The 72,089-nt window shown below is 35.9% G+C and overlaps 2 protein-coding genes across 3 annotated transcripts; both read right to left on the bottom strand.

Annotated features, from left to right (window-relative positions):
• Positions 1–3,161: 3,161 nt before the first annotated feature.
• Positions 3,162–11,120, bottom strand: LOC108992532 (GDSL esterase/lipase At3g26430-like). Its single transcript, XM_018967131.2, has 5 exons — positions 10,790–11,120; positions 5,003–5,212; positions 4,752–4,921; positions 4,185–4,455; positions 3,162–3,592 (listed from the first exon to the last, which is right to left on the bottom strand). Exons 1-5 carry the CDS (start codon positions 11,118–11,120, stop codon positions 3,330–3,332), a joined length of 1,245 nt encoding a protein of 414 aa, XP_018822676.1. The 3' UTR covers positions 3,162–3,329.
• A 34,600-nt stretch (positions 11,121–45,720) lies between these two features.
• On the bottom strand, positions 45,721–63,322 carry LOC108992582 (probable ADP-ribosylation factor GTPase-activating protein AGD14). 2 transcript variants are annotated; one of them, XM_018967174.2, is made up of 14 exons: positions 63,135–63,283; positions 62,915–63,044; positions 62,704–62,765; positions 54,958–55,045; positions 54,819–54,880; positions 54,636–54,732; positions 53,713–54,159; positions 48,133–48,828; positions 47,780–47,911; positions 47,595–47,708; positions 47,422–47,508; positions 46,727–46,856; positions 46,195–46,240; positions 45,721–46,074 (listed from the first exon to the last, which is right to left on the bottom strand). In XM_018967174.2, exons 2-14 carry the CDS (start codon positions 63,008–63,010, stop codon positions 46,020–46,022), a joined length of 2,112 nt encoding a protein of 703 aa, XP_018822719.2. In that variant the 5' UTR covers positions 63,011–63,044; positions 63,135–63,283; the 3' UTR covers positions 45,721–46,019. The 2 variants fall into 2 exon arrangements, with proteins under 2 accessions (XP_018822719.2, XP_018822718.2); XM_018967173.2 differs by having other exon boundaries at positions 62,915–63,322.
• Positions 63,323–72,089: the final 8,767 nt, after the last annotated feature.

The following is a 72,089-nucleotide window of genomic DNA, read 5'->3' as shown; positions in this document are numbered from 1 at the left end:
CAACATTTTCTCCAACTTTTGGCTTCCAACCTCCAATCCAAGAGTCATTCAACCACCCCATGTCAGCCACCTATCATGCATATCAAGCCCCTTGCACTCCACACTTCACATTTTGCATTTCCATTCCATTTTCTAGAGAGAACCCGAGAGAGAGCTTCAAGCATATTTCTGGCTACTCATGCTCTAGTTTTTCCAGCCCTATTTAAGTCAAATCTCATGACATATCATTCGTTTATTTTTTTTTTATCTTTGAGTCTAGTTTGCTTTAGTATATTTTGAGTAATTTTTCATAGAGTCTTGATTGGTGACAATTTGGTTTGAGCATGCAAAAGTCATATTGGGCGATAGTCTGGATGTTTATGTGAAACTTTGTTATTTTGATAAAATTTTTGATGAAATATTGCCTAGATATTGCAATGGTGAAGTTTTAACATGTTAATATGAAACTTAGGTTTGGATTTATTGCATGCTATTTTATTTTTTATTTTTTTGAAATAGTTTTGAATGATTTTGGAAAGTTAGAAGCTGGAAGGGTCAAAATAGTTTTTGTTTCAGTGAAGTTGAAATGTTTGGTTGTGGAAACTTGATCTAATGGTTATGATTTTCACATATTTTGGAGAATATTTGTTTTGATCTTGAAGGAATAATTTTTATACATAAAAATGTTTGTTTATGACCCAATCTAGAGGCTTTCAGGTATGTGTTTATGTGTTATTGAAACGTTTCCATGTGAATTTAGATTTAATGCTTAGATCAAGTTTAAAACTTGAATATGAGGTATATCATATTATTTCTTGAATTTATTTCTTGAAAATCAAGGATCTAGTATTTTTATTCTAATCCAAAAGAATATGGTACACAGTTTTGAAGTTAGTGTGCAAGCCAATTGTTTGGTGAGGATTTTGTGATTTTGGTTGTTTGTTCAAGCATGTTATCACTTAGATTTAATTTATAAACATGTTAAGAGTGTGTTTATGGACTTTTAGAGTCCTTGTAGTTGATTAGAAAAGCATTAGACCAAGAACATCAAGAGTTGGTCCTTTTAGATCTAAAACTTGGTGTTTTGACACTTTTATTGCTATGATGAGATTATGATTTTCTATGAAATGTGTTTATTGGTGTCTTAGCATGATTTGGGAACCTAAGATATGATTTTTAAATGTTGCAAAAGTTTGTTTAAGCATGAAAGTTCGAAGTTTGGATGAATTGCAACAAAAATCAAGTTTTTGCCTATGTATATGAATCGGCCAAGTTGTAAGTTCATGTAATTGTGATGCGTTTTAAATTTTCTTGATTAGATAATTGGATTTAAAACAAAATTTACATGAGGAATATAAATTTTGGTAAAATTTGGGATAAATTGGTAATTCAGCCATAAGTCAGTAACTTTTCATATTTTATAAGTATTTAGTGGGAGTTTCTAACATTTAGAAATATCTCGTTTTAGTTCACGCTACTTCACACTACAATTACATTACGCTCATTCACTGTAAGTTAGCCTCTAACTTACTCTCAGTGTATTTATAGATGTACGGTAGTAAGCTAATTATTGTCATATTCGTGTCACTTATGATTGTTATAAATGTTCTAATATTCCATACCATGGCAATTATTCTGTTACATGCCATGTTGTGTCATGTCATCTGTCACACATTCATTGTTAAATCACATGCCGTGTCTCATGTGCAGAGTATGTCACAAAAATTTTTTCAAGTAAGTGGAGTCTTTATTTATATCATGACCCCAAGTGCGGGGTGTTATCCTAATAGAATTCCATTGTCCACACTAGAGTGTTTAAAATGGTGTGGAATTTCCTAAATTGATAAAGTACTGTCAATAGGTTTCGAATGAAACCTAAGTAAGTAGTTACCAGAGCGAAGTCAAGCACCTAATGTCGGTGGTGCCAGCCTCATGTTTATTAGTTTTTAAACAATTCAATTATTATGACGTACTCATAGCTGGAACAGATGCTTATACTGTGACGTGGTACCAACAAGATCACACGACTCAAGGGGATCTATGTAGCATCCACATGTTCATGTTTAATCAACCATGTATATGTTAAACAAGATTTCAAGTTCATGTCAAGTTCAATTCATATCAAGTCTCAGTTCATTTCAGTTTCAGTTCATGTCAAGTTTCAGCTCATGTCAAGTCATGTCATGCTATTTGCCAAGTCATGTCATGCATATTCATATTCATGTCACAATGCATTCATGTCATTTTATTGACATGCATGCATCTTTATACTGTTGGCAACTTGGTAGTTTACTTGCTGAGATTTTGTAAACAAATCTTACTTGGTAGTCTCAACTACCATTCCTCTCAAAATGGTAGACGATGTGTCACGATATAGAGAACTCGCACCAGAGGACTAGACAAGATTGACTAGTCCACAATGAGACGACAAATAACTAATAACTACGATTTTCCAGTTTCTGGATGCGATTTTTGAGATTATAGCAAAGTTGTGATGAGCAGCACAACACTTTAGTATAGTAGTTCTATTTTCAGACTATATTTAAGGAGTGTTGTCTCCAGTACTTATGTAGTTACAAACCTTTTAGATAAGTACTATAACTTTTGGATATATGTTATTATGTGAAGTTATGAAATATGTTCATATTTTGTTGGATATATTACATCTAGTACATAATATTGCTCAATTTTTAACTGATGTGTATGGTGTGCTCTAAACACTGACTTGATAATAGAATAATTCTTTTTTTTTTTTTTTTTTTTTTTGCCATGCAAATATTAATTCAATCAACTTTAATAGAACCCGTGCTCTAATCTTATATTGTTTTAAAATGCTAGAATCTAATGACCTTATGGGGCTTCACTTTAAAATCTACTTGCATGCAAATCCAATACAAGGGAACTTGTGGTGGTGTCAGGTGTGTATACTATTCAAAGTTGAACAACCATTGGCTGGCTTATTTATTGACATTCAAGACAGGCTTTTAGTTTTTTTTTCTTTCCGTTCCAATAAGATATTAAAAAAAAAAATCTGTTTAAATTTTAAAATAATTGAACATGGGGAATCAAACACGTGTCTTGCACGTGGCCTCCTAAGTTCCTAACTAGTTCTTATTATAAGACTTAATTCAATAGAGTTGTAAATATGTTAGGTAAAGTTTAGATTGAACTTAGAATAAAAATTGTAAAAATGGCAAGTTTGCTGGACTTCATGAGATCCACCTTATTGAAAGTAAAACAGTCATGCATTCATAGAAAAATAATTACGTACGTTGTAAATGGTGAAAATCCAAAAGGAAATAAGCCGGTTCCAATGGAAACGAGGAAGAATAGGCACATAATATAAATCATCATGAATACCTATGGCATGCCTGTTTTAAAGGAATTGGGGGATCAGAGAAAGAACCACCGACTATTTGATCAAAAACCCATTTGTTAGCAGCCTGAGTGTAGTGGACGCCATCCCAGTTTATCCAAGCTGCTGGATCTTTGCAGGGCTTCCCCACCAAAACCTCTTTTCCATGCACCTTTATCTTTCCCCCACATCCCAAATGCATGTTGTAGTTATACTTCCCACCATGGCCACAACATGCTCTCAATGACTCCTCAAACCCTGCAAATGCACGTCATCTTTATATATGCTGCTATAAACAGAGAAATTTATAGGAATACTAAAAGCATTTACTTAAGTTTGACGTGATTGCCAGTTGAAGTGGTGTCATATTTGAATTCTCATGCTGTGACTAACACAAGAGTTCCATTCATTTTACTTCAAACGATATTACCGGGTGCAAAGCCTAAGGGACCAGATAAGAGGTAGCACCCTTACCAATTGGGACACTGATTCCGGCAGTCTAGAAAAGCTGGACCATAATTTATTTAAATTTAAAAAATTAGCAGAAATGTATTTTTGCAGTTTGCATCTCAAACTATCAGCAGTTTTGCACTTTACATCAAAGTATCAAACCGATGCATTACAGTCACATGCTCCTAAAAACTGACAAATAATACCATCGTCTAATTTTGACACATAAGAGGAATGAAAAATGGGTATCACGACATAGTCAAGACAGTTTTTGCAATTTACCGTGTTAAGGAGAATACTTTTAATAGTTTGAGATTTGCAAAGTATAGTTACCAATCATCAGCACGATGGCCAAAGAACTCAAGAGTGCTGATAAATGATGGATGGAGGTCTTACGTACCATGTTTCTTTGCTTGACTAATGAGAGAGTACTTCACTGAGTAAACATCGACATAGGTGATCGCAGCCAGAGGAAGATCCTTCCGAAGTTGGACCACAACCTGTTTTAACTTCCGATTAAAATATTGAGCCACATCGTTGAATGGAGTGGCACATCCAGCCTTGTCCACTTGTGCAGCTGTGATCTTGAGACGATCCAAGATATAAGGCAAACAACCAACGGGACCAGTATTATGTATCCAAAACGACCTGCCTCCTTGACCATAAATATCCTGGAAATGCAAGCACTCAACAGTTTTTTACTTAGAATGGAGAACTAACATAAATATGAGCAAAATTTTGTTTACTTAGTTTCTTAAATTACATGGTTTCAATATTAGAACATGGTGTTTTTGTTAAGTACTGGACTTCCCTCATTTTTATCTCATCACGTTGATATGGTGCTCCATAATCCTTGGATCAACTCTTTTTTTATTCAAGAAAAAATTAATTGGTTAATAGGCAATGCTACGTCAACATAGTGGAATATGAACACAACATGTAGCATAACTTATTCTAACATATGCACCTTAACAATGTCTGTGAACTGAGCCAAGACATCAGGAACATATGCTCTAACTTGATCGGTTGACATATTGAGGAAGTAACCTGCCGTCAAGTCATTCTGACCAATATCGAATGTGTATAAAGCACGAGAAAAATGTTCCTGCTTGGGCAATAGTTCCTGGAAAACCCATTCTACAAAAAGCACGAAAATACACTTTAAAAAAGCAATTTAGTACAAAAATGGAAAGTCAATGTGGTAAAGGAAAATGTTACCTCTACTGCGAAAGACTTGTGTTCTACGATGGAAGTCGTTGAATTGATACCACTGAACATTCAAAGAGAAAGGACTAAAACCACTTTGATGAAGGGTTGTGTTTTGGGGCCTAACGGTGGAGCCAGCAGTGGCAAAGTTGGCCCCATGCGTGAAGTTCGATCCCACAGCATCAAGGTAAGCATTCAAATATGGCAATCCCAAGCTCTCAGCTGCGAATACCAAACTTCTTATCAGCCTTAATTTTTTAGATAAATAATGATTTCACATGTTATCAAAGCAGAGGTGCTAAATTCGAATCATGATTCTACATTTCACCAATTTCACTTGTTAAACCCACTTATTAAGAGGAACTCTGACTCACACGTGAGGAAAAATGTTAAGACAAATATAAATAATTATATCTACCTTTCTATCAGTTTAAATTTTTAGAATAAATAGTAATTTCACATTAATCAACTCTCACGCGGGACATTGTTTATCCCTTTTTCCGACCCAATTTAAACAAAGCTCAAATGAAAATATGTAAATTTCTTTTTTTTTTTTTCAAATTAAAAAAAAAAAAACTGAGTTTTTCTTCTTAAAATAGACCGAAGCTTCAATATCTTTACCAAATAGTTCCAACTAATGTACAAACAAACTGTTTTCGTTTTCACGTAGCTTTGGTTGGAGCTATACTCATGCTCTGTTTTATCCGTGAGAGCCCTCTAACACAACTAAAAGACAAACTATAATAATACAAAAATACTGTATTTCCACTAACTACCCTCAAATGGACCAAAAAGAATGGCACGTGATTTTATACCAATATTTTGAATACCGTACCGGACGTCGTACCAGTCAAGGCATTGGAACGAAATATTTCGATAACGGTACCGTGTCGGGATAGCGTTTCGGGATAACGTTTAGAGATAGTCGATATATAAATAAATTATATATATAAATATATATAAAAATTATATTTCAAAATAATAGTCTATATATAAATAAATTATATATAAATACATATATATATAAATTATAAATAGTCTAGTCTAAATTAGGGGTTAAAAAATAAGTTTGTAGTTTGAAAAAACGATAAAAAAAAAAAAACATACAGGCCGAAATATCGGCCAGTACCGGCCGGTATCGGTCGAAATATAGGCCGGTACAGGCCGAAATTTAGTCCGAAATGGCCGGTACTAGCCGGTACGGCCGGTATTTTAACCAGTACGAAACAGATATAATACCTGTACCGGCCAGACGGCCGAAACGAAAAATTTCAACCTTACCGGCCAGTACGATACGAAATTTAAAACACTGTTTTATACCCGTGGAAAAACCCTCTCTTAACAAAAAAAGCAATGCTACACAATCCCAACCTCTGCACACCATTTTTTTTTCAATTTTAATATTTTTAAATTTTTTTTATTTTTATTTTTTTTTAAGTTTATTCTTTTTAACAAAAGATGGCACGTGATAGACGCATCTTTCAAAAAAAAAGACAAGAAATAAGTACGTGGAAATAAATGCTCAAAGTAATTGCATGATTTAATCGTAGCTTTTTTATTTTCTTATGTTGCCTAATCGTGAGTTCACTGTAATACCCCGTATTTTAATGTATTTTTTAATTGAAAGATTATTTTTTATTAATTTAAAAATTGATTCTCTTGTTTTAATTTTTTAGATTTTAGTGGATTTATTTTTATGATTTTTATTAATTTGTGAAAATTAAATTTGACATGTTTCCTTAATATTAATAATTGTTATGCATTTAAATTTCTCTTAATTTAAATTAGTTTGTGGGTTTTAAAATTATTGTATTGTTGGATTTAATTATTTTATTTTACTTAGTCACTGTGTTTAAATTTATTTTATTTAAAACTGTTGTGTTGAAATAATTTTTTCGTTGGAATTTTGTGACTCAAGTTGTGAGTTTTAGACCTCATTTATTTCCCTTCATTTTTCTTTTCCACTTTCTTTTTCTCTTTTCACTTTTTCTTCTTTCTTTTTTTTTTCTTTCCCTTTTCCGGAACTACTCCCTCCCGTGCGCGACTTCTCTTCCTCTCTCCCCGTGCATTGTGTCTCCTCCCCAGCCCGCTGCCATGCGCCTTCGTCCGGCGACACCGCCCAGCCCACGACCTTCCCCACCCTCCGGCGACCACCTCCCTTCAATCTCAACCCCTCTAGCGTCGCCGTCTGCCCCTACGCGCAACGCTATGTCGCGGCGTTCCTTGTGCTCGCGCGCCGCCGTCGCGCCACCTCCGGCCACCATCTTCTCACCACATCATCATCGACCTTCTAGCAACCTAATGCACCCATCCTTGGCTCCGATCTGTCACTGGTGAAGCCCCATCTATCTTCATCTCCGATTTGAGCATTTTGGCCTTAAACTGCCGCCCACGCCGCCATCCACGGCCAACCACCACAACCACTAACTTCACCGACATCTCTAAGCCCTACCCTATCAATCTCGAGTCTTCATTTACACCCGTTCAAAAGTGGGTTTTTGAGACCCACGGCCATAGTGCATTTCGCACTGTTTTGTTGCTGCTTGCCGCTTCTAGCACCTTCGTGATCTTTCAAAAATTATATTATAACATTGTAAGTATTTTTTCCAAAGAACTTTTGAGATTTAAATATATTTTTGTGCTAATTCCTTTTTACTGTGAATTTGTTGGCTGTGCCGGACTGAGTCCGAGGTGTAAGGGGGTCGGTTGGATTGGATGATGGAATTGTTTGTGTGAGATTGGTTTATGCTTTGAAATTTGTTGGCTGTTTCCGGTTTAAATATTGGTGTTTTGAGTTTGATGTGGGTCATGGTGGATATTGGTGATTTTTAAGAAGTGATGATATATTTTGGGATTATGAGGGTTTTAAGTTTTGAGATATTAAAATATATTATTTTAGAAGTTTAGGCTTAAATATCGAAATCCGGGATTGATTGAAAACTTACGAAAATTGTGTGATTATTTTTATAGGTGACGATTTATAATCAACTCGACTTTTTGAAGAAAATTCTGAAAAGCTAAGTTGTCCAGGTAAGCGGGATTCATATACTAGTTTTGCATAAAACAAATAAAATGAGGTTGACTTTGAGAATAAATGTGTTTATTTTTTTTTGAAAAGAGATGATCTGAAAACAACCTCAGATGTTTATTCTGCATATGCATAAATTCTATATAAGAGAAAGTGTTTTTCTGTCATGACTGGTGTAGTAGACATGAGCTAGTTTCGTGCACTTTATTTCTGAACTATGTAAAAGAGCGAATATGAAAATCTAGAAGTTTTGTTATGAACAAATGAGAATATTTTGTTTATGTTTATCTCAAACATGTGAAATGATCTGAAACTTTTCCGTATTTTGTTTTGAAATGATGTGTCATCTGAAAATCTTGGCATGAAATTCTGATTCTGTATATGATTGTAATCGGATTTTCGATGAAATCTGTTCTGTTTCTGTTAAGGCCTAGCCACGAGTATAATGGTGGTTTATAACCCTACCAAGGGGGTGAAACATGGAATATGGCCCAGCTACGGGTATAATGGTGGTTTATAACCCTACCACGGGGGTTAAACATGGTATTGTCCAAATGTGATATTAAACGATGATATGATTATAATGTTTCAGTTTAGAAATGCCAACAGATTCTCTTTTTGGAATAAGTTTATTTTTCTGGAAATTTCGCTCTAATGTTTTTGTACAAAGTTTTGGTTCTACATTCTGAAAGTAAATATTTTGTTCGGCTTATCAAATGTTATAAATGCTCATCATGTTTACATGCTAGTATATGCTCTCTGCTTACTAAGTTGTTGATAACTCACCCCCTTATCTCCACAATATTTTTCAGATATTATGATGGTTCAGCTGAGGATCAAGATTATGAGGCATTGGGTGAGATGTTTTAAGTGTGGTGGTTCAAGCATAGGAAGTTTTTTTATGAGTATTGTCGATTTTATTAAGAAGTTTTATTGTGTTATAATGATTTGGTATTTTGGAAAATTGATTATATTGAGGAAATTAGATTTAATCGAATTTTCTATATGATATTGAGAATTTGGAGTATATTTTTATATTGTTGAAATGTGAGTTTAAGTGTTAGAAAGTAACTCTCCGACCCGTGCGGGACCGGGGCGTTACATTCACTCTCGTGCCTAAACAAACCTTTTTGCTTTCATTTCCTATGGTTGGAACTTGGAGCTGTTATTTTTCATTACCTATCCAAGTTTCTCTGAACACTATCTATTTCAAATTGTTTTTTTTTTTTTTTCCACCAAAGTTTACAGTTCTTACGCACATTCGTCGGCTTCTTCGGCTTATATGTTTGCCTGTTTTTAAATGGTGATCAGTCTCTGCCCCAAGAGAAACCTCAATAAGCAAAACTAAGGTGATGTTTGAACGTTAAACGTTGAGAAGGTTTTTTATGAATAATGAAGAAATGTAGTAGTTGAAAGTTTTATAGGTTTTCATTAAAGTGTGGGTCTTATATTAAAATAATGCATTTTAATAATATTTGTAAAAGTGTGAGTCTAAGTTCCGTTTGGAAGTTAAATTCAGTTAAAATCAATTCAGTTCAATTTAATTTTAAATTAAGTCTAACATCTAAATACTCAACTTTTAAATTACTAAACTCATCCCAACTCAAAATCTCTTTACACGACTTTTTTCAACTTAATACATATTTACACATGGGACCTAATTTTCTATAAATATATTTAAACTCATTTTAACATTCAAACACATCTAAACTCATATTAGGTAACTCTTACAAAACACACTCCACTATCTGAACTTACTATATTTATAAAGAATTTAATTCATCTCAACTCAGCTAAACATCAGACTTAAATTTAAATTGATGTGTTTTATATTAAAATAATATATTTTAATAAAAAAAGTAAAAAAGTTTTAAATGATCAGGGAAGAAGTTGAAAAGAAGTTTAGACCGTAGATGAAAAACTATTCTCGTGTAGGAATATTATTAATCCTATCCACAAGACCACAACCATTCACTTGGACTTGGAGGATAGGTCTAGAAAATATTGATTCTTCTTTTTCATAGGATAATATTGAGCTATATATATAATATAAAAATATTATAAATATAATAAAAGATCATAATATTTATCAATTTAGAACATACGATGCACTTTTATAAAAACAAAAGATAGAAAATTACAGATGATGGCTTCACTCTTCCTTGTACGTTCCGCTTTAATATTTAATATTTTATATTTTATATTTTTAAGGGACGAATGAGGACGTTTGAAAAAGACATTGGCAATGCAGTCGCCCCACCCTTTCCCCTTAATCTGCCACTAAATGCTAAAGTCACACGTGGGCTCCGATGGCTCCCGAGGGTTTTATTTATTTATTTATTTAGTAATTAAAAAAATATTTTTTTAATAAAATTGTGAATTTTTATTTTTTAAAAAAATATATTTAAAAATTAAAAAAAATTAAAAAACAAAATGCACTATCGTCGGATCCCATGTGTGGCTGTAGATCCACTCTTTCTCTATTTCCAACTTTTTGAGAAATGTAAATGTAAAGCTAGAGAACAGAACGACAAATAATTCGGATTGAACATCGTATTCCAAAAGATTCTAAGAGGAACCACAATATAACTCTCCAATATTAGTAGCTGCAATATTAAGAAAGTGCATATAAAAGGCATTTTTTCTTTTTTTTTAATAATTTTTTTTTTTTTTCAGTTTTAGCAGGAAATATGGAAATGGTAGTTAAGGGAAAAGGATCGCATTGGACAATTTAAAAGAGCAAGTGAGAAAAGCAAAATGGAGTAATTTACCTATGAAATCAATGACCAGACGGCCATCACAATACCGTCCGGCTGGGCCATGGAAGTAGGACTCTCCATGTGGGGCAGCAGCTTGCCCAAATGCTGCCGACAAACCTCCGGTGTCCGAATTCGAGTCTCCGAAGTTGAAGATGGCTGGAAAATCACAGTGAGTTGAAGAAAGAACTGGCTTTCCAAGCGATGTCAGTGAGAGTGCAAGGCTAAAAATGACAAGCCAATGGGGTTCCATTTCTGTCGGTGAGAGAGAGAGATGAAAGTAAAGATAAGGATGGCTGTAGCTCTCTATGCCAGAGATAAGAGGGAAGAATGGGACAAAGAGCATGGAGACCTTCTGAGAAGTATTTTCAGAATACTTTATTATTGTTAATTATTTTTTTATTATTTTTTATATATTTTTTATTATTATCTAATATTATTTAATATTTTATCATTATCTTTTTATTATTTTTTTATTACTATTTAAAAAATATCTAAAAATACATCATTATCTACACGCAATTTAAGACAAAGATACATGAATGAGTATCCACTCTTTTCTCTCTGAAAAGAGGTGGAGTAGTGAGTTTTCGTGAGTGGAATGTGAGAGGCGGTTATAACGATAGGAAAGGAATTTGGAGGTGGTCCCAGCAGTGCGAGGTGGGTTGCTCTGGCTGTTAACAGCCGCTAAGTGTCAAAGGAGGTCGCAAACTACGACAGAAAGAGTGAAAAAAAAAACCAGGTGACACCATTTCTGGGGGAACTCTAGTGCCTGTTACAGAGGAATGGAAGATTTGGAAGAAAAATGGAATGAGTTGAGACTACTTGATGAGGAAAGAAATGAGATCAACATTGATGATGATGATGTACCAGAGGAGCTGAGAAAGAAGGAACAGAGGTCCCTAATGGCAAAACTCTATTCGGCAAGGCTGATCAACAAGGAAATGCTGGAAACCACATTAGGCAAAATCTGGAGAATCAGTAAAGAGGCTGTGTTTACTGAGGTAAGTCCAAATGTTTTCGCTATTGCGTTTGATAATATTACTGACAAACAAAGAGTATGGTCCAGAAGACCATGGTTGTTTAACAACCAGATGCTGGTCTTAAAAGAGTTTGAAGGGAACACTCCACTCAAACAAATTGAGTTTCACTCAGAGAGCTTTTGGGTGAGATTTCACAACTTACCACTATCATGCATGACAGAGAGGAGAGGAAAGCAAATAGGGGACACGGTGGGAAGGGTGGAGAAGGTAGATGTGCAGGAAGATGGCAGTGGATGGGGGAAGTTTCTGAGAGTTCAAATCCACATGGATATAACTCAGCCCTTGGCAAGAGGAAGAACACTCACAGTTAAGGGAAACAATGTCTAGGTTCCCTTTAGCTATGAGAAGATGCCAAGAATATGCTTCTCATGTGGATGCATATACCATGACACTTCTGGATGCAAAGGGGAGGGGAACTCGAGAGAAGGAAACCAGTATGGCCAATGGATGAGGGCAGCACAATCTCAAAAAAACGGGCTGCTTAACAATAGTTATAGGAGTAATGAAGAAGGAAGTAGATGGAGAAATGAAAAAGAAAACTTAACTCAAGACGGAGTAAAAGGGAGGGAAACAGTAGAAGAGGGCAGGAGGGAAAGGGAAAGTACTGAGGAAGAGTCAAGAGAGAGTGAAAAGAGCCTGGAGAGTGAAAATGGGGTAAGTAAAAAATCAAAGGAGGGAGGGGTGTTAGTGGGAGACAGATTCTTAGAGGCAGGATAGATCAAACAAGTTGAACTCATTGATAAGGGAGACAAAAACTTGCAGGAAGTTGAAGTGCAATTCGAGTCCATGGTGGGGGAGGAAAACCATGAGAAAGAAGTAGAGGAAGAAAGCATCCTGGTGGTAAACAAGGAGGTAGATAAGAGGAGGGTCTGGAAAAGGAGGGCTCGAGATAAACACAAACCAGAAGGGGCAGATTCAACAAAGACAACACAAAAGAAAAGGGCTGGAGCTATGGTGGAGGGCATGGGTGGTACCAAGTTATGCAAGAGAAGGAAAGGGTATGAGGTGGTTGATAAACCTACTGAAGTGGTGGAGGCTGTGATGCAGCCCCGCCAATCATCATGAAACTCTTGAGTTGGAACTGCCGAGGGTTGGGGAACTCTCGGACAGTTCAAGATCTCTGCTCTATGGCAGAGAAGTCAAAACCCAACATAGTTTTCATCATGGAAACTAAGCTCAATAATAAGAAATGTGATAGAATAAGGAGAAGACTTAGGTGTGATGGATGTTTCGGAGTGGAGGCAGTTGGTAAAGGGGAGGTTTGGCTCTGTTGTGGAATGATGAAGTACAATTGGAAATTGTAAACTATTCTCAAAGGCATATCAATGCATGGATAGGAGGGAAAAAGGAACCTCAATGGTTGTTAACCTGTTTCTATAGCCCACCTGAAACTGTTAAGAGGAAAGAGGCATGGAGTTTGCTTAAATCCATGAAACCCAGTGGCAATGAAGGCTGGTGCATAGTAGGGGACTTCAACGAGATTATAACTAATGATGAGAAGTGGGGAGGAAAAGCTAGACCTGAAAACCAAATGGAAATGTTTAGAGAATTAATGAGAGATGGAAACCTATTTGATTTGGGATGGAGGGGTGACAAGTACACTTGGAGCAACTCCCATACAGATGCAACATTTACTAAAGAAAGGCTTGATAGAGCCGTGGCGAACCCTCAATGGATGAACTTTTATTCTGATACATGGGTGGAAGTGTTAGTGGCTAGAACTTCTGATCATAAGCCACTACTAGTCCATATTAATGTGTAGAATCCTTCAACAAGGATGCAGGACAGGCAAAGGAAAAAGGGTTTCAAATATGAGGCTTGTTGGGCCTTAGATGAGGAATGTGAAGTGATATTAAAAGAGGCCTGGACAGGTTCCTCAAAGGTTACTGGGTTACTGAATAATAGCAGGAAAGCTCTTTTGAGGTGGAATAAAAACAGAAACCAAAGGCAAGGGCAGGAAGTAGAGGAAAAAACCAAGATCTTACAGAATTTACAAGCTATGGAAAATGGGAGTAATGTGGAGGAAATCAGAAAAGTCACTAAAGAGTTGCACCTAGCACTAGAGATAGAGGATCTTTGGTGGAAGCAACGTGCAAAGAGGAACTGGTATAAGCATAGAGATAGAAATACTAAGTATTTCCATGCTTGTGCCAAGGAGAGAAGGAAAAGGAATTTTATTAATGAAGTGGAAGATGAAAACAACAGGAATTTTATTGGTTTTCAGAAAGTGGAAGAAACCTTTAGAAGGTTTTTTGGCAATTTGTTTCAAACCACTAACCCAAGCCAGGAAGAGATTGATAAATGTCTGGTGGGAATGAGTGAGAAGGTGACTATTGAAATGAATGAAAGGTTGTCAAGAAGATTCACATCAGTAGAAGTGGAGGAAGCTGTGAAACAAATGGCCCCGTTAAAAGCCCCTGGCCCAAATGGTTTTGGACCATGTTTCTACCAAAACCATTGGGGTGTTGTTTCTGAGGAAGTGTGTAGAGCTGCACTTGATATACTGAATGGTAACCCTATTGATCCTTGCCTCAATTTTACCTATTTAGCATTGATCCCTAAAACTGTGAAACCCAAAAAAGTTACTGAATACAGACCTATAAGTCTGTGTAATGTAATGTATAAAATAGTCTCAAAAGCCATCTCCAACAGATTCAAACTTGTTTTATCTGAGGTTATTTCCCCCTCACAAAGTGCTTTCCTGCCTGGTAGACTTATTAATGATAATGTCTTGGTAGCATACGAGTTATTGCATTCCATGAAGAGTAGAAAGAAAGGTAAAGTAGGAAGTATGGCCATGAAGCTAGATATGTCTAAGGCATTTGATCGTGTGGAGTGGGATTTTTTGGAGGCTGTTTTGACTAAACTTGGTTTCTATAAACTGTGGACAGATTTGGTGATGAAATGTGTTAAATCTGTTTCATACTGAGTTTTGATCAATGTGGTACCAGGCCATAAATTTCTGCCATCGAGAGGCTTGAGACAAGGTGACCCTTTGTCACCTTATTTATTCATTGTCTGTGCTGAGGGACTGAGCAGTTTGCTTGATCATTATGAGAAGAGTAAGCTCATAAGAGGGGTACAAGTGGCTGGAGGAGGAACTAGCATCAATCATCTGTTGTTTGCAGATGACTGTATCTTATTTGGAAGAGCTAATATTGGAGAATGGAGGAAAATCCAAGAAATTCTACTGGTTTATGAAAAGGCCTCTGGACAGTTCCTTAATAGATGAAAAACTTATGTTTTTTTCAGAACTAATACTCAGTTGACAGATAAGCAAGCTATCAAGCAAGCTGGAAATTCCTTTGTATGTGGCACTTATGAAAAATATCTTGGACTTCCTGCTATGGTAGGGAGATCAAAGTTCAACACTTTTAGAACCTTAAAGGAGAAGATATGGCAGAAAGTCTCTAGCTGGAAAAACACATTCTTATCTCAAGCTGGGAAAGAAGTACTTATTAAATCTGTTCTACAGTCTATCCCAACTTTCACCATGGGGGTTTTTAAAATCCCAATTAAATTGTGCAAGGAAATCAACACTATGCTCTCAAAGTTCTGGTAGGAAAATCAACAAGAGGGGAGAGGAATGGTTTGGAGGAAATGGGAAAACATGAGTATACAGAAAGGTAGAGGGGGAATGGGATTTCGGGACCTAGAGAGCTTTAATGCTGCACTCCTTGCCAAACAAGGATGGAGGATACCCAAATATCCATTATCCTTGGCAGTAGTGTTACTCAAAGAAAAGTACTTCAGATATGGGAATTTTATGGAGGCTAAACTGGGTGCACAACCTTCTCTGGTATAGAGGAGCATATGGTCTGCAAGAGACCTCTTGAGAGAAGGACTTAGGTGGAAAGTAGGAGATGGGAAGGAGATTAATGTATGGGCCTCTAAATGGCTGCCTAGACCCACTTCTTTTGTTGTACAGTCCCCAGTATCTCTACTGCTGAAGGATGCCAAAGTTGAAGAATTGATTGACAGCCAGAAGGGAGAGTGGAATGAATCATTAATAAGAACCATATTCTCGGAGGAAGAAGCTGAAAAGATTCTTTGTATGCCTTTGAGCAGAGGTAGAGCAAAGGACAAGATACTTTGGGGGCTAGCCAAGAAAGGTCTCTTCACAGTAAGAAGTGCATATTTCTTGCACTTGGAATTAAAAGAAAGAAGCAAAGGAGAGAGTTCATCAGAGAAGAAAGAATGTGACATATGAAAGAACATTTGGGACCTTGAGGTACCAGGTGTGACAAAACTTTTCTTATGGAAAGCTGCAAACAATCTGTTGCCAACAAAAGCAAACCTGTACAAAAGAAAAATAACAATTGACAAGAGATGCCCTATGTGTAATGCAGAAGAAGAGACTCTTATACATGTTCTATGGGGATGTAATAGCCCGTTAGAAATTCATTGGTGGAATTTCTATTAACTTCAGGAATCTCGTAAAAACTCCACAAGTTTTTACGAATCGACCAATCGCATAGGTTTTAGTCTGTCAACATAGTTAGTGTTATCACTCACTATGATACTAGAAATATGAGTTTTATTTATTTGAGGTGGTTAGAAGTGTCAAAATGCATTATGGTATATACCATTAGACTCAGTGGATTATTTAGGATTTTATGGTGGAATAGCCTATTTTCATAATTCCGGACGAAACGTCTGTTAGAAATTGTGAAATTATTTTTAGAGGCACTTCGAGGTTGAATTTCAGTAAAAGATTTTCACTGTAGGTTAATATGAATATTTAGGAATTTTTAGTGTTAAGTTTATGATTCACTTTTTCTGAGTGAATAGTAATCTCAGTAAGCGCACCAATTGCAGTGTTTCAAAATCACAGTATGAAATGTCCAAATTAGATTAGAGAAATTTTATTTGAACACTTGGCAAGATCTTAGCCACAGTTTGTGACTAATATTAGACACTTGGCACCATGAGGAATGTTTGATGGATTTGAAGGAATCAATGTGTGAAATCATGCCACTTAAGCAAAACTTTGTTTCATCTGCTCAACCAAATGGTGCCGAACCAAAAAGGGTTTCAATCCTAGTGAAACCCTAAATGGTGAGAATCCAATTGAAAGCCCAAAAGCTTGGTTGAAACTGAAACCCTAAACGGCTTCCCAAAACCCTAAAGTTGGCCTCTAAACCTGTTCTAATCCGATTTCTAGTATTATGTTTAATCACTTGATTAAATCACTTCCACATGATATTAATCCTTCAAATTTGGGTTAGAACACCATTATCCAACCTTGTTAACCTTGAAAATTTGATCAGGCCAAGTGTTATTGGATTTGGGCTTGATAGCAACCCAAACCCTCTTTAAACCCCAAAATTAAGGCCCATTCGGTTTAAGTCCACTAAGGCCCACGAAATTGACCACATTAGCATTGCTTCATGGCTAAGTTTTGTACCCCCACTTGGCTGGCCAGATCTTTACAAGAAGGGCCTAGAAGGTTCTAGAAGTACAAAGCTAAAGGGCCACATCACTCTTTCACTCTTACACTACACTTTGAGAAAAGATCTTGGACTGATTTTTATGAGAAGAAAAGGCCAACACTCAACCTTTACTTCAGTCCTATCACTTCCCATAACTTGTGTAAGAGACTCTTCAGTCCACTTCCCACGAAAAGCAACTCTCCTTTACACTTTTCCTTCATAGAACACAAAAGACACTCTCGGACAGTTGTTCTTACCTCTTTTGAATGCCTATTTCGAAGCTTTTTTAAGTGTTTCCTCAAAACGTTTCCTTCACGAAAATTGTTTCTTTTGTAGTCTAGTTTACGTGGATATCTTATTTGTTCCATTTGGAGATCATTTGGTTGCTCAAAAGTTGTTTAGACCACAGAAAGATCATTCTAGGGGATAAACTGGAGAGTGTGTTATATTTTGGAGTTTTTGACCAAGCTAATGAATAGATCTTGGTCCGAAATTTTTATGGAGTACTGTTAACATGTGTATATGATTATTGGTTCTGGATTTGTTGCATGATTAAAAGTTTTGGTGAAATATTTTCGTAGATCTAGAAACTTAGAAACTGGAAGAGGAAAAACAGTTTCTGTTTTTAGAAAGTTAAATCTTTTATGGTTTAATCTTATTCCAATGGCTTTGATATTTTTATTGAAAGATACTAAGCATCTTATATACATGTTAGAATGTTATTTTGAAGATATTTGATATTAGTTTTGAAGATATGAAATTTTATGCATTGAGATATTTGGTTAGGTCAAAGTGATGATGTTCTTGGCTAAATTTATGTTTTGGGTGATGTTTAACCATGTGATCTTGAGTTTGAAGTTTGGATCTATTTTAGGACACCTTTGTAAACCATGTGACATTTTGGTTTGAAGATCACTTCTTTATAAGTCATGGATCAAGAGGTTGATCAAAACAAGTTAGAAACAAAAATCTGTTTTGAACTTAGAAGAGAAACCAAAAAGTTCAAGTATGGTTTTAGTGATTTTGATGACTTTTGTTCATGATTCAAAACATGATTATTCTTAGGAATATGTTATGAGTATAGTAGAAGAAAAATTTTGGTTTAATTATGAGTTTTGAGATTTGAAAGAATTGAAAAAAAAAATCAAAGGAAATAGCCTTTGTAAGTTTCGGCCCTATAGAGTTTTAATGGTTGTGTTTAGTTTTAAATTTTTCTTAATTGATATTTGAGTTTAAGACAAAATTTACATAAGGTATGTAGATTTTGATGATTTTTGAAGTTATGATGCAAAATCTTTAAGTTAGGAGTAAAATGGTCATTTTCCCACATGTAGAGGGTAAAATGGTAATTTTACTCTAAGTTAATATTTCTCCATATTCCTAATTGTTAGTGATTAAGTTCTAATTTTTAGAAATCACTACTTTTAGTTTCTCGTTGAATTTTGTCTCGAAGTGCGAAGATCGAGGTAAGTTAGTTTTTAACTTACTATCAGTTTAATGTGTATAAGTGATAAGTAAGGGAACTAAAGTGTATGTATGCATGTTATCGTATGTGTCATGCCAAGTCATTACATATTTATCTATTACACAGAATTTATTCTGTCATGAATTATTCATTTGTTACACAAGATATTATGTCACGTATTGCTATACATTACAAGTATGTCATGTTAAATTAAGTATGACATCTGTTACATGTATTTCATGTCACGTAATATTCACTATCACATGTTACGTCATGTTAAGAAATGTTGTCTGTTATATGGTATTCCATGTTACGAAATGTTGCATATTACATGTATGACATGTTATGAAATGTTCTCTGTTACATTTATATCTCAAAGTATGTCATGTCTGTCGTCTTACGCTCATGTCATATTATGCTACGTCAGAACTTCTGTCTTTTATGTCACGTTCATGTTACGCCACATTACAAAATGTCATGTATGCGAGTTAAGTTATTCATGTCAATCACGACCCTAAGCGCTAGGATGGGGTAATATCCTAGTGGAACTCCTTTGTTCACGTTGGAGTGTCTAAATAGGTGTGAAATTCCCTGGGTTGACAAAGTACAGTCAACAGGTTGCGAATGGGGCCTAATTAGCTGGTCACCGGAGCGCGCCAGGCACTAACACCGATGGTGCCACACATTATGTTACGTGTGTCCACAGTAAGTGTGGCACAAACAAATAAGTCATGGGGCCACAACAACTGTAGAGCATATACTACGTGAGACACAGTAATTGTGACACGTAGAATATGTGGGGCCTTAACAACTGTGGAGTACGTATTAATGCACTCACAACTGGTATAGAAACCTGTGATGTGTTGCGGTAATCGACAGAGACACACGGCTCAAGGGGACCTGTGTAGCACCCATATACTTTAATGATTAAGTCTATTGAATAAGATTCCAAAATTCATGCATTTCACGTTCAAGTCATGTTTCACGTTATGTTATGTTCAAGTTTACGTTCACACAATCATGGTAATCCCATGAGACAATAATATGTTTCAAGTTCATGTTATGTTATGTTCACGTTTACGTTATGTTCCAAGTTCACATTTATGTCATGCTCAGGTTCAAGTTATGTTCAAGTTCATGTTCAAATTATGCATGTTCACGTTCATGCTATGTTTCAAGTCCATGTTATGTTTCAAGTCACGTTCATGCTAAGCTTCAGTTTCAGTTTAAGTTATGCTAGTTATGTTATGTTGTATGTCAAGTTATGCTATGATTACTTATGATTTGATTATGCATTCATGCTTTTACTGCCATGCATGCATCATTAACCTGTGTGGAAGTTTCTTGTTAACTTGCTGAGATTTGTAATCAAATCTCACTGTGGTAGTCCCAACTACCATTCCCCCCGAATGGTAGATTTTGTTACAGGATCTGAAGGACGAGAATCGGGCAACTGGAAATGATCGACTAAGCGATGGTGTGACATAGATGGTAGTACAGTAGTTACCTCATTACTACTTGTATTTGTGGAGTTCAATCTCCAACACGCTTTTGATCACAACCATTTTGAACTAGTATTGTGATCTCAGTCGTTTAGTACGTCATTATGTATGAAGTATGTTTTAAGTATTTGGGATATTTTAGTTTGGTGCATAGTATTGCTGAAGAAACAAATTATCCGCTGCGAATATTGCATAATGCTAGATGCATGTTAGGAATATTGCATCTTATATGTCATGAACGGGGGCAAGTAAACTTGTGTTGCATGTCTCGACGCTTCAAATGTCCGTCCGATCCAGAGAGGAATTTGGGGGCGTCATAGTTGGTGTGCGGAGATTGAGTGAATAGTATGAGGTTGTATAGCATAACTCCTCAAATAATAGGTTGTTAGTACTATTCTCATAGCAAAGGCATTTTCTTGACTAAAGATAGACATGCGCAACAAACAAGAGGTATTAGTAGATATAGAAGCATAGGGAATCAATTCGGACAGTTCCATCTCTCAAAACATCTCTCCATGGCACAGGCCCTAGAGGATCATTTAAATTCCTAGTAAATAGGTCCAATGACACAAAGTAAAAGGCCTGTGTAACGTGCCCCACAGGCCTAGGAACCTTCAGGATCAATGTATGTTAACTACCATGAGATCATGTTGCCCCTAATAAGATCATTATGGAAACTAATTCTGATAAGAGATATCTTTCCCTAAGGAAAGAGTGAGATATTTAGGATAGAAGACCGCAATAAGTTAACCCTTTTCTTCTGCTATCATATCCCGAGAATCTAACGATCTAGACCTCAAGATTAAGGGAAAATCCACTATCCTTATCAAACAGGAATTCACCCCTATATAAAGGACCTTCACCAATGAACCCAGGGATGATAAAAAAAATCCCCTTTATTGTTAAGATACATTTATTCTTCCTAACTTGGGCATTGGAGGTGCGTTTGGCCCATCAAGGCCTCCCCTATCTTTTGATTCCTCTTTTGCAGGTCATTAATTAGAATCGATTGGTGTTGAAAAATGTCGATTGGTGGTGAAAAATGTCACCAATAAGCCCCTACCCAAAACCCACCAAGTTTGGACCATTATAGAGAGGGAGAACTCCCTCTCCTCTTCCCCGATCCTCCTAGTTTACCTTGCATGCAACTACCAATTCCCCCGCTCTTTTTCCTCATTTTTTACTCATTTTCTCTCCATGTTGGTCGAACGAAAACCCTAGATTCATCTTTGTACAAAGGCCAACCACAAACACATGCCATGCACGAAGTTGAACTCAATACATATCTAAGAAGGAACTTTTGATTAAGAGAACCTTAAAAATAAGTAAACTAATAAGACATGCCGACATTTAACACTATGAAAATCTTGACATATGCAAAAATAAGTTACGATATAAATCATAACGTCATGTTGAACCAGAGCTATGTATGTACATTAATAGAACACAGATCAAAATAAGCAACATGAAGCATAGGGACATCAAACCAAAGTCATCTAGACATTAAGAGGATGCTTGGGAATGAGATGAGGTGAGAATTTTGTGAATAGTAGTAAGATAGTTTGTAAATAGTAGTGAGATAGTTTGTGTGACATCCCGAACTTAGCCAAGTCTTCATATTTTTTATTAACAGGTTATGTTTAGTTTGTGGGTCATGCAAGATGATAGAGGATGCTTAGAGATATTTTTATATTTTGTACATTGGTGCATTAGGCATGAAATCCCACAAGGCCCATAGATTTTGGCCATCACATAGGTTTAGGGTTTGGAAACCCTAGTGGACCTTAGGGCCCACGCCCAACTCATCACATAGTGCCACATGTCATTCCACTTGTGTCCTACACTAGGTGCAATGAAGCTAGACGTGATATGGGGAAAAGGGGGTGAGAGACTTTAGGGTTTCGGTAACCCAAAAGCCCCACCATGCCTATCAAGGGATGCTCACTTACTTTCTGCCACTTGTCACGCATGCAGAAAACCTTTTTTTAGAGAAGCACTTGACTTGACACTTGTCACCAACCGAGGGGGCTTCTAGAGGAAGAAAATGATGAGACACATCGGGAAGGCCAAGTATTTCACTTGGCCAACACACCCTCACCAAACCACTCATGCTTTCATGCCGCTTGTCAAGATTGTATGAGTTCCAAGAGGATCCCATGGGGAAATGGCACCTATGGGAGTTCAAAAGGAAAGGGCATGACCCATTAAGAGGATGGAGTTTCGGTTTCAAGGGGGAAATGCCAAGTTTCACTCATGCATGAATTTCTAGAAGAGTGAAATGATTGAGAAGTGGAAGAGTTGCATTGAGATGGGGCAAAAACATAGTCCCTAGGTTTCGGCCAACACACATATTTCCTCACATGATGCCACTTGTCACTCACTTGTCAAGACCCTAGAGAGAGAACCATAGGGAAGAGGAAACACTTGCTTGGGAAATGACACACGCCCATTGAGGATTCTAGAAGAATCTTGAGGTAAGAAGAAGAGAGAGGGTAGGCGATCCAACCACACGTTACCCTAGATCTAGGAAGGAGAAAAGGTTTTCTTGGGGAGATGAGAGGATTTTCATCAACCACACACACACACCCCACTTGCCAAATGTCAAGCATGCACAAGTGTAGTTGTCCAAGATTGATTTAGGGTTTGAGTTTGACCTTTTTGCCACCAAGTTCAATGAACCTAGACACATGGAGGATGGAATTAGGATTTCAAATTGGGGAAGCCACACGCCACTTGTCCAAAAGAACTTTAGTTTTCCAACACAATCCCATCACGGGGAAGATGAAAAGATACTCGGCCAAGATGCCGACGCCAAGTGGCATCTATGCACCATGACTTTTGGCTTTGTAAAGAGGGAGAAGACGCCTATAAGAAGGGGGGAGCCGAAAATGGGTAGTCCTTTGGTCATTTTCTGATTTTTTCCCTTTGTATTACATGGCTACACCATTCTCTTTCTTTCTCACTATTCTCTCTCCACCCAAACACCACACACGCACATACCTTCTTCCTCCAACTACCATTTCAAGCACACCAAGAGCTACCAACGCCATCCAAGGGGGAAGAGCACCCGAGGTAAGGACCATTCACTTGTCTCTAACACACACACACATCCAAAGAGAGAAACAAGAATAAGGTTTCAGACTTCATGAGTTTTCACATACACGTGAACACACACACATTCAAGAGAGCTAGGGTTTTTCTTCAAGAGGGAGAGAGAGACCTGAACCACCACTTGCATTAAGAAAGTGAATATGAAACTTTGAAAAGGAAATAGAGCCACGACCACTACACTTAGATAAGCTAGGGTTTATTTACTCATGAAGTTTCAGATTTAAGAGTAAAGTTTGAATGTTAAGGAGCCCTTCTTGCCGTGGGAATGAGTTTCATGATCTATTAACATGACACACTCACACAAGAAATTAGGGTTTCGAATGACCATGTCTAATGAATCTCGATATGCATTTTCAACTTGCTATTTGTAATCGTTGGATTTTTGTAAGTACAGATTCAACCTACTCTTGGATAATATGTGTATATGACATGTGAACTTGCATTTGCTTGATATTTGATTGGATGAAATCTCTTGGGATGTTGTATTCTCGGTTTTACCTAGCTATGTTGTAACACACCGCTCCTTCCTTCTTATGTACGTTCCTTCTTTCTGACGTAAACAAACACCGAGGACGAAAACTATGCAACAGTCTGCCCTTCTCTCTGACGACTGTGAGCCTCGTCATGCGTGCCAAACCTCGAAGCCGTGTTTCAAAAGATACCTTGTGACTTCTAGGGCATGCCCAGTATTTTAAATATACTTGAAATATTTATAAGGAGTATTTCCAGTGTTATTAAATTAAGATTGATTTTAAATACGACAATTATAATATTCTTGAAGAGCTCCAAAAATATTATAATTGTCGGATTAAAATGATTTCAACTATTTAAGATATTATGAGATTTAAATTATGTTGAAAGCTTTAATCAATTAAATGGTTTTATTCTCTTAAATATGTTAAGTAAGACTTCATTATTTTATTAATGATGAAGGAATATTATTTTATAAACTAAAGTTAGTTTAAATAATATTCTATCTTTATCACTTTCAATACTTTTAATTAAGTTAATATTTTATGCATTTTAAATCAGTGTTTGAGGTCTGTCGTTAGATTGTTGCGTAGATCCCCAGACGTTGGGCTTTAGAATAAAACCCCAGCCCCTCTATCCCTTCTCCCTCACTTTTCTCCAGCCCTCTCTCTCTCATCCCTCTCCCCCAGCGTATGATGTAAGCCTCCCCTCCCTCTCTCACCCGATTCCTCCACTACCCAGCCAGGCGCCGCCGTGCGTCAATGAGCCTCACCGCCCCTTCCACTGGCACCACCTCACGTCGGCATGGCCACTCTCTCCCACACACGCACTCAACCTCTCACGCACGGCCTCATCGTGCATAGTGCCTAACACCGCCATACGCAGCCACTACGGTCACCGAGCACCACCATGAACTCCCTCTTCCCTCCCCCTTCCTCCTCCCTCAAGCCCGAAGTCCACAACTATCCTTCGAATGCAAGGGTTCCCTCCTTCCCAAGCACGGGTTTGCCACTCTTGTGCCGCCGTGCAGGGCTTCTCAGGCCACCGCACCACCACCAGAGCCTCCTCTTGCCAACGGCAACCTCCCCATAGCCTCCACATGCCTAGTCGAGCCCCCTTGCCTCCACACGCACCCTCACTCTCCCATGGCTTCTCTTCCACAATGCGGCCAGATTCGCCACCTTAGGCCACCGTGGCACCACCCCAACGCCACCACAAGCTCTTGTGCTCCTCCATGGCCAACCATGACTAGCCAAGCCTTCCCTTTCTACTTCCATGCTTTGAGTCCCACGGGTTTCCCTTGGAAACCCATGGCCACGCCGTGCCCTGCCACCCCAGCTGTCATGAAGACCACCCTCAACCTCCCTTGACCTCCCTTAGCCAAACCCTAGGTCCAAACCACCACTTTATGTGGTGGGTGGCCACTACACGTGATGGACAGCCACCACACGCGGCTGGTTGCCACTGTACACAGCTAGCCACCATCACAAGGCCATCATGAGCCCTTCCAAGACCACACTTAGCTATCCAAATGCCCAAACAGCCACTGTACGTGGGTTAGCCGCCACATACGATCCTTCCGACATCCTTGACCGTGACGGTTAGTGAGCGACGCACGGGTTATCCCATCGATGGTATAACCCTCTATCCCTCATTATTTATGTTATTAGTTGATTAGTTAGGTTATGGACTATGCTGCTAGTATTGTGGAGTTCGTTGTGTATTATGCAGATGTGGTGCTGTGTAATGCGTTGTGAAGTGTTGGGCGTAGTTGGGAAGTGTGTTGTGAAGTGTTGTGGAATGTGTTATAATGGTGGCGTGGCGTGTATGGAATGGGAAGAGTACACACTGAGTGTACTCTATGTGGCATAGCTTGTGTGAAGGGAGTACACATGGAGTGTACTCTATATGGTGGAGTGACGCACCATATGGCGGGTATGTCATAATGGTGATATGGCGTGGTGTGTATGAGGGGAGAACATGTGGAATGTACTCCATGTGGTGGAGTGATACACCATATGGCAAGTATGCCACAATGGTGATGTGGCATGGTGTGTATGTGGGGAGAACATGCGAAATGTACTCCATGTGGTGGATTGATGCACTATATGGCGTGTACACCATAGTGGTGATGTAGCGTAGCATGTGAGAAGGGAGTATGCGTGGAGTGTACTCCATGAGGTGCAGCGATACACCATGTGGCGTGTCGCAGAGATAAGGATGGTTGAGTGGTTGATAGGCGTAGGGCATAGTGAGTAGTGTCGAGAACTGTGGAACAGTGTCCCGAAGTTGTTATGATGTGGCCTGTAGTCTGAGGTGACAAGTGTCACCTTGTTGGACTTATGGCTGGGAGTATGGGTGAAGTAGCAAAACAAGTATCAGAGTAGTGTAGCGGAAGCATCACTGGGGAATGTCACGAAGTGACATGACTACTGACAGTCATGCTTGTGATGGGTGAGGAGTTAGTAAAGGAATGGCGTAGCAGGAACATGACGAGATGTCACATTATGACAAGAGTACATGAGGGATCGTACTCGTAATGAGTTAGGAGTTGGCATAGAAATGACGTAGCGGGATGTTAGGTGACATGACACGGTCACGGTGTAGCTTGGGAGTAGTCTCGAGCTATATGACATGACGTAAGACGTAGTTGTGAACGGAGTCCTGTCATGTTAAGTGTTGGGATGAACTGTCAAAAGGGATGGGTAGCATGAAGAGTCATGCTAGCTGGGTTAAGAGAAGGTTGGTACCGGAGTATAATGCTTGTTTACACAAGCAGGTGATCAACATGTTATATGTTAATCTTAGGTGATAGAGAGGTAAGGTACATGTGTAATCTTGTTAGACACATATGCCGGACGGATTCATCATATGTAATGGGTAATCCATCCTGAGCATAGTTGCACGATGCTTAAGCCTCAGAGTTGGCTTAGAGTCATGTGGCTTGTATGGATGGGAATGAGGATTAGTATGGGCTAAGGTGCATGAAGATAGTGACGGGTGTACTATCTAAGGATGGGATGCATGACTTAGTTGGTCTGAGTCATGCGTCAGAACGTGGTTAATGAAAAGAATGAGACAGAGGTCTTAGTGTCTTAATCCTAAGGTGAATCATGGGTTCACCCTAGTGAGTAAGCACTCGAAGTAGAATGTTAAGGTTGAAAGAGATAGTGACCGTAATGGGTCCCCGAAGGTCTTGTCATAGTAAAGGATATGAAAGGGCTTAGTATAGAAGGAGAGTGTTCCAAGTTAAGTGTAGTTTTATTTCTACTTTAAGTTACTTATGCATTAGATAGAGAATGACGTCAAGGTATGTGTATGCATGTAGGTTTCCATCTGACACGCGCATGAATGGACTGCATGGTATGAAAGTAGCATGGAGTCCAGGTAAGTATTGCGTTCATACTCTTCTAGAGTTTTCTAAGATACAAGAAAATGAAAACGAAACATTTTTCCTTTATGATGCTTTACGAAAAGACACGAAAGACGTTTTACGAAAGAAAATGCTAAGTGTTCAAAGGTATAAGTATGTACGGCCCCTCCTTGGCAACCCCTATTTATGCACCCAAAGTATTGATTGTACACATATAAATGGATGAGTATATGATGTATCTATTGTATGTACTTTCCACGAAAACGCATAGCATGAAAGACGATTTTCGATCTCACGCCCCAAAAGATGTTTTTCTCATCAAACGATGTTTTCTCACGAAAATGAATATTTTCTCATGAAAGGACCGTTAAATGAAAGAAAAGAAAAGAATGAAAACTCCAGCTCTTTAGAGCTGACATGAATGAAAGCATGAAATGTATGAAAACACGTAACGACCACATGAATGAATGAAAAGGGGTACCTAATGAATGAATGGGCAGATTGCAATACCGGGCAGTAGTACCGGTAGTGCACCCAGTGCTGCACCCCGACGGAATGGGATTTCAACCCGCGGCAACGGGCGAATCCATTGGCCATAGGGTCGCTAACCCTAGCACGCGGGGCGTAACAGTGTGCACTGGCCTATGAAAGTGATAAGAAAATATATGAACGCATGAATGCACGCATGCATGAACGCACAAACTCTTGAAGAATTGAAAGCACTGACGGGAGAAACGTTTTACGACAAGAAAGCCTTTTAAAGAAAAATCCCGTCCAATAACATTTTCAAATGAACGCACGTATGCACGTACGCATGCACGTATAGTATGTATGAATGATGAATGCATGAATAAAAACCTATGTTATTATATTTTAACTGTATGAAGTAATGCTTACCAGTCATCGACTCATTTTAGTTTTTATGTATGCCCCTCCCCCCACAGGAACTGAATGGTCAAGACGAACACAGCCCATGGGGAAGAGCACAGAAATCTAGGCAAGAGTGTTTAAATGTATGAGACCTTTTTATTGTAAAAATTAATGTTTTACGCTGTAATCCTCTTTTATTTCCAAAGTACTTTTTATTGTATAAACGTAGAGTCTTGCACCCTGGGTATGCAAGTAAAAAGGTTTTAAATCGAACGGTAATTCTCATCATCTTTTCTAAATCTTTTATAAAAAGTCTCACCAAAAGGACGGGCGTTACATTTGTGTTGCCATATTGATCGTTGGTTGAATGAAATTTCTTGTAATACCATGCCTTGTATTCGGATCCAAATGATTATGTTTTCATGGTGCTTGATGACGTTATACCGATTATGTTAGATATTATAAGTCCATGTTACTTTTGTAAAATCATGCTTTCAAGTACTATAAGTTTCGACCAAGCATAGTGAATGATGTTGTGAATCGGTATTACCTTTTGTTAATTGTTGAATGCCATTGTTCATATGTATAAATCAAGTATTCGCATGTTACAATATTTTCAAGATGTAATGCAGGATGTATGTTGTTTGCATGATTACATGAATCTCGGTTACATGATCCATGTAAGGAACAAAGCAGCATAAGTCCATGTCACATGCATAGGGTTTGTGAACTGTTTCCAAGAAAATGAGTAACGTTTTGTCACGACCCCAAATATTAGACAAAGGAATACCCTAGTGGAACTCCTATATCCACTCTAGAGTGTTTAAAATAGAGTGGTAGCCCCTAGGTTGATGAAGTACAGTCGACGGATCTCTATTGGATTCTTGTAGAAAGGATACCGGAGCTGGATTGCACCTAAAGCTAGTGGGTGTCATATGGTGAAGGCGAAATATGCGAACTGCTGTAATAAGTATGTTAAAGAATATGACGTAGTCACCACGGTCAAGTGGGTCGTTGGATGATGCAATAACTAGCAGGAAACACACAGTGCATAGGGGAGCCATGAGATATCCAACCATGAGTTATAAGAATGATTAAGGCACTGAGCTCTACGATATGATATGATATGATGTGACATGTTATGACATGATACGACAAGATATGATATGATATGGTATGTTATGACATGATATGACAATATATGATATGAAATGTGAATGACCAAAAACTTGAGCTCATATGATATGTTATATGCTTAAGCTTCTACCATATGGCATTTTAAAAGATTTATGTTACACGTTATTTTGAAAAAGTCGATGTTTCATAAGTCAAGTTTTATGTCAAAGTACATGTCCATGCATTCATTATGGTTTGCACTTATATGTTTATGTTATCTGTTGTATGTTGTTTGTTTACTTACTAAGATTTCTCTAAATCTCACTGTGGTAGTTTCCATTACGATTCCCCATCCAGAATGGTAGAAGCTGTGACAAGTATACAAGACCCTATAGACCCATGAATGTGATAAATGAGCTAGTAGAGGATGAATTCACATTAGAGGCTCGCTATGATTTTACGGCCGCCATTTTGAAGCTTATGGCCCAACGCCTTAAGGACATTTTGGAAGCACTCGATAAGGAAGATGGTGGAACCAAGTCCGAGAAGGCCTCTATGATTAAGAAACATATGAATTTTGTAACCGGATATCTAAAACAAGCAAAAGATTCCTCAGTGGAGGCAAAAGAAGTTGCCTCTAGTTTGGGACTTCTAGAACCTGAGCCCCTAGGGACTAGGGGTATTTTCTTTAGCCTTACTAGCAAAGGGACCTTTGTGCTAGTAAAGTTCCTTATCTCATGACATAAGGTTTATTTTTATCGTCCCTTGTTTTGGGAGACTTTTGAAACTAATGTCTATTTTGGAGGTATTATGATGGAATTTAAAACTTTTGGGATGCTTACACTTTGGTATCATGTTATTATATTACCACCAGTCTTATGTAGTTGAGAAACTTTTTCCACTGTGATTTATTGCATGCTGCTAGTTCATTAGGTGCATTGCATCATAATTGTAATGTACGGGGGTATATAGCCTTAAGTTATATATATCACAACACTTCAGTCACCGTTCAATCCCAAGCAGGTGCTGAGAGCCTCGCAGTTTGAATTAAGTATTTATTAGATTTTGGGAAATGAAAGAAAAAGTTAAATAAAAAATATTATAAAGTTAAAATATTATTTTTGTTTTAGGATTAGAAAAAGTTGAATTTTTTTTGTTTGGAAGTTTGGAAAAATTGTAATGATTAGTTTAAAAAAATTGTAATGATTAGTTTAAAAGTGTTTGTGTTTGAATGATATTTGGGAAGAAAATTTGATGGGTTTGGATGAGATGGGATCAAAAGAAAATTGTTTCTAAGCATCCCCTCAGTATTGTGACGCCCCTAAATTCCGCCTGGATTTGGATGGACATTTGAAGCGTTGAGACATGCAACACAAGGTTACCTACCTCCATTCATGACCTATATGATGCAATATTCCTAACATACATCTAGCATTATGCAATATTAGCAGCAAATAATTTTTCTCTTTAGCAATACTATGCACCAAACTGAAAATATCTCAAATACATAAAACATACTTCATACATAATGGCATACTAAACAACTAAGATCACAACGCTAGTCCAAAATAGTTGTGATCAAAAGAGTACTGGAGATTCAACTCCATAAGTACAAGTAGTAATTTAAGTTAACTACTATACTTTCATCGACGTCGCATCGTCGCTTAGTCGATCGTTTCTAATTGGTCGATTCCCGACTCTCCTTCAAATCCTATAACAAGATCTATCATTCGGAGGGGAATGGTAGTTGAGACTACCACAATGAGATTTGATTACAAATCTCAGCAAGTTAACAAAAAATCTCAACACTGGTTAATGATACATGCATGCATGGCAGTAAAAACATGAATGCATAATCAAAGTCATAAGTAATCATAAGATAACTTGACATATAACATAAAATAATTGACATAACTTAAACTAAAGCGTGAACTGAACTTTACTTGCATAAACTGAATTGGAATTAAACTAAGAATTGATTTGACATGAACTTGATATGAAACTTGACTTAACATGAACTCAAAACATATTATGAACGTGAACTTGAAACATAACATGAACGTGAACTTAAACATAACATTATTGTCTCATGGAGTTACCATGATGTTATTCTTATCTCATGGAGTTACCACAATCTACTAAAAACCATGAACTGAATAATAACATAATTGCACGAGGACGTACATGAATGTGAGATACATGAACAACTTGACATGACTATTCTCAAAATACACAAACTGTATTTGAGACAAAACGTGTGACTAGAATATGAAAGAACAAAAGCCCTGACGTGACACAACATGACTCAAACATAACTCAAAAGATATGACTTACTTCAGATAGAAATATTTTGTAACATGGCATAACATGCAGCATACAACATACTTAACATGACATACATGTAAAAAATGACATACTTAACTTAACATGACATACTTGCAATGTATAACAATGTATAGCAATACGTGACAGAATATCTTATGTAACAGATGAATAATTTGTGATTGAAAAAATTCTGTGTAACAGGTAAATATGTAATGACTTTGCATGGCACATATAATGACATAGATACATACAAGGTAGTTCATTTACTCATCACTTATACACATTAAAAAGATAGTAAGTTAAAATGCTAACTTACCTCGATCTTCGCATTTTTAGACAAAACTCAAGCGCGATCACGAGGAACTGAAAGTAGTGATTTTTAAAAGTTAGAACTTAATCACTAATAGTTAGAAATGTGGAAAAATACCAACTTAGAGTAAAATTACCATTTTACCCTTTACATGTAGGAAAATGACTATTTTATCCCTAACTTAAGGATTTTGCATTCTATCTCTAAAAATCACCAAAATTCACATATCTCATATAAATTTTGTCATAAGCTCAAATATCAATTCAGAAAAATTTAAAACTATACACAACCATTAAAACTCTATAAGGGTTATTTCCCCTGATTTTAGTTGCAATTTTTCCAAGTTTTAAAACTCATAATTAAACCAAATATTTTCTTCTAATATACGTATAACATATTCCTAAAAAATAATCATGTTTCGAATCATGAAAAAACGTCATTAAAATCACTAAAACCATACTTCAACTTTTCAGTTTTTCTTCTAAGTTCAAAACAGATTTTTAGTTTAGATCAACCTCTTGATCCAAGACTTAAAAAGATGTTATATTCAAAAAAAAACATCACATGGTTTAAAAAGGTGTCCTAAAACAGATCTAAGCTTTAAACTCAAGACCACATGCTTAAAAATCAACCAAAACATGAATTTAACCAAGAACATCATCACTTTGGCCTAACAGAATATCTCCTTGCATAAAATTTCATATCTTTGAAACTAAAATCAAATATCCTCAAACCAACATTCTAACATGTATATAAGAAGTTTAGGATTCTCAACTAAAAATATCAAAGTCATTGGAATAAGATTAGACCATAAAAGATTTAAACTTTTTCAAAATAGAAATTGTTTTTCTTCTTCCAGTTTCTAAGTTTCTAGATCTAAGAAAATATTTCACCAAAACTTTTGATCATGCAAAAAATCTTCAACCAATGATCATATACACATGTTAATAGTACTCCATTAAAATTTTGGACCAAGATCTATTCATTAGCTTGGTCAAAAACTCTAAAATATAACACACTCTCCAGTTTATCGCCCATAATGACCTTTCTGGGGTTTAAATAAATTTTAACCGACCAAATGATCTCTAAATGGAACAAATAAGGTATCCACATAAACTAGACTCAAAGAGGAACAACCTTTCATGAAGAGAACTTTCCAAGAAAACACTTAAACAAGTTTCGAATCAGGCATGAAAAAGAGTTCAGAAAAGCTGCCCGAGAGTGTCTTTTGTGTTTTATCGAAAGTGTAAAAAAGAAATGATTTCATGGGAAGTCGGCTGGAGGGCTTCTTAGACAACTTATGGAAGATGATAAGACTAAAATACAAAAATCAGTCCAACATACTTTCTCTAGGTTGAGTGTAAACTTGAAAGAGTGAGGTGACCCTTTAGCTTTTTACTTCAAGAACCTTCTAGTCCCTCTTGAACAAATATGATTAGCCATGTAGGGATTGAACTTGCTTAGTCAAAAAGCAATGCTAAGATGACCAAATTCGTGGGTCTTAATGGACCTAAATCAAATGGGCCTAAATTTTGGGTTTTTAAGAGGGTTAGGGTTGTTATCAAACCCAAATCCAATATTTCTTGGCCCAATCAATTTTCCAAGGTTAACAAGGTTGGATATTGATTTTCTAACACAAGTTAGAAGGATTAATAGCATGTGGAAGTAATTTAATCAAGTGATTAATCTAATTCATTTAGGTTTTGGAGGTCAACTTTATGGTTTGGATAGGATTTCGATTTCCACCATGCTTTTGGGTTCTCAGTTGGATTCCAATCATATAGGATTTCACTAGAGTGGAAATCCTATTTGGTTTGGCACAATTTGATTGGTTGGATGGAATAAGGATTTTGTTTAAGTGGCTTGATCTCACACCTAAATAAAACTTCTCTAATCTAATTTGGACATTCAATACTATGATTTTGAAACTCTGCACTTGGTGCGCTTATCGAGATTACTATTCACTCCCAAAAAAAGAATCATAAACTTAGCACTAAAAATTTCTAAATATTCATATTCACCTACATTGAAAATCATTTACCGAAATTCAACTCTGAAATGTCCCTAAAAATAATTTCATAGTTTCAAACAAGCGTTTCGTCCAAAAATAAGAAAATTGACTTATTACGCCATAAAATCCTAAATAATCAACTAAGTATAATGGTGTAGATCATAACACATTCTGATACTTCTAAATACCTCAAATAACTAAAATCTCACTTATGGCACTATAGTGGGTGATAGCACTAACTATGTTGACAACCTAAAACCAATGTGATTGGTTAATTCGTGAAAACTTATGGAGTTTTCACAAGGTTCCTAAGACCAATAGAAATTCTACTATTAAATTTCTAGCGGGCTGTTACAAGTATTATCATCCAAATGTTGACACGATCAAGCAGACCTGCATGTTTTAGATTGCATCATCACACGATGAGGTGCCCATTGCTTTTAATGTTAGGCATGAACCTTTCTGATCACAATGAGTGATCATGTCCAAATGGTCTCAAGAAAGTCAAGTTCTTGACATCCACAATGAAAAAACACATGTTCTCTCTACAAATACCAAAACCTATGTAGAAACATGATTTTTCACATGTAATTGTCTATAGGAGGCTTAACCTATGACAAAAAATGTGGCGTCTCGTCCCTCGATAAAGGGCTTGATGAGGATCTATAGTGCCAAGAGTGCTAACCAGTCAGCAACACACAGATTTAGATCAAGAATAGGTTTGCACTTTCTACAAGGATGTGCACGTGTAACCAAAATAAACATGTATGCATAATCACAACGAAATAAGTAAAGTTTAGTCAGAGTCTAAATGCTAATTGTATCAGAAGTCTAAACCATAAATAGGTTCATTCATTAATTCAAATATACACATGTCACTGTTACTTCTCAAATAATACTACACAATGCCATCCATTCATTTCCTACGCTCAAGTACGATAGACCAAACATGATTCATCACCTGACTAAATAGTATACCTTCTAAAAATACAAACAACTATTAACGAAGACAAACCTCCCTTACTGTTGCTCGAGTGGGCTCGGTCTTCTTCCTTGGGGACCTCTCTTGGGGCTACCATTGCATGAAAGTCTATGGTTCTGATAAACAAAACTATAGGTAGATTAAACAACTATGGAAAAACTGCTAATGAGAGACAATGCTTGTGAAAATATAATACACGATTTCATGTAAAAGATCTGTGAACACATATATTTGTATGTGGTAAGGAATCACACTGAGACAAAAACACATGCATTCAATTATGGCAAGGAACCAGCCTCTAAATAAAACACAAGTATATAAGCATAGCTAGAAATTACCCTATGTGCAAATCTCAAGTGTACATATTTATCACTTAGGCAAGGAACCACCCTCTTCTCAAGCACATAAGACTCATCATATCTCATCATATAAATTCCGCAATGATCACTTCACCGTTTGACATGCAAGTTGAATCTCTCAACCCAGTCAACATGCAAGTTAACTCGCCTATTCCAAATCATCCATCACACACAATGAGATATATTGGATTGACCCGAGACATATTCTACCTGGTTAACCGACTTGAAGACACCATAAAGGATACACTTGAGGAATCTCTTAACTCATCTATTAAGTGAGACCAATACGAAAGCATTCCACCCTGATCATCACGATGACCCTTACTCATTTGTATGAAACTCGCAGCAAGGTGTCGTAGGAATGGCACGGGGACTACTCAACCCTTCCATAATGATTGACGCATGGTAAGATTCACACACCCAAAAATCTACAACATCATCAATCCAAAATCATAGTATAAAGATAGTCCATAAATATAATGAAATAGATGTATATTATTTTCATGCGAAGAAAGAGAAAAGATACAGAATATGTAAGGCTAAATCTCACAACATACCTATAACATTTACCCCACATTCAAAATACAGTCTTAGAAGCTAACCTACCTCAAAAAGTATTAAGAATACTTCAACAATACTGACATTGGTCCCTCTGTTGGCCTCTTTGACGACTCCGACTCCATAGACACTCCAACGCTTACTATCTAAAAAGTGAGATTTGTCTCTTGTCCAATCCCTTTTATAAGGGGGGGAGGGACCATCAGGTGTCCTTCTAAGGTACTTCTAACTCCAGGCATTCTTAAATAGGAGCCCTTCAGTCTCAACCATCCATTTGTAAGATGACAGAGACAGACTGATTGGAAAAGGAACACATGTTCCTATGGCTTATCTTTAGTACAGTCCGTAGTCATTTCTCTATAAAGGTCTCCCACGTGGCATTGGACCATACGTGATGCGTTGTTCCTCGATAAAGGACCTAACAAGGATCCGTGGTACCAAGGGTTCCAACCAGTTTGCAATACCTAGGATTTAGATCAGGAATAGGTGTGCAATTTTTACAAGAAAGTGCATGTATAACTAATTAGATGTCTATATCACAGCAGAATAAGTAAAGATTTAGTTAGATACTAAATACTATTTGTACCATAGGTCTTAACCATAAATAAGTTCATTCATCAAAACACAAGTATTCATATGTCACTGCCACTTTCCAAATAATATTATATGGTACCATTAGCTCATTTTCTACATCCAGGTTCGACAGACCATACATGATTTGTCGCCTGACTAAATGATATATCTCCAAAACAATACAAATAGTATTAACGGAGACACACCTTCATTTCTATTTGCTAAGGCGGGGGTGGTCCTTGTTCCTCGGTGTAGATGCAAGAGTTTGGATAGAACTAGGTGACTAAAATGATAGAGTTTATCTTATTTTTGGTTTTGTAATTTGAATGACTGTAAAATATTTTGACTTTATATATAACTATTTTGAGTTTATCTAAAAGTTATTAGAAAGTGTTTTAAATAAGTCAAGAGTGTGAAAATCGAGTTCCAAACATTTTGTAATTATCTAGAGGAGTTTAAATGGAAAACTGTTCTTAATAAGAAGATTTAGTGCCAGGTGTCAGCATCCCGTCCAAAAAGTCTCTCACTACAAAGTCGCTCCGTCAGCAAAGTCCTACTACAATTCAAATTGCTTTCAAATTATTTATTTAAATGATCCAATTGGATTAGATGATTTAGAGATTTCGGCTTAAAGATATTGGAGAGTATATTCCAAGTACTTATGTGTGAGACAAATCTCAAGTCTAGTTATTTTTCTCTCTTCAAGTGTGATTGTGCTCAATGTTGGAGATTGAGTGATCATGATTCAACCACTGGAGTTCTAAGAGAAAATACAATATTTAAAGATCGTCAGAGGTTCTGGCTACTACTGCGGTAGAGGCAAATGAGTCTTTTTTCGTGTCAAGTAAAAGAGTCAATTGACAAACATTTTGTAATTGAGACTTGCTTGTAATTAATTTTCAAGTTATAAAATTGATTTTTTGAGTTTGGTTGCCCCATAGAATTTTACCTTTAAAGAGTTCTTTAAAGGATTTCCTTTCGATACCAAGATTGGTGTTAAGCAATTTATTTATTTTATATTATTACATTATTATTAAATAATTACGTAATTGACGACTAACTAATTTTTTGAATGAATTGGTATATATTTTTGTTAATATACAAGGACATTTGGATAATTTCAATTGGCATCAGAAAGTGGTTCGCGCATTCGGGTGTGATCCGTGCACCTGTAGATCATGTCCTCATCGTTGACAGCCCCACCACACTTTGATGAGGAAGACTATGCGTATTGAAAAGTTCGTATGAGGGTTTCCTCAAGTTGTTGGATGAACGTGTGTGGTATGCAGTTGAATGAGGATAGAGTAAACTCGAGACAACTCTTGATGCTTAGACGAGAGATGAGATTAACAACTGCAACTAGAATAGAAAAATGGGCTCGTTTGGAGAATGAGATGAGATGATAATTTTGTGAATAGTAATAAGATAGTTTGTAAATAGTAGTGAAATAGTTTGAGTTAAGTATTTTTTAGATTTTGAAAAATGAGAGAGAAAAAGTTGAATAAAAATATTATAAAGTTAAAATATTGTAATAATATAGTTTTATAATATTTCTTTTTAGGATTTCAAAAAGTTGGAATTGTTTTTTATTTTTTATTTGAAAGTTTGAAAAAATTGTAATGATTAGTTTAAAAAATTGTAATGATTAGTTTGAAATTTTTGTATTTAAATTATGTTTGGGAATAAGATGGGATGAAATGAAATGAGATCATATGAGAATTTTTTGTCTCATCTAAGGCCCCAAACCTGCCATGCTATCTTCATGGCTATATCTCCTGGAGAATTTAAAAGAATTTCCATGTGTGAGATTGCTAAGAAAATATGTGATATTTTGGGGGTTACACGTGAGGGGACAATAATTGTAAAAAATTCAAAATTATAGTTGCTAACCTCAAAATGTGAAGAGATGAAGATGCTGGAAGATTAGAGTTTTAATGATTTCTATGCTAAACTTAAAGATATTGTAAATTTTAGGTTTAGTCTTGGCGAAAAGGATGAAGACTCAAGAGTTGTGAGGAAGATTTTAAGATCCTTACCTGAAAGATTTTGCCCAAAAGTGACTGTTATTGAATAAAGCAAGGATTTGGATACTATCAAGGTTGAAGAATTGGCCTGTTCTTTGCAAACATATGAGTCATCACTTCTTCAAACCAAAAAATGTACGTCTATTGCTTTAAAAACTGTGAAAGAAGATCGATAAGATTTTTCTAATAAAGAAAATCTAAACGATGAGGATATAGCTCTCATTGCAAGGAAATTCAGAAAATTCTTGTTTAACAAAAAACTAGTGAAAAACAAAAACGAGGTAAGAAATTTCCTACAAAGAAGAACGATTCTTAAAAATGGAATAAAGAGAAATCTGAGAAAAAAGACAAAGTAAAGTGCCATGAATGTTTAGGATATGGTCACATAAGAGTTGAATGCCCAAACTTTAAGAAAAATAAGGAAAAATAGTAAATGTCACACTTAGTGATAATTCAAAATCTGAAACTTTTAGTGCATCGTCTGATGATGAAAATTCTTTTATGGTTTTTTCTACTATTATTGGTGATTTTCCTGAAATTGTGCTAATAAAATCTAAGAGTGAATATGATGACAGTGACTTGGATATATCTCTTGTTGATACTGACTATGAGCTGAGTATACAGGAAGCTTATAATGACTTATGTAAAGAAGTGGTCAAGCTGAAAAAACTTAAGAAGAAGTTGTACAACAAACTCACAGCCGTGGAGAATGAAAAGAATAATCTTTCAGAAGCACTGAAAATTTCTGAAGTTGAAATATCGAGATTGAAGGTTCAAAAGGAGGCACTAGAAAAAGAACTAAAAAATTCTCAAGAGTACCAACAAAAATCTGCTTCTCAAAAATTTGATAAGATGTTAAGCTTTCAAAAGTCCGCTTGTGATTGTACTAGATTGGGGTACTCAACTTCCCAAGGCAAAGAATCTCTAGCCTCATCATCCGCTGCTACTATCTCTAAAGGTATTTTTCATTAAAGGAAGCCAAGGTGTAGATGCTCCAAATGAAGTCATGTCAAAGTCAAATCACTCTAAAAAGTCTCATGAAATATCAATCTCAAAGAAGCTGAATCGAGGTAAGTTTGAAGGTAAATTTGTTCGTATTTGTCATCATTGTGGTATTTCTGGCTATATAATGCCATATTGCTTTAATTTGAGCAAAGTGCAAAAAAATTGAGGTGAAAAAAAAAATCAAAAAAGAATGGAAAGACTCTAGAAGATCAAGTTGAAGAGTTAAGTCATCAAATAACTTGCATAAATCTCAAGGTTGGTGAACTATCAGAATTTTGTCTTCATAACAAAGAAAAGATCATACAAAATAATGTTGATGAAAAGAATAGGTCAAAACTCAAAACAAAATGGGTGGCCAAAGAGGATATCGTATGTCTAGTTGCTCACACAGCCCTTAAATCGATGGACAATTGCATTTGGTACTTGGACTGCGAATGCTCAAGACATATGTATGGAGACAAGGCCTTATTCAAGAAGATTGAATCGACTAGGGGAGGCACTGTGGCCTTTGGAGATCATAGCATGTCCATTGTTGAAGGGAAATGAAGTATTGAAATACCTGGACTACCTATTCTTGATAATATTCTATTTGTTAGTGGCCTTAAAGCTAACTTGCTTAGTATTAGTCAATTTTGTGAGGATGATTTCTCTGTGCAGTTTTCAAATGATGAGTATAATGTCTACAACCAAGCTGGAGAATGGGTTCTAAAGAGCATTAGAACATTAGACAATTGCATGACTTTCTGATTCTGTTCTATTTCTGATCTGTTCTGTTAAGGACCCGGATATAATGACCAACCACGAGTATAATAGTGATATACGGCTCAGCCACAGGCATAATAGTAGTATACGATCCCGTCACGAGTATAATAGTGATTTATAACCCTATCATGGGGGTTAAGCATGGTCTCTGTCTAGATGTAATGCTATGATATAATATAAAGATGATGTCTCAGATTATGATATGCCAAATGATTTTTGAATAAGAATGTTTCTAAAATTTTCACTCTGATATTTTGATAACATGCTCTAAGGGCAGGTTTGGGAGATGAGATGAGAATTTTGTGTTTTGTTTTAGTATTTAAAATATTATGTTTTAGTATTATTATTGTATTGAGATTTGAAAAAGTTGAATTGGGATTTAAAAAAGTTGAATTGTTTATTATATTTCGTATGGGAATTTGAAAAAGGTGTAATGATGAGATGAGATGAGATGAGAATTTTGTGTCTCATCCCACCCCCCAAACCTGCCCTAATTCTTCATTCTGAAAGCAAATGTTTTGATTCTGCATTCTGAAAGTAAATTTTTGTTTTGCATTCTGAAATCTGTAAATGTTCATGTTTACATCTATATATTCTCTACTTACTTAGTTGTTGATAACTCACCCCTTATCTCCACAATATTTTTTCAGATAATTTGAATATTTCAGCTAAGGGTCAAGATTATAGAGCATAGGTGAGATGATTTTAAGCATAGTAGATTAAGCATATAAAGTTTCTAAGAGTATTGATGAATTTTATTAAATAATTTTGCTGTGTTCTGATGAGTTGGTATTTTGGAAGATTGAATATGTTGAGGTGTAATTTTGGAAGGTTTGAGACAATAATTTTTATATGGCATTGAGAATTTGGAGCCTTTAAATATATTGTCGAAATGTGAGTTTAAGTGGCAGAAAGTAACTCTCCGACCCAGGGGCAGCTCAATATATTTTGTAGCCTAAGACGACTATTAAGTACATGACGCTTTAATTTAAAAATGATAATAATATTTAAATATTAAATAATAAATTTTTATTGAAAATTTATGAGATGCAAAACAAATATTAATATTTTTTTATTAATAATATCTATAAGTACTATAACAATTTGAAAGAGAATCTAATTTTTATATAAATAGATTATTTTTCCGTTATCCATATATATACTTCTTTTAATACTTCATTTTCAGAACAAATAAGGTCATCGATATCAAAATAAACATCATATTTTATAAAATATTCAAGAGTAATATATCATCATTTTGCTACTTCTATTCCAATTTCACTATTGTCTAAAAATTTTGTACATTTTGAGTAAGATTGTTTTTAGTAAAACTTCTATATTTACTTTTTTTTTTTTTACCAAATTTTTCCATTTAAGATTGATTTTATTTTAGGCAAAAAAATTTCCATCTTTTATGCTAACTATTATTTTTTCTAAAGTTTATTTTCTAGGGTCATAATATTTTTTTTTCTTTCTTTTGGGGGCTTACTCAAGGTGGGAGGGCCTTAGGCGGTGGCCTTAGTTGCCTACCCCTTGAACCGGCCCTACTCCGACCCCCCAAACCGGAGCATTACACTGTTTGTAATCCATGTTTTTTGGAATGCTAAAAGATATGTATATTTGTTAAACTGGAAGATGTTGTAATCCATGGTTTTACTGAAATGTTGGAAGATGTTGTAATCCAACTATGGTGATCTGTTTTTTTTTTTTTTTTACCATGCGAAATGCTGAAAAATGTTGTAATCCATGGTTTTGTGAAGCTAGTATATTTGTGATCGAGCAGTAATTTACAATACATAGTGTTGTTGTGAATCTTTGTTTTAAACATCTGTTGGGGTGAATCTTTCTATTTACAATAGATGTATTGTTCAAAGATGGATAAAATGATGCTGCTCTGCATGATAGAGTTAATAATAGGACGAGTAAAAACAACACTTGGCATTTTATAAATTATGGAATGTATAAACAATATATTAATTAGAATATGATTATTAATTAACATATAATCGATAGAACTGAAAATATGATAAAATAAATTAGATAAAAAATAAAAATATATATATATATTAAATTAATAATATTTTATTATTATATAAAAAGTAAATGGATAATTGGAAATATGTTTTAAATGTAATATGCAAAACGCAAAACATGTAATATTAGTCAAAATTTGACTTTGCCTTTGTGAAATCCAATGAGGATGCTCTATGGTAACTAAAGAAACACCACTTGAGCAATCCAAATTTTCCCGTTGTAACGTCCCCAACCCCTGCTTGAGATTGAATGGTGAATGAAACATTGGGACATGTAACACAAGGCTACATACCCCTCGTACATGACAGTTAAGATGCAATGCACCTATTAATATCTAACAGTATGCAGTATATTGCAGTGCAAAGTCTACTTAGATCAAATAAATAAGACAAATATCATGGTACCAAAGCACATAAATCCCAAAGCAAAAATTTCATAGTAGTCATCAAAAGACTTAATTGTTTCAAAAGAGACTCCCAAAACGTGGGACCATTACATCAAGTGTCATCACAATAAGTCATTCATTAAAAGGGGTCCCATAACATAAGTCCATTAATGAGGCCAATCCTACTTGGTCTTGTCCTGATTCAGAATCATCATCAGTTGCTCAAAAAGCTACAACACTCCAGTGATGAATTGGTCAGCAAGTTCCAACCTTTCCAAAATAGACGACTCTTGAAAGACCTCGCGTCTCTCCGGAGACTCCTTAGGCATCTGGGTAGCTGGTCTCTTGTGTTTCCCTATCACTATTCTCTTGGGTTCCTATCACAACTTCTACCATTCTGAGTAGGGAAATGGTAGTGAAAATTACAACAATAAGATTTCGAGAATGTACATCATGACTTCCATAACACTTTTCTTTCATAAAATATCTTTTCATCATTTCATACTTGTTCATTTAACATACTAGTGAGCTCGGATTCTTGATCATATATCATAGCATAACTTGAAGCTTAAGGCCTTTCTTTGACTTTTAACTTATAAATGGATACCTCACTGCTCCCCAATGAACCGTGTGTTCTCCGCTAGTTATCGCATCAACCATTGGCTACTTTGACCAAGGTGACTATGTCTTACTTTTAATCATTCATATTACGGCAGTTCGCTTTTCGCCTTCACTGTAGGGCACCCACTAGCTTTAGGTGCAACCCCGCTTCGGTATCATTTTCTTTTAGGAACCATTCGAGATCCACCGACTGTACTTCGTCGATCCAGAGGTTACCGCTCCATCTTTAGACACTCCTAAGTGGACAGAAGAGTTCCACTAGGGCATTTCCCCTTGGCCTTTGGGGTCGTGACAAAACTTTTTTTTAAAAAAAAAAAACTCTTTTTCTTTTTGAAAGACTTCACAAACCCAATATATGTGACATGAACTATGAAACTTTTAACTTTCATGGGACACATGCAATGCCGAAATGTAATCATAACCATATAACAATCAATCATGCATATCCAAGTACATTTCACTTTACGACTTGAAAATATTAGAACATGCGACCATGTTCTTTTCCATAAATTCTAAGACATTAAATCAACAAACAAAAGCAAACATTCACAACTTCACATAGATCATACAATGGTCGAGACACATAAACACTAGCATGCATGAGAATTAATCTTATGCCTTTAAAAATTTAATCATGTCATGCTAACCCTTCATCCATGGTTATGGCCGAAACCTACTATTTTTGAAAATACATTCAATGAATCTCCAAGTATAGCCGAAATATATGAGTGAGCATACTTTAAAAAAAAAACAAGCATTTCTTTGAGTTTAATCCTTTTAAAAGACTAGGCGGTCTTCATGATCTTGTTAAGAATCATGCAAAAATCCGAAACCCTAAAGATGGCCTTCCACTTCATATTCATGATATAAGATAACCATAATGAACCGTTTCAATCATAGGTTGATCACTTACACAAGGATCTGATTATATCACATAGAATAATATCATCATATCAAGCATAATCATACAACCAAACAACAAGTTCACATTGCATATACATAAAATATCAAGTACAAGTTAGAAGTTTACTTACAAAAATCCACAATCGATAAACAAGCAATCTAAAAATATAGACAACAATCATTAGGATCATTTATCCAAAACCCTAATCCGTGTGTGTGAGTGTTCTGCTCTCAACATGTTTCCAAGAAATAGTCTCCCAATGTTCGGACCTCCCTTCCTCAAGTCCAAATCTTTCATAAAACAAGACCCTAGTTCAAAAAAACACTAAAGCCATGGTCGGCCTTCCTCAAAACATCATGCTTACGAGCTTAAAGCAAATGGAGTTGAGACTACGTCCCTTTAAGAGAAAAAAAAACCCTAATCTAGTCGAGTGTGTATGGATATGCTCATGTGAGAAACTTCACAAGAACCGAAACTATAGTCTTCTTGGTCGTGAGTGTGTGTGTTTAAGCATGTGTTCATGTTGAACTTTGTCAAGTCTGAAACTTGCTACCTTCGGCCGTGTGTATAGTGTAAGGAAAAATAGTGTTCTTGCTTCTTACCTTGCGTGACTCCCTTCTTATAAGTATTCTCTAGCTTTGTTTGCACATAAAATGGTGTTTGCAAGAAAGAGAGTAACGTGGGTGGTATTTGGATGGTGAGAAAGTGATGGAAGGTAGAGAGATTTATAGGTATAAGAGGCTTCCCCTTGAGCCTCTTCCCCTTTCCCATCATTGGATTGTGTTGGGAATACAAGGAAGCTTTTTGGAAGTGGCGCCTCCCTCTCAAAACTAAAACCTCCTTTCCCCCATTTACCATTCATCTTGTGTCTAGGTTCAATGAATCTTAAGGCAAAATGGTCATTCATCTAGCTAAGATCTTCCTCAATCTCCTACATATGTGCCAAGTGGCACAAGTGGAGTGTGTGTGTGTGTGTGTGTGTGTAGTGGCCGAAAAGCTCATCTCTTCCCAAGGAGATCTTTCTTTCACCAATATTTTGGACACTGTGTGATTGGTTAAGGTGGGTGGCAAAAATGCACAAACTCCCATGCCCTAATTGTCCATCTCAAATGTGTCTTTCACAAGATTCTTCTAAAATCCTCAAGCGTGTAAGCTCTCTCTTTCCAAACAAGATTTTGCCATTTCCCAAGACAAGATTCTTCACATTCTATTTGCATGCATGACACGTGGCAAAAAGCAAATCATATCCTTCTATAGTTGTTGTGCAAGCCCCTTAGGCTTTCTTCAAGTTCCAACTTTTCATGTCACTACATCTTCCTTTTAGAAACTCGCCCCCATAGTGACAAGTGTCACCACACTCACAAGAAAGCATTCTTGCATGTATGACACATGGCAAGAGGGAATCCATTCCCTAATATAGGCGTGTACCCTAATTCCAATGGGCTCCGAAACCCTTATTTCACTACAAGGCCGAATTCCTCATAGACTTGGACCTTCCTCAAGATCTCATGTGCCTTCTATTCCAATATAATTTCTCAATAGGTCGTTCATTCTCTCTCTTTGCCCAAATTAACAATATACTTTTGAATGATCATAGAACAAATACTGTTAGGAAGGGGCAGACGGGTAGATTGGTGGGTTAATTAAACTCATTTGTTGTTGTAAGAAAGCGATTTTTGAACCTACAGCTCTAACGTTTTCTCCAACCAAAAGTCGAAATACACATCTCAAAATATATTTCTGCAGCTAAATTTAACAATACAGTTAATCAGACTACAATGTTTAAATACAGAGAAGCCTGAACACTACAAGACCATCAAAGAATTTAGTGGCCTTGCACTATGTTTAAAAGATACACAAGGTTTGACTTGTAAAAAGAATAAAAACGTGAATAATTCCATGAAAGTGAATTATTCAAGCTCATAAAAAGACCAGATAAACAACTTTTTTAAAAAACTTCTACAAACTGATCATAATTAAAAAATATTAATTCGCTAGCATAAATAATCCTATGCAAAAGGGTTTCCTCCAATCGAAGCAACAGGCCCCTGTGATGGGACATTCCTGCAACATAATTAACATCATTAAACTTGGGAGGATAAAAATGGTACGCGGGATGAAAAAGGAGACCATGATAGAACGCGACCACCTGCACAATGCTAAGAGCAAAAGAAAACCACTTACGCTATTTGAGGGTTTGGTGCCTGCCCTGCCATGTATGTTAAGCCACCTACAGAATCAAACCAAAAATGGATCAGAATTTCAACGACAGATGTTCGGGATGGATCTTCATTTTCTCCTATAGCCTCTTGGCACATGTTCCTGTACGTGCATGAGGTGAGAGAGAGAGAGAGAGAGGTGGAGAAATGAGTATTGATCCAGAAAGAACAGTGCAAAGTGGGATCGGTCAGGATGGAATACAGGTAACACTGATATCATCATATCACCCTACAACTTACGTACTTTCTTCATTTTTCTGTTGAATGTTTTGAGTTATACAATAGTGAATGAGGAACTCTTCAGGTTTTTTTGGGGAAAAATTATTCTTGATGGAGAGAGAGCTCTAGAGGGTTTGCGTTACTAGTGATGGAAATGAGTTCCAACCGAGATGCATCAAATTGTGGTGCAACTAACAAATAGAGCTCCAGCACTAACCGTAGCAAAAAAGGAATGCTAAAAATAATATAAAGTTTCTCCAAGAGTTAATAAAATGCACCTTGTCCAGCAGTTGAAATATATGAACTAACTGGATTTTGAGGGAACCATGGTTCAGATACACCACCATGAAAGGTGGATGGCAACTGGGAACCGGGTAGAGCAGCTTGCAAGGAGTTCATGTCCAAAAACTGCATATGAAAAACATGAAGAAAAATCAGGCATAATTATTGGTAAAAAATCATGAGAATGAGGGCCTATTGTAAAAATCTGGCAACAGCACCTTGTAAAAAACCAAACAAAGCTTTCCTTAGACAACCACAAATAGTTTTTCGTTCTTGAGAATGGTTTCCCATTTTTTTATACCAAAAACACAATTTGTCACCCGTTTCAAAACTCTACAAGAAAACCCACACCTCCATATTAAAAAGGGAAAAAGAAAGCACAGGGAAGGAGCAAGCAACGGCACTGGAAGTAGCTGCGCAATGGAGCTCCCTGCCACCACAGAGACTCCACTTCCACAGCACTTACCGGCAGGGAAGATCCCTCTATGCAGCGGGGCAGGTCTCTCCCACCATGACGAAATAGAATTCTCTCAATTTCACTTGAAATGAGTAGTATCTATTTAGTGAAAAAATACTCTCAAAAGCTATAGTAAAAAACACACGGAAAACATTTTGAAGGATGCTATGATACCCAAACAAGAAAACACTACAACGAAATAGTTGCCAACCAAATGAATATTTTATCGCATACCATATTACTCTGTTCCATATCTGAATCGTTAGGAAGATCAAATGGGTTTGTGGATTTACGATCCATTGCATGTGATTGTGTCTCTCCCTGAGAAAATTCATAAATTACTCAGAAAAATACTTAAACTGGCCAAGATCATGCACAAAAAGCTCAACCAACTGAAGTACACAAACCATTAGAGGAAGTGTAGGAGTATAAAATGGCCCCATGGCAACATGTGATGGCACACTAGGATCCGTGGACCCACCATGGGAGGCGGCTCTTTGAATCTCCTCTTTATTGGAGTCCTGCCAATCAAGTTTACAATTGAGCTGAAGACACTAACCAGTTTGACAGAAACTAGTTTTGATGTACAAACCTCTAATTCTCTTAAACCGAAATACTGATCAGCACTTGATGAAAGACTCTGAGTTTCTAGTTGTAGTTCACTACCTTGCTTATTGCCTTCCAAAGGAAGATGCCCATTAGTATCTTCAAAAGCCTTCCACCCCTGTTCAGAAACAAAAGATAAAACGTGGGTTATATACCAATTTACTGCATCCCAACTCCAAATTAGGGGAAAAAATTATAACATGCAATGTCAATGGAGACAAGCAGTATAATTTTCGTAAACCAAATACACACCAACTATTGCTAATTGCCACTATTCCTACACGCCTAAAATACTTGAGGGTGGGGGGGGGACATAGTTTAGACTATGGGAAAGCTTACCTGAGTGTTTGCTATAGTGGAAGCTTGAACATTGTGCAAATTATCATGCCATTGATTAGACATTGTAGAAGAAGGTCCATAGACACTCTCAAACTGAAATGAGGGCCATTCCATGTTTGTATCCAAGGAGGAAAACGGATCAAACTTTTCCAATGAACCCACATCACTAGAAGGAAGATGTTCAGGAGTAGGATTTCCAGCATGTGTAATAGATGGAGTGGGCTTAGGTGTATCAAATGTTGCCCATCCTCCATTTTCAGGTACAGATAATTGTGGTGTTTCTTTATCAAAGGTTGTCACCGACTGCTGCTGAGAAATGCCCGCAAATAAATCCAAGGATGACAAAGGGAAAGTTTGTGGAGGTTGATATGCATTCACAAATGAAGCCGGAGATATCAGTGATGGTTGAAATAAATCCAGAGATCGAGCTGATGATGCTGCGGGTACTTGCAATGAATCAAAGGATGAAGCTGCAGAAGGCTCTGGTTCTGAGACAAGTGGTGTCTGAAAAAGATCCAAACTACCTGAATGTTGACTGTAAATAGATGATTGTGGAAAAGTAGAAACTTTATTCTCAAAGGTTACAGCAGATTGTTCCGGTTCTGAGACAACATCCGTTAAACCGCCCAAATTATACAAATTCTGAGACAGGGAGTTGCTGTCCATTGACCCAAAGCTACCCAAAGATGCAGTTCTCTAAATAAAGGAACAATTTAAGTCAGGTGATTGAAAAGGTGTGCATGATCAACATAAAATAGAGATATGGCCAAAAAATTTAAATTAAGCAGATAGAGAAAAACCGTAGAATGGACATGCAAACCATAGTACTCAAGGAGTTGTAATATTGTACCCACCACATTAATGAGATTTTTTTTTTTTTTTTTTTTGCAATAACAAACCTCACTGAAAAGCACAAAAGGCACAACTCAAGTACACATGATGTATGCAAGATAAAAACCAATCTAGAAGTAGAAGAAGATACAATAAATGAAAATTACGTCCATAAAAATCTATAGCTGTACAAAGGAATAGAGCACTGAAAAGGAAATTTATGAGTTCCTTCAGCGTCCATTCAGGGTCCTCAATTCTATTATCCGTTTCCCTTCAAATACACCAAATCGGTAAGTAGGAACCATTTTCTCACAACTGCCTTTTTTGGGCTGCAACCTAACCCTCTACAAGAGTCAAAAAGTCCACTATTTTTCAGAGCACGATCCAAATCGAACCAACTGAACTAAAAAGGTCACTCCACAGAGCACAATCAATCTCACAATGACCTAAAAGAATAGGTGTTAATCAAATTAAGTTAATTTTGACCCAGAAAAGCAAAAACTTTGATTCATTATCTAGTTTTAGGTTCTAATGAATTCAAGTACGAAAGTCATATCCAAGAATATTAAAAGGCTAAATTTGCATAATCAAAATTTCATGTTTTATTTGCATGTTGATACACAGCTGCTGTTTGATATTTTTTGTTATTAAATGATTTCGTTTAAGTTTTCATTGTTATAATAAGCAAGTAGACAAAACTATCCACATTGTAACCATCAGTTCAAAGCAGAGTAGGAAAACTTTCCTAAAGCTGTAGGAGGTTCTAAACGACATGGCTGCCACCCCTTACTGCAGCAAGCTGCCTCATTTGGAAATACAAAAGCTTCCTAGAAATCCCAAGAAACCTCTGTGTCAAATATCTACAGGTTGAAAAGTTTCCCAAATTGAAAATGGGAAAGGAGGCTACTATGAAGCACTATTCTGGAGCCCATAGAAGCCATTAGGGTTAGGCTATTTCTTGTAATCAAGTATAAATCTGCCATATTTCAAAACCCTAATACCCTCTAAGCCTGCCACCCCTCCCAGCCACCCTTTCTCTCAAATTCTCATCAAGAAAGTAAAGGAATAACATTGGAGACCATCCCCCACAGTCTATCACAGCCATAGGGAAGTATTAACCATCAAATTTCAACCTTTTTTTTTCTTGCATATTTCAAATGATGGCGACTGATTTTTCCCCTTATTTCCGTCCAGAATTGAAGCACCAATGATCTGAAATTTTAACATACAACTCCTCACTCTCTTGCTGCCACCATAAGAGGGTAAGTGAAATAAGAAGTTACAGCTCAATCCCAATAAGAAAATCACTGCTGTCCATTCCAACAATCTGATTAATGATATTAGCTCTAACTCTTCTCACTTCCAATCACCTTCTACAGGCTGTGACTAAGGCCTGGTTTGGATAGAGAGATGCTTCCATCTCCTCCCATCTCATCTCACTCATTTCATCTCATCTCAATATCCAAACACCACAAAACAAACACTTTTCAATTTTAAATCTTTAACTTTTTCATCTAATCATTACCTGATTATTACAACTTTCCCAAACTTCCAAACAAAACACAAAAAACAATTCAAATTTTTCAAATCCAAAAACAAAAATAATATTCTAACAATATTTTAACTTTATAATATTTTTATTCAACTTTTTCACTCCTTTCCCAAAACCCCATAAAACATTTTCACTGAAATCATTTCTAACTCATCTCATCTCAACTCAAATATCTCACTACAATTCACAAATCATCTCAACTCACTATCCAAACCAGGCCTAAATGGTCATTCCAGTGGAAATTAGACACTATCACTTGCTGTCCAAGTCATAATCAAGACCTTTGGCTAAATATTTCGATAGTACTTTTTTAGACATATAGAGTTTCTTATTAATAAACCTAAGAAAAGTTCCCTTTGTGTTTTCCCTAATCCCATGCCCCAAAAGCTTTTGAATCATGAAGTTCTTGCATTAAAATTATGCTGCAGCCTACAGGTGAGAAAACTTCAAATCCTGAACACTCGTCTATTCATTAATCAAAAATAGTTGCTTACCTCCCTTTTTGTTGCAGTCCAGATTTGACGCCCTTAATTGAGTCCCTAACCTGATACTTCTCATTGCTGCCACCACTTTTTGGTGAGCAAAACCAAAATCTCTCTCACTTTTGAATGAGAGAAATCCCTGATTCCTGTATGGTAGTGAAATCAGTACAACCAAACTTGTTTTCTTCTGTTTTTAAGTCCTATAGAACTTTGTTACTGAGCCTTAAGAGGCATTTAGAGGCTGCAAACCATTGAACTAGTTTAGGATAAGATTCCTTCAAAAAATCCAAGATTCCTCCACACTCTGAACCCACAACCAGACCTAACTTTGAGGCTATACAGTGACCATCAAGCCAGATCTGACAAGCTATGAAGATGACATTGTAGAGAATTTAAGTCTCATGAACCCCTAATAAGTTTGGGCTGGAACTTCCTAGACTAAGTGCCATTATCACTCGGGTTAGGGATTGATTCATAGGCCGAGTGCTAGAAGTCCTTAGGCCCATGACAGAAACTTGAAAGCCATGTTTGAGGATTAATGACCATAGAAAGAACAGAGAACGGGTAGGGTTGTGTTGACAAAGCAAAAGCATAAAAAAGTCATATTATGAATTTCATGTTAAGCAAGTCAACTACGCATGTGACAGTGCGATAATCCATCAGAAAGAGTTGTTTCCGGAAAACCTAAGTATTAAGTAAGGAACCAGGATCTATGAAAAACTTGTGAACTACGAAAAAAATAGTTGTAATGATTGTTTTTATTTTTCCCTAGATTCCAAAAGGATTGACATGGTTCAAGCTAAGGAAACAGAGTGGTAGGATCATGCCTTTTATGAGTATTGTAAGATGGTATATACTTGAAAAGTGTTGTTCAAGCTACATATTGTTAGCCTTTTCATGTAAGCCCCTTTATGCACTTATGATATGATACATTATGCAAGTAAAGTTCTGCAAAGGCCTTAACATGATGCATATGCTGTTAATTATTTCATGGTTAGCCTAATGTAATGAAGACCATGCAAATGTTATAGCTTATGATATGGAAACTATGTAGAAATGAAATGATGAATGAATGCATGTCATGAATGTTTATATGTTGGCCATATGATTATGTTTGTTACCAACGCAAAACTAGCCCTCCACACTGAAGGACGTTGAGAAGGGCAGACCACCTAGGATGAATACATCCAACATTTTATTTTTTCTGTGACATGATATGCAAAGATATGCATCTCAAAACTGCAGTAGCAGTCCATTTAAATGGAAATGCCAGATCAAGCCAACTAAATCCACTGCTTTGTCAAAAAATAGGATTCATATGCTGTATACATGTGATTATCCAATTGCATATAGTCATAAAAGAAAGTAAAATAAGTGTCCTCACATACAATCTCTCTATCTATTCCAATATTTGTTCCTACAATTCCAATTGTAAGTTGTATTCCAGACAAAGTTCTGACATACACAAATATGCATGCACACACATTACATTCAATAAAAGTAGTGTATGATCCCAATATTAAGACTAGACACCTAGAGTTCAGTTTCCTGTGACTAGTGACCGAAAGAACTGCATGTAATGTATGTGCATGCATATTTGTGTATGCCTGTGTTTTTCATCTGCCCAAAGACAAACACGTTGAAGAGCAGCAATGTGTGCAAACAATAAAACAACAGACTTTTAAGTGCCTCATAGTTCTCTCACAAGTATGTGTTTGTGTCCAGGCACAAATGTGGCCCCCTTCAGTTTATTTCAGTTTTTTTATTTTTGGGGAAGGCAGAAGCAATGGCAAATTGTACCCTCTGACAAGGCAAAGCATAAGACTCAACGTATAAAGTATAAATCTTTTGGTTTCTTATTTGCGGTTTATTATTTGTGCATATGGTACTTCAAAAAAATCTGTATAAGGAAAAAAATGAACAAAGAAACTAAACTGCAAGCTGCCAGGTAGTTTGGTTCCCAATACCACATTGTGGACGCATGTCAACACATATAAAGTATTACAGTAGGTAAAAGCATAATACAACAAAATAGCTTATATGTACCAAGCATGACTTAAGGTGAAACTAGAGGCAACTCATATCACAACACGCAAGGAATAAGCCTCCTGCTTTGTATTTCCCTACTTATATACAAAAACTAATCGGAAAGTTTTTTATTTTTTAACAACATTACCCTAGTAAACCATAAAGCATATTCAAATGGCATCAGAGGTTTAGAGAATACAAATGTGTGAAAAGAGAAACCACATAAACTGTAAAATTGGTTTGATAAAGAAAAATAGTAGTAGAGCTGGAATAACAGTTAGGTGGAAACTGTGTCCTTATCCATGTCTGTATGCAGAGCATAGGAGGTAGCATGTGCCACAAGGCACATACATATTTGATGAATAGCAGTATATATTCCTTCATGCATGCAAGTATGCATCTGCCATACATCTAAAGCTCAATTGGAATGTTTTGTGATGTTATTAGCTTTCATTCTTTATTATGTAGGATAAGATATGGAGGTTAATATGTTAGGTGGCAGATCACCATTCTATGGTGAACAGCTATTCAAGACACACCAAAAACATTTTACAACCATAAGACAAAGCTCCGATAATATTTGATACTTTCCTTAAAAGGAATGAAAACCTTCAAAGCCAAATAAATCATTCAAAAACACTCATTTTGTTTTGTCAATTACACAAGCAAGTGTACAAGAAACATAACCTGTGCACGTGGAATTCCATCAGCATCTCTCTTGGCATTTGCCTCAAAAGATGTATTTTTCTCTTGCAACCAAACTTCACTTAAAGTACTCCTCAAAGGCTGAACAGGTGGGCTGCTAAATCCAACATCCTTTTGAAAATTAGGAGACTCTGAAGTAGATCTGAATGGATCACCTGCACTAGACACAGAGTAGTCCGAAACTCTGGAAATGGACCCCTCATTTGCAAACCTATCCTCAGAGACTTTATCACTTAAGCGACCAGGACTGTAGATAAAATTAGACATCTTCCCTTCATAGCAGCCTCGATCTGACCCTGGCTTCCTGGTCAGGGCAGCAGCTTGCTTTCCATACCGTCGGTCTTCGTATTGATAATCATAAGGAGGACTCTGAGAATAAGAATGATATGAACTGGCCCGTCTCGTGTCCCCTTCATTGAGTCTCGTGCTCTGTCAAATTCAATAATAACTAACGTATGCAAAGTTTGTATACAAGCTTAAGTGAGATAATTTACAACAGAAGATAGAGCCTGCTTTATTCTATATCTGAGAATGAGTTTTGAAAACTTTCAAAAAGCTCAGGAAATGAGTAAAAATATATGATAACTCACTGTTATCTGCGCTGTTACATTTATCTTCAACAGAAACCAAGAAGGCCCAACAGTTCTTTTTTTTTTGGGGTGGATAGAAAAAACATCTATTTGGACCCTCTTCAGAAACTAGTCGTTTAAGAAAAAAATTCTCAAAAAGAAACTACCAAATGAGTCAACTCCCATTTCATTTTGTCCATTTCTTCTGAAACACAACCAAAAGATACCATAAATTTATTTGAGACACACTTGTCAAAACTTTTTTGAGATCCCAAAACAGTATCAAATGTTCTTCATAATGTAATCAGTGAAAATTTTGGTTCAAGGATATATTACCTGCATATCTCTTGGAGGTTTGTCAGAGGTCTTTCCTCCAGCATAACTTCTATCCTCATACACATTCTTTATAAACTCCCGTATTTTATCAACATTACTGCAAAAGAGAAGAATTGCTACAAAACATTACATATTTGATACACTTATAACTAAAACCTTAATTATAATTTGCATATCATGCACCTGCTGTCAGGCAATCGCTGCATTTGAAGGTCCCAATCCTTCAGATATGTTTCCCTTGCACGCTGAAAAGAGTGAATGTCCCATCAGCATGGGAAAAGCAAACCCACTGTGCCCAAAGAGAGAAAATTCACACTTGTACCTGGTTACCACCGTTTTGAAGTGCTTCAACTTCTTGAGAAGTAAACTTCGCCATGGAGACAGACTTCACTCGATGAGTAAATTCACGACTGTATGACAAAAAAACATATATGGATACATTCATAAAACACTGAAAATCAAAATGTATCAGATGTTTGGTAGGCCAAGTTTGAACAAAACACCAAAGCAACAAAAAGTTCCATTGAATAGGGAGAGAAATAGATGGACTAAATGGCAGATAAAAACACAAATACATTTTTTTTAGAAGTAAAAAGATAAAAACACAAATACATGGTCCAAAAAGAAGCATGATATAGAGAGGGGTGCATTGTACGAAATTATTCAACATTTCACCCTATGTCTATTATTGATTCATACATTTACTTATAAAAAATAATTAGTCATCCCTACCTACCAACACCCATTAATAGCATAACAGAGAGATTAAAGGTTCTCTTTTGTGGCAATCCAATAACTTTCAACCATAAATATCGGACAAGTCGGACTTAATTATGACTTTTAAGACATAATACACTTAGGATAGTGTTGGTATATGTGATACCCCATATGATAAGGATAAGGGTAGGTGGTATATGAGATCCCACATTACTTGAAAATAAAAAGTTATTGCTCTTTATAAGGTTCCAATGGAACTCCAATTGTATTATTGACTAATCATTTTGAAGTATAGGTCATGTGGTTTGGGTCTTCTATTGGGGCGTTACAAATGGTATCAAAGCCTATCCCAACCAGAAATGTGGGACTTGAGCCGTATCACCTACGATGGACTGGCCTGAAGAGGACGTCGGGAATTTAAGGGAGAGAGATTGTGATACCCCATATGATAAGAATAAGAATAGGTGGTGTATGGAATTCCACATTGCTTGAGAAGAAGAAGTTCTTGCTCTTTATAAGGTTCTAGTGGAGCTCCAATTGTATCATTGACTAGTCTCTTTAGAGTATAGGTCATGTGGTTTGGATCTTCCATTGGGGCGTTACAATATAAAAAAGCTTGATTCTTAAAACAGTGTGATTATTCAAAACAGACAATTTATGAGGGAGAGGGAACATAAGTCTTGTCAATAGAATTTTCTGTTTCTCCCATTAGTAAGTTTTAACTCTTCTTAGAAAAGAAATTAAATGGTGGCTTAAAAGGCATATCACAGCTAGAAGAAAAGATCTGCAAGCACACTTAACTTGTTTTGATGTATTTAGGCATCAAACATCCCCCCAAATACATGACATGATCAAATGGAAGAAATAATGATCCATTATATTCCCTTATAATGATCCCTTAACATATTCCTTTAAAATAATGATCCAAACTTTTCAACAGGGTGGGGATGGCATGGGTAATGTCAGGGAAGGTGGTTGGTCTTCTCCCAGTTGGAGGAGTCTTTATGGTGTTCAGCAAATTGCAGCAATTTGGAAGATGGTCCCCATGTGCCTCCCATGTGTATTTGAAAGGAACGGAATAACTAGACATTTGAAGATAAAGAACGTTCGATGGAGAGCATAGTAGCCTTTTTTTTCAAGACATTATTTCTTTGGACAGTGGCTATAGATTTTAATGGTCTTAAAATTCACGAGTTCCTTCCATCTATTTCTTCCCCTTCTTCCTAACTAGGTGTGAGACTCTTATAAACATCTTGTGTTCTTGGGCTTTTGCCGAGTTTGCCATCACTAAGTTTTTACTTATAAAAAACATAATATCCTAGCCACCTTACAGTGGACTAAAAGATGATCCACAGATTCCTCATCTCTCTTGCACATATAACATAATCCTTTCACCATAACATATTTCTTCCTCAAGTATCCAAACTAAGGATCTAACCTAGTGCAGTTGTTCAATCATAGAAAGCCGCTTTCAAGGAAGCCTTGCTCCTCCAAATAGCATTCCAGGGATAAGTAATGTTGTCATGGGGAGTAACACATTAAATCATATGTATGATCTCATTACACGAGAATTGAATTCTGAATGGAAAGGCACATATAGGACATTGTCTTGAATATACTAACAATTTGAGATTCAATAAAATCAGATCATGGAAAAAAATAACGTGTAAATGTTATTCAGACAAAACATCAAATGGAAGAACCAGTATCCTTATGTGAAGTGTGTTTTGGGTGAAGAAATGTTGGTGGAAGAAATGGGAAGCAGACGTATGAAGATCAAAGTGTGTAAGCAACGGAATTAACTACCAAGATCAAACGGGGCATTTAGGGAATTAATGAAACGGTGCGTTTGAATTCATGTAAAGAATAAGGCTTTAGTTAAACGGTGCGTTTTTGTTAATAAGCCGACGTCGTTTTATCTTTTTTGTTATAACAGAAGTTAGAGTTAGTTAGATTCTGTTAGTTCGTTAGATCCTAAAATTGTTATATAAAAGGAAGGTTTGGGCGTAGGCAAAAGGTATCGAAGAACTAGTTGAGTTTGATTTGTAAGGAGCTTGGAGATTGCTCGAAAATCTCTTCCAGCAATTAAAGTAGATTCTTGGTTCTTTCCTCTTACTTCTTGATCTGCTTTATTAGCGTTTTATGTTCTGCACTTTCTTGGGTTCGAAGGAAGAAGGCACTTAATAATTGGTATCAGATTGGAGATCCATGGCTGAAAGCACGCGCGCAGCTGCTTCGAAGGCTCAACAAGAAGCTGCTTTGAAGCAATTAGAAGACCACAACCATGCTATTAATAGCATTCACGGAAGGCTCGATCAATTGTCTGATATGTTGAAGTCGTTGGTTGAGTTTCAGCAAGTAAACTCTCGCAGGGAGGACAATCATGAAGAAAGTTCGTTTGGTAGACGTTTGAATTAGAAGGAGAGGTTTCCAAGGGCTATTAGACTCTAATTTCCTCATTTTGATGGCTCTAATTCAGGAGCATGGATTTTTAAAGTAACACAGTACTTTGAATATCATCAAGTTTCGATGAATCAGAGACTTTTAATGGCTTCATATCATATGGAGGGTGAGGCCCTCGTATGGTACCAAGATGCAGTGGATGGAGGTATTTTTACAACGTGGGAATCCTTTGTAAAAGCCTTGCTGGTCAGGTTTGGTACTACAGACTATGATGATCCTATGGAGTCCTTAACAAGATTGAAACAAGTGTCTTCTGTAGCTATTTACAAAGCACAGTTTGAAACATTGTCCAATAGACTGAAAGGTTTGTCAGAAAAGCATAAACTAAGCTGTTTTATGAGTGGTCTTAAAGATGAAGTTAGACTTCTTGTAAAAATGCGTAATCCAATAAATCTTAATGCTGCCTTCGGTCTTGCTAAGATTCAGGAGGAATATGTTTTGGCATCAAGGAGGTCTTGGAGAAACAATACAGCATTGCCTGTTAAGAGTCATGGGGAAACTGTGGATGATAGTTCCAAGTTTCAGAAGAATGGGGTACCAACAAGGAGAGTTTTTTCTTCACAAATGGATGAAAAGAGGAAGAAAGGCGTCTGTTATCATTGTGAAGAAAAATGGAATCCTAGTCACGTGTGCAAGAATCCCAGAGTTTATTTGATCCAAGCTGAGGATGATAGTTCCCAGCCTGTTCTTGAAGAATATGTGATCATAGAGGAGGGGGAGGTATGTGGTGATGGTGATGGCTCTTTAGAAGTTTTTGTTAATGCCATTTCTGGATGCAGTAATGGAAATGCTATGAAGTTGCATGGTAAGATTGGCCCTTGTTCTGTTAAAATTCTTATTGATTCTGGAAGCACACATAACTTTTTGGATCCTATGGTAGTCCAAGAAGCTAAGTTGAATGTCAGAAAAGACTACAGTTTGCAAGTAAAGGTCGCCAATGGTGATAAGATTTTGAGCCAGCGAAGGGGTGAAGAATTAATCAAGATTCAAGGTTCAAAGTTTTCTGTCCCTTTTCATGTATTAACTTTGGGGGGATGTGATATAGTTCTTGGAGTTCAGTGGTTAAAAACTTTAGGCAACATTACTTGAAACTTTATTGATATGTCAATGAGTTTTGAGTGGAATCGTCAGATGGTTAAGTTGCAAGGGTTGAATTCTGCAAGTGTTCATATGTTGTCAGGAACTATGGCAATTAAATCAGATCTTATAAGTCAACAAGCATGGCTGTTACAGTTAATGCATGTGGAGCAACAGAAGAATGTAGTATGTTCTGGAGGACCAATGGCCGAGTTGCTTAAGGAATACAAGGATGTTTTTGCTGAACCTGTTGGATTGCCACCAACAAGAGAGTTTGATCACTCAATCAACCTGAAGGATGGGGCTTCTCCTGTTTCAGTTCGACCTTACAGGTATCCTCATTACCAAAAATCTGAGATAGAGCAAATTGTACATGATTTGTTGCAAACTGGTGTAGTAAGACCAAGCCAAAACCCATTTTCTTCACCAGTGTTATTGGTTAAGAAAGTTGATAGAACTTGGCGTATGTGTATTGACTATAAAGCCCTTAATAAAGAAACCATTAAAGATAAATTTTCAATACCTGTCATTGATGAACTTCTTGATGAATTGTTTGGAGCTCATGTGTTTTCGAAGTTGGATTTAAGGGCTGGATATCATCAGATTCGTGTAAAGGAGGGGGATATTCATAAGACAGCATTTAGAACTCATGAAGGCCATTATGAGTTCTTGGTAATGTCATTTGGGCTTACAAATGCTCCTACCACCTTTCAAGGATTAATGAACCACATTTTCAAATCTTTTTTTAGAAGGTTTGTTTTGGGTTTTTTTTATGACATTTTGGTGTATAGCAGAAATGTTGATGATCATTTGTTGCATGTAGAAACTGTGTTGGGCATTTTGAGGCAGCACACACTTTATGCAAAGATGTCTAAATGTAAGTTTGGTGTGCATGAAATAGAGTACTTGGGCCACATTATTTCTGGGAAAGGGGTACAAACTGATGCTGCCAAGACAGCAACCATGGTTCAATGGCCTGTTCCTAAAACCTTGAAGTCTTTAAGAGGGTTTTTAGGATTAACAGGTTATTATAGAAAGTTCATACGAAGTTATGGATCCATAGCAGCACCTTTAACAGATTTGTTGAAGAAAAATTCCTTTTGTTGGAATAATAAAGTTGTTGCTGCCTTTGAGCTCTTGAAAACAGCTGTGAGCAATCCTCCTGTGTTGAGGTTACCAGATTTCACCAAAGTGTTCACCATTGAGTGTGATGCTTCTGGTGTGGGCCTTAGGGCAGTTTTGATGCAAGATTCTCAGCCCATTGCCTTTTATAGCAAAGCCTTAAAGGGGAAGGCACTACTTTTGTCTACATATGAGAAAGAGCTCTTAGCTCTAGTGTCTGCTGTCCAGAAATGGAGACCTTACTTATTGGGCCACTCCTTTAAAATCAAAACTGACCAACAGGCATTGAAGTTTTTGGTGGAGCAGAAGATAGGCACTGAGTCACAGCACAAGTGGGTGTCTAAACTGATTGGTTATGACTTTTCAGTTGATTACAAGAAAGGCAAAGAGAACTTGGTGGCTGATGCCCTTTCGAGAAGAGATGAGGAAGAACAAGCAGTGTTTGTAATGATTTCTTTTCCAACTCCCTTGTGGATTGAAGAGTTGAAATGAAGTTATTCCTCCTGTTCTAAATTTTATGAAATTCTGACTAAGTTGCAGCAAGGTGAGGAGGCACCAAAACATTTTTCTATTCAGCAAGGTTTGTTGCTGAGGAAAGGGAAGTTGGTTGTCATTCCTTCTACTTCATTCCAATCCAAGGTTCTGCAGTTCATCCATAACAATCCCCAGGCAGGTCATGTGGGGTATCATAAGACTCTACAAAGGGCAATGAGAGATTTTTGGTGGGAAGGCATGAGGAAAGATGTAAGAAGATTGATGAAAAAATGTGAGGTTTGTCAAGTCAGCAAGTATGAAAATGTGCAGTACCCTGGTCTTTTACAACCACTTTCTATACCTCAATCTCCATGGTTGGATATTTCCATGGACTTCATTGATGGTTTGCCCAATTCTAATGGGTTCTCTGTGGTTTTTTCTGTGGTGGACAGATTAACTAAATCTGCCCATTTATTTCCCCTTTCACATCCTTATACAGCTATTAAGGTTGCTCAAGTTTTCTTTTATGGGGTGTTCAAATTGCATGGGCTACCAAGCTCAATTGTTTATGACCGTGATGCAGTTTTTACTAGTTCATTTTGGAAACAGATATTTCAGATGCAAGGGGTTTCCTTAGATTTCAGTTCTTCTTACCATCCTCAGTCAGATGGTCAAACAGAAGCCTTGAATAAAGGCTTGGAAGGGTACTTAAGGTGTTATTGCAGTCAAAAGCCAAAAGAATGGACTTCATGGTTACCATTTGCTGAATGGTGTTACAACACCACTATGCATTCTTTCATCAAAATGTCCCCATTTGAAGCTCTTTATGGGTATGCACCACCAAAATTGATGGCCTATGTATCAGGTACTTGTTCTAATGATGTTGTTGATAGGCAGCTGCGGTCAAGGGAGGAATTGTGGAACTTATTGAGAGATAATATGAAGAAGGCACAGCATAGAATGAAATTCTATGCTGACAAAAATAGAAGTGAAAGATCCTTTGAAGAGGGTGATTGGGTCTTCTTAAGACTCCAACCTTATAGGCAGAAGTCAGTGGCAATGAGGCATAACATGAAGCTAGCTCCAAGATTTTATGAGCCCTTCCAAATTGTGAAGAAATTGGGATCTGTTGCTTATAAACTTAACTTGCCTAGCTCATCAAAAATACACCCAGTTTTCCATGTGTCTTGTTTAAAAAAGAAAATTGGCCAGAATATTGTACCCTTACCAACATTACCTCCCACTGATTCGAGTGGTCAGTTACAACCTGAGCCTCAGAAAATTTTGGAGAGACGAGTTTCAAAGAGTGGTAATCATGCTGTGACAGAAGTGCTTGTAAGTTGGGTGGGGGCTGTAGTGGAGGATTCTTCTTGGGAAAGCTTGTGGAAGTTGAGACAACTCTACCCATACCTTGTGGGAACTGTGCTGTGAAGTGTGTTCTGGTTGAAGGCCTTGTGGTCAAGTCCTTTAAGAGGGGGAGAATGTGAAGTGTGTTCTGGGTGAAGAAATGTTGGTGGAAGAAATGGGAAGCAGACGTATGAAGATCAAAGTGTGTAAGCAATGGAATTAACTACCAAGATCAAACGGGGCGTTTAGGGAATTAATGAAACGATGCGTTTGAATTCATGTAAAGAATATAAGGCTTTAGTTAAACGGTGCGTTTTTGTTAATAAGCCGACGTCGTTTTATCTTTCTTGTTATAACAGAAGTTAGAGTTAGTTAGATTCTGTTAGTTCGTTAGATCCTGAAATTGTTCTATAAAAGGAAGGTTTGGGCGTAGGCAGAAGGTATCGAAGAACTAGTTGAGTTTGATTTGTAAGGAGCTTGGAGGTTGCTCGAAAATCTCTTCCAGCTATTAAAGTAGATTCTTGGTTCTTTCCTCTTACTTCTTGATCTGCTTTATTAGCGTTTTATGTTCTGCACTTTCTTGGGTTCGAAGGAAGAAGGCACTTAACACCTTATTAGCAAAAATATTTAATGGCAAACTTCTTTAGGTCTATTAAAATTTAAGACTGTCGAGTATGCCCCCTCAAAACATATAAAAATAACAAAACAAAAGAAGTAACGTAAAATGATCTTGGAGCAGTTGCAGTAATTACTAGTTTAAAAAATAAAAAATAGGAACTACAAAATTTATCATCGGGGTTGCGCAATGAACACTGAAATGAAACAATAAAAATAACAAAACTTCTTATAGAAAAAGAAAAGCACTCACTGTATCCCACTGCAAGTCATACAGACGAAACTCCAAAAATTCGTACAAACATATTGAGGACCCTGCAGAAAACAAATACGGACAACTAACTGAGAATCGATAGCAACACCAACGAATGAAATCTTGAAGGGGAAAAACCTTTAAAAAGGCACATAAGAATAACAACCGAAGAACTGAAATGAAGGAACTCATGTAGTGAGAGAACATTTACCAAGCTGTTGCAGTTGATGCATCTCCGATTGGGCGGGAGCTTCATGAGACCTCGTATAATCCTCTCATTTCGCTCTTCTTCCCTTTTGCTTCCCATTTCAAAGCAGTCCAATAGCTATCTGAATCGAATCCTAGATGGAGAAATTTTCTTCTTTCAGACACGGAGCAAGAATCGACGAGCTTGAGCAGAATATATAGGGCTCCTGTACAGAATTCCGTACCGTAAATAGATGGTCTTCAAGACGAGGAATCTAGGGTTTGGGAGTGACTTTTGAATTGACAATCATCGATTGCTGTTTTTCTCTTTTTCTAAATAATGGAGTCCGGGCAGAGAAAAGTCCTTCCAAGGAGAGAATGAGGTGATTAGCAAAGTACACACTCTAGTGTAAATAGCAGTGACTTTAGACGTGTCTCCGTTGAATCGAAGAAATCTATATTTATTTTTATTTTTTTTAAGTAATGTTAGAGAGAAGTTATTATAATAGTGGATATTTTGTATTCATTGCATAGTTATTTCTAGTTGATTATTTCTAACACTCATTTAGAGAGATGTGTGGTATACATAATATCATATCATATGTATAAAATAGATGCTATCAATAATAACTTCTATCTATATTTATTATTTGTTTTTTTTTAACAATAAATCTATATAATTATTTTCTACAATTGATCACTTACTTGCATGTAATGATACATAGTGATAATCTTTTATGAGAAATGATCAACTTGTTAAATATGCGTGGGATTATTTCAATCAATGTCTTAAGTTCGGTTCCCGTTTAAGTACTGAACAGAATATTTTGATAAGAGTAATGCTACATACAGTCGTGGAATGCGCAAACGCCGTGCAGTCGCTTTGAAAAAGAGTGGGGTCCACTATTAAAAAATTAATTTCTTTTCAGATGGGTCCCTTATTTATTCACTTTTTTCAAAGCGACTGCACGGCGACTGCACGCTCACGACTGCAAGTATCATTTCTCTTTTGATAAATGCGTTTCGGGATTCAATATATGTGTATATATAAACCGGTAATTAATAAAATATACATATATGCAAGTAAAGTGTGCATCATGTATGTGTGTTTGTGTGTGTATATATATATATATATATATATATATTTATATAATTGACAATTTATAAAATGAATCTATGTTGAGAAAATTAAAAAAACAGAGATATTAATGTTAAAAGATAATACTTCAAGACTTCAAGTTGAGATATAAAAAACAAAGAAACAAACAAATAAAGATCATAAAAATTATTAAAATAATGATATTTAAAAAGGGAATAAGACGACAGATTTAAAATTATAAAAAAAATTATAGAAATACATTTTATATTTTAAGATTAACTAACTACCATCTAGATTTAAAATTTATAAAAATGCTATTCAAATTTAAGAAAATTGCAAAACTAGAACAATATGAAACTGAATCGGAACCAAAATGCCAATTTCGACCGAAATTGCTAGAATAAACTAAAATTTAGAACAAAATGAAATAAGGAGGTATAATGTACTAGGTTACACTGAAACAGAAAATTCCGACCGGAATGATCGGAATGGAAAGTGATGCCCCAAACCTCTGCTTGGGATGAAATGGAGATTTAGAATATCGGGATATGCAATACATGGTTACATACCACGTTCATGACAAATAATATGCAATATATCCTAATATACAACTAACAGTATGTCATAATCGCAACGAAAAAATAGTGACTTCTAAAGAACCTTGCGCCGAAATGAACTAAATATCTCAATATTCAAATTAAACATAGTGTCTTATCTAAAGAGGTCCAAATAGTAAGCTATAAGTTCAAATATAACAAGGGAGATAAAATCTCCTTATTACTGACAACTTCATCGGGGTTTCATAAAAGGGCAAATCAAATCATCTCTCTAAGGGGGGTATTTGGGGATTGAGATGAGTTGAAAATTTTGTAAATAGTAGTAAGATGGTTTGTAAATAGTAGTGAGATAGTTTGAATTAAGTATTTATTCAGTTTTGAGAAATGAGAGAAAAAAAAATTAAATAAAAAATATTATGAAATTAAAATATTGTTAGAATATTATTGTTTTATGTAATTTAAAAAGTTGATTTTTTTTTTTTTTTTTGAAAATTTGAGAAATTTGTAATAATTAGTTTGAGTGTATTTGTGTTTAAATGATATTTAAGAAGGAAATTAAATGAGAAGAGATGAGTTAGGATGAGATAGAAATTGATTGAAATATCCCCTAATGCGCTCATGGTAGGACCATTTCTAAGCACATTACTATTAAATCCATATTTTGGTTGGGGTCGGGCTCATTATCAATCATCTGAAACCAAGTGGTGGAGTTCATCACCTTCATGTTCATCAAAAGTCGGTCCTAACACAACTTTTACCATTCCGAGAAATGTAGTGGGATTACCACAGCGAGATTCTTTGAAATCTCAGTAAATTGAACAACCAATTTGTACAAAGATAAGATAAGCATGACTTTCATTTTTTCAAAACATATCATTTCTTATTTATTAAAGTCATTATTAACATATGATAACATCACAGTTTCCCATTTTGCATTGTGACTTGTGAGTACATGTTGGTGATTGTAGCAAAACTTAGGTTGATACTATGTCTTTAGAGCTGTGCAGATATAATATTCAATGCCTTGATCATAAACATTTCATAACAATATACACTCACCAGCATTAGATGACATAAACAACTTCACCTTGGAATCCTTTAAAGAGGAATCCAATCAAAGTTCATTAATTGTTCTTTGTCAATTCAGGGGTTACCACTCCATTTTTAATCACTCCAGAGTTGATAAAAGAGTTCCACTAGAATATTCCTCCATCCTAGCATTGGGTTCTGACAAAAATATTTTCATGTTATGCTCATGACAAAAATATATTTCATGACATATGATTATTTCGTAAAATATATTATGCTTCATGTAAAAATGACATTTTCATGTAACATGCTAAAATAGTGCAAATTATACATTTCATGTATGCAAGTAACTGAATGCTTAATGATATATCATATGACATTTCATGATCAAAATAACATTTTATAACATGATGTGGTGTTTATACAAGAATCATATGTAAATTATCTAAGAGTAAGTTAGAGGCCAACTTACAAACTTCTCGAAATTTTTTTAGAGATCGATGCGGTTGAAATAAGAGATATTCTAAATTATTAATCATATAACTATGGAAAATTTCCATATTCAAGAGGGCTTAAAACAATGTTTACAAAATTGCCCCTAATTGTCCCAAAATTGCCATTTCGGCCCTAAATTTTCACTTTTTTTGCATTTTGGCCTCAAATTTCACCAAATTGCACGGGCTTCATATATTCCATATCCTAATTTCATATACGACCTTATGATTTCATGAATCAAACATCCACTAAGAGAAAATGAGAAATTCATCCAACCCGTGGCATGCATATGACTAATTTACACAAGATGTGATTTTAAATCTATAATCTCTATGAACTCTTTATAACCGGAAAGTTAACACAAAATCAAACATTGGGTTTGAACTTATTAACATGCTAATAAATTAGATTTAAGCCATATGGAATCATATCAACATCCATGAGATAAACAATATCAAGGCATCATGCAAATTACCAAACTGAGTACCTAGCATGATGTATCTAACTTCTCTTTAACATATAAACTCTTATAGCTCTAAAGAATCATGTATTCTAACTCTTAACATGATGATAATAGGCTTCTAGATGCTTATAACACATGATTTGGAAAACTTAATCATGATATCACAAGATAACCTCCAAATAAGTGAAAATCGAAACATGTTAGATGATCAACCCAAGATATTGATTTATAAATCTATCATGACATGTTGTTTTCCTCAAATATAAACCCTCAATCAATCAAACAAGAAATTAGCCAAACTTATATCATCATACCAAGACATGTAATGGCTAAAGTTTCACATCAAAACAATTTATTCATGAAGAACTCCAAATTTAAATCAAAGCATGCTTCCCATTGATTAAACTCATATAACTCAATCCAAATCTCATTATCATACCATAAATAAAAGCCTAACATGTTTTTCTAACTTCAAATAAAGTTATATGGTAGAGTTACTCATCAATCTGTGGCTTATGGAGCTCTCAAGATCAGACTCACTCCAAGAATTTCACTCTCACATCCCGATTTCACTCTCCTTAACACTATGGGTGTTTTGCTCTCAAGAAAGTTAAGGAAATACTTGAGAATTGCGTGGGAGGAAGTGAGGGAATGAGAGTGCTATTTATAGAGTTCAAATGAGGGAGCAAGAGGTGCAAGTGGTGCATGGTTTGGTTGAATTGGAGTGAAGGTAATTTATGTGTTGGCTTTTGGTGGAGTGCATGCATGAGTTTTCAGATATGTATAGTTAACCACGTGACACTATTGACTCATGGAAAAGGACCCAAGGAGGGTGATAGGTATAGGCGCTAAGTGGTTTCAGAAGTTGGGACAAACATCAAATCTCTGGATAAAACGTAAGCATATCAAGTTACAAATAGTTATAAATGGTAAATGGTAAAAACGTAAGATTTGAACTGCACTAGTTATAATAGAATGGCCTGATGAGTATGCCACGGAATTAAGGAGATTGAGATTGATAAGGTTTCGATGTGCCAATGGACTCTATGTTCTCTAGAAGTGGAGAGTTCGTACCCTTTTTTATGTGCCAATGGACTCTAATCATGAGCTTTAGTATTTCTTTTGAAATATACATCCAAACATGGCTTGATTTTTCTTTGTTTTGATGGACATTTGTTTAATGGAAAATTATTTCAGCATGTTAGTTTTTAAGAAAACAAATATTTTTTTCTAGTATTTGGTTATCACATAAGAATATTTTTCTAAAAATGCTTTTCGTTGTTTGGTGCTGATAATCTACTAGTAAATATAAATTTTTTATGTGATAGATGTAATATTTTTACTTCTATAATAAGTTTTTTATGTATTAAATAGGGTTAAATTCAAAATTAGTCTATATAGTATGTCTTAAAGTCCAGTTGTTCTTTATACATTATAATTGAACTTACTTTATGTACTTTTAAGTAGGGCTAAGCAAAAATTCAAAAACCCGACTCTGAATTCTACTCTGCTCCGATTCCAACAAAATGAAGTTGAAGTCGATTTTATTTTTTAGTTTTTTTAGGTATTGCCGGACCAACTATGACTCCAACTTACTTCATGCTCCGCAGCTCTGACTCTGACTCTAATATTGTACATATCTTATAAAAATATATATTCATCTTTATATTGATAGCTAGAACTCATGTAGTTAAATTTCATAATATACTAGTATGAGCTAATTATTATAAAATAATATATTTATACTATAATATAAATAGATTCTTAATAGTTTAATATATGTAAATATCATACTATTACTACCATACATAATCAAGTATAAAAATAAGTTAGATACTAGTATTGAAATAAGTCTAATACAATAAATTAACACATAATACTAATTTAAAAATATAATAACATGTAATTAGACACTGGAAAGTCTAGTATATAATTAAGTTAGACACTAGTATAATAACATGTAATTAAACATTATAGTGTAAGTCTCGTATATAAATAAATTAGACACTAGTATAGAAACAACTAATAACTTTAGTAGAATAAGTTAATAATACATAATAATAATTTACTAAAATATAATAACACGTAATTAGATACTAGAACTAAGTCTAGTATAGAAATAAGTTATAAATAAGTTAGATAATAGCAACTGATATGACATACAAGACAGTAACAGAATTTCAAAAGTAACAGAATTTCAAACTAGTGATTTTTTCATTTTGTTACTGGGCTCCTATTATATTTACTATTAATATTTCTATAATTAAATATTTACTGTAAATACTAATATGGAATGACCATTAACTGAGGCATCTTATTGATCTTGTTCAAAGAGTTTTGGTTATGTTTTTAGTATATTTGAAATTTGAAAGTTCACAAAAAAATTTTGTTTAAAAATGAGCTAACTATGAAACTAAAAAAAATTAAAAAAAGTCCAAATTTGACTTTGCTTAAAAAAAAGGCCAAAAAAGCCCCAAACAGTATCAAAACCATGTTTAGACTTGGCCTAGGTGGAAATGGCCCCTATTACTTTACGAGTTATTATACAAGAAAGCCTTACATGATACATCACATATATCCACTTAATTAATATATGATTTGTCATTCTATTTAAATACACACATATGTAAACATTAAAATAGAATGATAAAAACAACAAATCACATATCATTTACAACAAATCATTAATTTATACAAAGTCATGTGATCATTTATAGGCCCAAATTCACTAAAAAGATTCAGTCCAAAGTAATGTAAAAATAAAAATAAAAATAAAAGAGTATTAGATGTGAATTTCTTTAATCCCAAATATATTTTATTCTCCATAAATTATATATATGCTCATTGATTCTTCGTATAAATCCAAGTTTTTTAATTTGATTTCTTATATTGTTAATACGATTTAAATTAGTTTTGAATATCATAATATGACTTTTCATGGGTCATTTTCTTTTTTTTTTTTTATTTTTATTTTGAAAACTTAAATTGAACAATATGGATAAACAAAAAATTTTAAATCATAAACATTATTAAGACTAGTTTTCAAAATAAAAATAAATTGAACCAACTTTTTCAATTTTTAATATTGTTGAGATAAGGTTTTGGAACAAAATAAATTATGACTTTCTTATAAATTATTTGTTAGTGTATATTGAAAAGAAATGTGATAATTAATATTTTTATTTGTTGAAAAAACATTAACATCAATTGGCATGTTAAATCTTTTTTATTTATTTATTTAACATTCAAACTTAAAACTAGTAATATACTTATGCACACTTTTTACGTAATCTTTTATTTTCTATTATATACAAACTATTACATATCCTACGAACCCTTCCACCAAAATCTTGGCTTCTTCCCTGAATCAGTCCAAGTATGAGGTACCCTTAAGTCAAATTTTGTGAAAAAATCATATTGCATCAATGAGAAAATAACACAAGTCACACAACTTTTCACCTACCCCACAAAAATGAAAAAACAACAAATTTTTTTTTTCCGACTTTATTAAGCAATTTACTACATTTTTATTAAGCCCAATTTTCTATAAAAACAAACTGCTAAAAGCAACCTTCCTTATTCAGATATTTTTATGATTGAATATTAATGAAGATAGTTCTTTTGAAGAAATTATGTTTTAGGTAAGAGAAATGATACTTGCAATCATGAGTGTGTAAGTGATGTACAGTAGCTTTGAAAAAAATGAGTAAATATAAGGTGCATATGAAAAAAATTAACTTTTTAATAGTGAACCTCACTATTTTTCAAAATGACTGCACGGCATTTACGCATTCCACGACTATATGCAGCGTTACTCTCTAGGTAAACCCCACAAGATTCCATATTAAAACCTGAAATTGCTAAGATGTACTATTTAGATTTAATATTTAATGATTTTATTTCTTTAAAAGACTATAAATTTCTATTTTTGAAACTTTGTATCTTTTTATTATTATTTTTGTTTCCTTTCGTATGGCTTATGGGTGTCTGCATGTTATCTCAATGATATTGCTCTTAATGAACTCGAAGATCACGTGGGTGGAAATTCCTTTTCTTCCTAGAAGGGTAAGATGTATGTCCTTTCTTTCTATGTGAAGGGTAAGGCGGTGGGTAGAGTTTTAGTATTAGCAGGGTAAAAGTTAGATACTAGACAGAGTTAAGCAGTAAGTTATGGCAGAAGAACTACAACTGTGGAAGGGTTTAATTTAACAGAGGAAGAGAAGGAAGAAGTATCTTTCACAGTTGAAGAAACAAGAAGGTCAGATGTTCGAGGCCAGAATTGCTTGATAATTCTCATTCTTATGGACAAAAACATCAATAAGAAAGCCTTTAAAACAACTGACTAAAGTATGGAATCCAGAGGGATGTCTACTCTTTAACGAGGTGGGGCATAATAGATTTCTTGTTGAATTTCAGAAAGTAATGGATATGGAGAGGGTGCTTAGTGGTAGACCATGGTCTTTTGACAAAAACCTTATCTGTATACGAGAATTTTCTACTACCATACTCCCTACTGAGTTGGTTTTTACACATGAACCTTTTTTGGATTCAATTACATGGTATGCCTTTGGTTGCTATGACCTTAGAGGGTGGGGAACTTATTGGGTCCACAGTAGCGAAAGTATTGACAATTGATGTAGATGAAGATGGAGTCGGCTGGGGTAAATATCTCAGAGTTAGAATCAATCTGGACATCACTAAACCTTTAGCTCAAGGAAGGTTGATTAGAATTGAGGACCAGCAAAGGTGGATAGAAATCAAATATGAGAGACTCCCTCTTTTCTATTTTCAGTGTGGAGTCATTAAACATGTGGATAGGGGTTGTGCGATGGATAAAGCCAGGAGGAAGTTAATAGGTGTCTTAAAATATCAATAATGTCAATGGCTAAGGGCTTCATGTTATACGCTGCAGGTCACGAAGCTAGAGAAGATGAACGAAGGCTAACGAAGAGAGGAGAAGAACATGGGGCGGCGGCTAACAAGTGATCGTATGTTCCAGAAGACCTAGAAGACTTGCTGGGATAATGGGCTTCAATGGGCCTCACGAAAACACCTTCACGATGGGCTTAACCCAACTCGTAGCTGTTATTCCTTTTATGTAATAAAGAACATCAGGCCCGAGTAGTAAGGGCAGATTAGTCTTTTTACCATTCTAGTATATATCCTAACAAACTATACGGAAAGAGCATGCAGAATACTTTTCACTTTAATTCAGTTACAATTTGGAGGTGCTCCCCTCGAAGAGAGCTTTATCAGAAATATAATATACATTTTCATTCCATTTCATACTCAATCCAAACATTCCAGATCTTGATTGTTACAAAGTGGTATCCAGAGCCATCGATTCTGCACAAATGCCTGAAGGCACTCGTCTAAAGGATCTACAGGAAGGGTTCCAGGCGTTCAAGAAATCTACCGAGACTCATGTTCAACATACGGAGTCTCAGTTCACTACTATCGAAGTAGAGATGCTTGCAATGAGGCGACAGATGGACTCCATGATGCAGCAATTCTCAACTGTAGCGGCAGATCTGCACAACGTCAACAGAATTATTTC

Source organism: Juglans regia, chromosome 4 (genome assembly GCF_001411555.2).
Source record: "Juglans regia cultivar Chandler chromosome 4, Walnut 2.0, whole genome shotgun sequence".
NCBI classification, from domain to species: Eukaryota; Viridiplantae; Streptophyta; class Magnoliopsida; order Fagales; family Juglandaceae; genus Juglans; species Juglans regia.
This window is presented reverse-complemented; position numbering and strand designations above follow the sequence as displayed.

Excerpts from the sequence above, each read along its gene's own strand:
- LOC108992532 (XM_018967131.2), bottom strand. The coding sequence starts at position 11,120 with ATGCTCTTTGTCCCATTCTTCCCTCTTATCTCTGGCATAGAGAGCTAC. Across the intron at positions 5,213-10,789 it reads TCTGGTCATTGATTTCATAG|CTGAGAGCTTGGGATTGCCA; the intron begins GTAAATTACTCC and ends TGGTATTCGCAG. Across the intron at positions 3,593-4,184 it reads TAGTCAAGCAAAGAAACATG|GGTTTGAGGAGTCATTGAGA; the intron begins GTACGTAAGACC and ends GTGCATTTGCAG.
- LOC108992582 (XM_018967173.2), bottom strand. The coding sequence starts at position 63,010 with ATGGGAAGCAAAAGGGAAGAAGAGCGAAATGAGAGGATTATACGAGGT. Across the intron at positions 62,766-62,914 it reads GCATCAACTGCAACAGCTTG|GGTCCTCAATATGTTTGTAC; the intron begins GTAAATGTTCTC and ends TGTTTTCTGCAG. Across the intron at positions 54,733-54,818 it reads CAGCGATTGCCTGACAGCAG|TAATGTTGATAAAATACGGG; the intron begins GTGCATGATATG and ends TCTCTTTTGCAG.